The sequence below is a fragment of the Melanostigma gelatinosum genome (assembly GCF_949748355.1).
Source record: "Melanostigma gelatinosum genome assembly, chromosome: 20".
Lineage (NCBI taxonomy): Eukaryota > Metazoa > Chordata > Actinopteri > Perciformes > Zoarcidae > Melanostigma > Melanostigma gelatinosum.
In genome coordinates this window covers 9,035,226-9,099,374 of record NC_136653.1, presented here as the reverse complement: position 1 = coordinate 9,099,374, position 64,149 = coordinate 9,035,226, and the positions used below count along the sequence as shown (strand labels likewise).

Sequence of the window (64,149 nt, the reverse complement as noted above, 5' to 3'; positions counted from 1 at the left end):
AGTATGTACTCCAATGTTTAACTGTAATCGTACTTGCATCAGTGGAATTAAATTCCTTATAATTGTAAACCAGTTTTGGTAGCGTTATTATTACAGCGCGTCGACTGCACAAAGCAGCCGGACACACGTGCTCCAGCATTCTCTCTGTGGGGGTTGAGATTCAGCCTCGACATAGGCGATCGGTAATCAATGTTGTTCATGACTTCCGGCAATCGGTCACGTGATAGGTGTGTGACGAATCAGAGAAGGACACGTCATGACTGTTAAGAACCAATCAAGTAGCGAACGTGGGTATGGGTGTCATCGTTTCCAAACGTATCCGTTTCCGTCCGTCCAAATGAATAAGCAACCCCGGCGTTTTCGGTGCTTGAAAATGCCGGCGTAGTGTGGGCGCTCAGTGTAAACGTAGCAAAACATGTGTTTTCAAACGAAAACGGAGTAGTATGGACATGGCCGAATACAGAAGCTCTCCTATTCCCCCTATTACACTTTTAAAATACAATCAGTTTGAATATGTATTGATTCGACATTAAACTAAATGTTGCAATTCAAATACACATATTTCCCCTGATGAACAAAGTCTTTGGTTCCTGTTTTAGTTTCCACCATCACAGACCTACTGTGTGTTGTCATTGATTTGAATGTAATTAAGATATATATAATGTTTGGAAAACACTTCCCCTTTCTTCTCATTTACAAACAAAGACGAAAATATAAGACAATGAAAACTGCAGTGATTCCAGACAACACATTTATGTAATTCATCTTTCACAACAAAGTGAAAAGATACATTTTTATCCTGCGTGAATTCTTGTGTGTTTCTTCAGATGTCTCTGCTCTGTAAACCTTTTCCCACAAACATCACATCCAAATGGTTTCTCTCCTGTGTGAACTCTCATGTGTGTCTTCAGACTTCCCTGCTGTGTAAATCTTTTCCCACAAACATCACATCCAAATGGTTTCTCTCCTGTGTGAATTCTCATGTGTGTCTTCAGACTTCCCTGCCCTGTAAATCTATTCCCACAAACATCACATCCAAATGGTTTCTCTCCTGTGTGAACTCTCATGTGTGTCTTCAGATTTCCCTGCACTGTAAATGTTTTCCCACAAACATCACATCCAAATGGTTTGTCTCCTGTGTGAATTCTCATGTGTGTCTTCAGACTTCCCTGCCCTGTAAATCTATTCCCACAAACATCACATCCAAATGGTTTCTCTCCTGTGTGAACTCTCATGTGTCTCTTCCGATGTGCTTGCAGTGTAAATCTTTTCCCACAAACATCACATCCAAATGGTTTGTCTCCTGTGTGAATTCTCATGTGTGTCTTCAGACTTCCCTGCACTGTAAATCTTTTCCCACAAATATCACATCCAAATGGTTTCTCTCCTGTGTGACCTCTCATGTGCGTCTTCAGACTTCCCTGCTCTGTAAATCTTTTCCGACAAACATCACATCCAAATGGTTTCTCTCCTGTGTGAATGCTCGTGTGTCTCTTCAGACTTCCCTGCACTGTAAATCTTTTACCACAAACATCACATCCAAATGGTTTCCCTCCTGTGTGACCTCTCATGTGTGTCTTCAGACTTCCCTGTCCTGTAAATCTATTCCCACAAACATCACATCCAAATAGTTTCTCTCCTGTGTGAACTCTCATGTGTCTCTTCAGACTTCCCTGCACTGTAAATCTTTTCCCACAAATATCACATCCAAATGGGTTCTCTCCTGTGTGAACTCTCATGTGTGTCTTCAGACTTCCCTGCTCTGTAAATCTTTTCCCACAAACATCACATCCAAATGGTTTCTCTCCTGTGTGAACTCTCATGTGTGTCTTCAGACTTCCCTGCACTGTAAATCTTTTCCCACAAACATCACATCCAAATGGTTTCTCTCCTGTGTGAACTCTCATGTGTGTCTTCAGACTTCCCTGCACTGTAAATCTTTTCCCACAAACATCACATCCAAATAGTTTCTCTCTTATGTGAACTCTCATGTGTGTCTTCAGACTTCCCTGCACTGTAAATCTTTTCCCACAAACTTCACATCCAAATAGTTTCTCTCCTGTGTGAACTTTCATGTGTCTCTTCAGACTTCTCTGCTCTGTAAATCTTTTCCAACAAACTTCACATCTAAATCGTTTCCCTCCCGTTTGGACTCTTTTCTGTGAATGAAAGCCCTTGTAGAAAAATCTATTACTACACTTGAAGAAGCTGAAGGATTTCTTGCCGGTGTTACAGACTACATCCTTTACAATGGTTTCCTTAACTTTCAGAGCATGTGTAGCAGAATCTGGTGCCCTGGTCACCTTCCAATCACAGTCACTGTTCTCTGTTTTTGATCCAGAATCTAACAAAGGCTTTTGCCAATCATCAAAACTGACTTCCATCTCAGTGGAGTCAGAAACCATTTCATCATTAGCATTCGGTTGTGCAAGACTATCTGGATCAAGGTTCCCGGCTGGTCCTGATCCTCCACAGTCCTCTCCATCAGTAGATGAGCTGCTGGCTCGAGGCTCTGCCTCTCTGTTATCCTCCTTTTGACTGTGATGAAGCTGTGACGACTGAGGTATCTCATCATCATCTTCAATCTTCAAAAGCACAGTATTGAATAGGAACCTGGTGACATCTGCCTCCTCCAGCCCCTTGAGGTGCTCTGCCTCCAGACTGGTCCAGAGTTCCTCTGGTTCCTCTTTTATGCGGAGGGGCTCTTGGTCCTCCTGCTCCTCTTTTATGCGGAGGGGCTCTTGGTCCTCCTGCTCCTCTTTTATGCGGAGGGGCTCTTGGTCCTTCTGCTCCTCTTTTATGCGGAGGGGCTCTTGGTCCTCCTGTTCCTCCTTCATGCGGAGGGGCTCTTGGTCCTCCTGTTCCTCTTTTATGCGGAGGGGCTCTTGGTCCTCCTGCTCCTCTTTTATGCGGAGGGGCTCTTGGTCCTCCTGTTCCTCTTTTATGCGGAGGGGCTCTTGGTCCTCCTGTTCCTCCTTCATGCGGAGGGGCTCTTGGTCCTCCTGTTCCTCCTTCATGCGGAGGGGCTCTTGGTCCTCCTGGTCCTCTTTTATGCGGAGGGGCTCTTGGTCCACCTGGTCCTCTTTTATGCGGAGGGGCTCTTGGTCCTCCTGGTCCTCTTTCATGTGGAGGGGCTCTTGGTCCTCCTGCTCCTCTTTCATGTGGAGGGGCTCTTGGTCCTCCTGGTCCAGGCTGGGGCTCCACTCAGGGGGAATATCTTCCTTCATCATCAACAGCGGCTGAACATCTGCAGGGAGAACATTATAGACAACTGTGAGGTCACACTGATGTCTCTGGTATCATTACATTATGTTACTGAGATCTAGTGTCAAACATCATACCGATACTAAAGAAGTGTCGCAATACCCTGCCGTTAAAAAACGGTACAATACCCCATTTCATGTACGGTTACTTTAAGAATGGCAGTACTTTATTAAGAGCCGTATTTTGGAGTTGAGTCGATGTGCGACAGCAGATATCTGCTTCCACTCGCTACAGACGTAGTGGGAGTGTTTTTCTCCCATATGTAAATACAAGTGTCCTTATCTACTGTCCACGGCTCGTCTACAAATACGACAAACGGTGAAATAGGGCTCTAAAGTGCAGCAGGGTTTTAATTTGTGTCTATATTTATCAGAGAGGCTCCGTCGTCCTCAAGAACCAGAGAATCAGACAGCTTTACAAAATGTTAAACACATGGTGGACTAGTGACTACTGAATGTCTTGGGACACAGTCTACTGTACAGGCCTATTGTACTGATCATTAGACTCATTTACACAGTAACACAAGCTGTGTCTCAGTTCAGGGGCTGCATCCTTCGGAGGCGGCATTCGTAGACCGGTTACATCACAGCGACTAGGCTGTCCCATATTGCATGTTTTCGAAGACTCCTTCAAATGCAGCTGACGAATGCGGCCTTCAGCCCCCAGATTCGGAGGACACAACTGAAGTATCCTTCGCGGCCCACCATATCCCAAGATGCATTGCGTGCCGATGAAAATGTTATTTTATGAAACATGGCGGCGAGTGATGCGAGAGCCGGAGAAGCGGCAGGATTCACTTTTAAATGTAAGTATTGGGTTTCAACTCACTCGAATGTCACCGATACCAATGTTAAAGCACAATAAGAGATCTTATAACATCACATGTGTGCTAAAGTGATCCGTTAAATCATGCGGCGATGTCTCATTCGAATGTCTGTCCCAAACTTTCGATGGTACTTTCTGTGCCTACCATGGTGACCACGGGTAACGGGGAATCAGGGTTCGATTCCGGAGAGGGAGCCTGAGAAACGACTACCACATCAAGGAAGGCATTACAAGCTAACTAACGTTAGCCGCTGCGCTATTAACGCTCGGCTGCCTGCATCCGACCGTAGTTAAGCCTTAAAGTAACTTTTAATAACTTCACTGTCAAACCTCAGAAGTTGAATAATATCTTACAGAGTTTGTGATGATTTTACAGATGATTTCTACTTCATATCATGTACATAAACAGACCAATGTGAGCTCAGGTAGACAGGTTGTGAACCTGAAATATCACTTTAAGTCCGGTTAGGTTACAAATGTTGAGATTAACTTCACGAATACACTGAATTTTAGTATTTTGCTGATTCTGTTCTTGTTTTGTTACAGAGAGCCAATAGCTGAGGAGAGAACGATGGACAAACATTCAGCAACCGTAGCTTTGAATTAAGACATTAGTGCATTTGTAATATCTCCATTTGACCATCCTGTACTTAAGGTTAGTTACATGAGCTCTCATCCTGTACAAAGCCTTCACCAATAACACAACCAGTAGATCCTTCTGATGTGTTCATGTTGCCGTCAGAGAGATGACAGTTGTGATGTCATCTTTTTATTTAATTTATTTAAATTTAAATAAGACATCCATGTAAATGATTTCTGTGTGAATTTGTGTATATTCTGCTGTGTAAAAATTGTCAATCTCTGAGGTTTGGATACTTGTGTTAACATTATTGATAACTTTTTAACTTTTCATCATTTTGTCAATGTGATTCGGACAATTTGAGAAAATGTGCCTGCAGGAGGGGTGACCGATATAAAGTGTGTTACTGCAAGTTCATAAACACGTTTGATGACATTTGTTTTGCTGCTGTTGTTAATGTTAACTGTCTTGATTGATTTCCTCTGCATTAGGATTGCAATATATTTACATGGACACATATATGTCCATGTAAACATATATGTATCTGTGAATGAAATAAAATAAAGTTATTGATAAATACATTGTTTTAATTACTAGAACTAGAACTGATTGAAAATGAGTTATTTAACATTGTAACTGATTTAATAATTAATTTAGAAAAACAATATTATGAGAAAGAACTATGAACGGACGCGGCCGACGTAGAGCGCGAAGGCGGGTCCTCCGAAGGATGCAGCCCCTGAATTGAGACACAGCTACAGTCTCCCCCCTAAACTTTTATAGCTGTGGAAAACCAACTGACAAATCACGACATGGTCAAATGTGGATATGTGAAACACCAGGGAAGGAAGCCAACACCAAAGCGGATGATACACGGATTACATCCGTCTCACCTGACGCTGTTTGGAGAGCGCTGCCTTCTCGGAATGGAGGGGCTAGTGCAGCGGCCGATGGGCCATCGCTAGTTTTCCAGACAGGGTTTTACGGTTGCCTGCCGGGGACTACCGGCACTGGAGCCGAGCCTGGAAGCTAAACTGACGGCCGGGAGCACCGCGGGTTTGTCGGAGGCTTCGTGCGTTTCGACATCATCGAGAAATGAGGCGGACACTACACTGACTGAGCCACAGAGTGTTCCGACCACTAATGACATCTGTTCAGGCAATACTGCTAATTATTAGTTAGTTCATTTAAACTTTGCACGACTGTTTAGTTTGTGTATTTAATATTATTATATTTTATTGTATATATATTATGCATTTTTGATTGCTTACTTGTATCATAAATTCTGCTTTAGCGAACAAATTTCCCCTTTTGGGATCAATAAAGTATCTATCTGTGTTAATTCACCTTTCAGATGAAGTGTTCCCTTTGTTTCCGTTTCTTTTCAGACATCATTTACAGCCGCACCGCTCCACAACCCGGAACTACATCTTACCAGTGTACGTGGGACACGTTTAAAATATGTTTTACGAGGAGCAGCGACTCCTCGACGCTCGACATGTCTAAAGTGTAAATAAAATATATACATTCAATGTTAAACACAGCTTATACGCGGATATGCGAGCTCTAGTACACAAAGGTCAAATACTCTGGGCGGGGCACTCATAGCGCTCGCCTGAACCCAGTGGAAAAGTACTAGACTCCGAGAGATAGCTTTTGCTCCAGTTAACTGCCACATAGTCTTACAGAAAACTAGATTCAACTGCCTGCGCCGTCTCAGAGATAAAGAGAAGGCGCCCTAGCTTATCTAGCTGTTCGGACATAACAATATGCAGCTGCAACAACATGCACACACACTGATGATGCAGAGAAGGCGGTCCAGGACGTGAGCCAGTGTGGGCGGAGATGCCCAGTGCTCCAACCAGGCCGCTGATCAGCTAAACACAGCTCCGCCTGCAACTTTGCTTGGACCAATAGGCTTCCATAAGGAGAACCTATACAAATGCATGCGCACTCTGTCTAAGCGCCTTTTAGCTTTCAGTTGCTCCTACAGAGCAGATTTTCTTAGGTCCGTGAACGTTTAACTGCTGGACATAATACTTCTGTTACAAATAAACCTTATTGCTTGAATTGAGCTAAACGCCTAGAACTCAGTCTGTTCATCAGAGTATTCTCCTCAACAAAAGCCGAGATTCTTAGAGGAATAGTTACCGAGAAACTCACCACGTCCGCGCAGGAGATCTTGGCGGTGGTGGAGAGGACCGTGGCCGGCTACGAGGAGGAGGTGTCGGGCTTCAGGCGGGAGATCGACCGGCAGAAGAAGCAGCTGGAGGTCCTCCTGCAGCCTCATGTCTCTCTGGAGAGGAGAGGTCTGTGGCGGAACTCCGTTCATCATTTCACTTTGTTTGCTTCCTGACGAAGCTGCAGACTTCAGAGCACATCAAATAAAACGTTGTGATGATGTGGTTCACAACTCAGAACACATAAAGTTGAACAAAGTAAGCCCGTTTTCCACGAATCAATGTGCTAATACGGTGAAATACCTTCACGGGACCTTCGTGTGTGTCTCACTCTCTTTTACCTCCGGTTGGAAACATGAAGCTCTGGTTCCGGACGAGGAAGTTTCACGAGGTGGTTGTTCTGAGTGAGTGAGGAGGAGTCATGTGAGTTGCTTAATAAAAGTATTCGTGAAACTATGAAAATATAAATATATAATGTTCCTTCACCAGTGATGCAGGAAGTATTCAGGTCCTTTACTGCAGTAAATGTACAAATAACACACTATAAAGTAGAAGTACTAGTACCACACTATACAAATACTCTGTCACAGTAGAACTACTACCGGTAATACCACACATCTAAAGTACTCTGTTGCAATACAAGTTCAAAAACCACACTTTAAAAGTACTCTCTCACAGTAAAAGTACTTTGTCACAGTAAAAGTACTCTCTTATGGTGCTATGGGCACTCACTTGCCTTGCTAAATATTTATCCGAGTTTTGTCATATAACTGTCGTGGCCTGCGTGTGGGCCAGAGCGTTGGGGATAAAGCTCGCCGCATGGTTGTTGACAACCTTTTGGAGAATTGTGACAGACTGTTTACAAGAGACATTCTTACCGAAGAAAGACTTTGAAAAATTCAACTTTTTTAATGATGACTTTCATGGTGCTGGGGAGTCTACAACTGATTTTGGCATGGGAATAGTCAGAGGAAGGGGGTGTGGCTATTCTCTGGAATAAGAAGCTTGACTCATTGATAAATGTAGTCAGGCTTGGTGTTGACTGGTGTGTTGCAATACAGTTTACGCATAAGGAATTCAGTATCCAAAATGTCTATACACCCTATGAGTGCAATCACAATGAGGATGAATATCTGAATAGGCTTGCCTTCATCAATTCAAGACAATACTTCTTCTCGTATTTATGTCATTGGGGATATGAATGTGTGACAGAGTTAATGATTCCACTTGCCATCGGTTGCTAGTATTACTATATTATTTAAGTTATTGCTAATCCTTATCATATTATTTCCTTGTTTAAATATCATTCACAACTTGTTATCCACGGAGACCAGTGGATGTGTGTGTAACTTTAGTGGTGCAGCCGTTTTCCTGAACTAACGTTAGTCTGAAGCAAGCTGTCTCCCTGGTAGGTTGCTCTGTGACAAGCTCCGTGATGAAACAGATAGATTATTTTTTTGCTTTTGAGTGAGTGAGTTAGATAGATAGATAGATATATAGCGGAGGACTTTGCAAAGTTAGCGGAAAGATTAACATGAGACAACGTCCGGTTTTCTACAGACGAACATCCGGTTTTCAGACTAAGATACCAACAAAGTATACATATTGCATAATGAAATGACATTAAATTAATTATATTCACATTAAGTATAAAACATGCTACCTGCATCTCCTGAGATAAAGGGAAAATACACCTAAATTGTGTGTAAAGTGTCTTTATTCTTTGATTTGAGGGTTGCTGGAAGTTAATAATACCTGACTGACAGTCAATTAAGATATTTTATGAAGTAAAAACACTGAACTGAATTTGTATCTTCAAATGGCAAATGTTTAAGGTGCTATAAAAATGTTTTTCTCAATAATTCCACACAATGACTAATGCATATATGTTCAGGACAAAAATGGGTAATATCACAATATTGAAGGTGCTATAAAAACTATTTTCCCAATAAGTCCAGACAATGACTGATATGCATGTGTTGAGTATATCGTTGACTCCGCCCATACTGAAAATTTGACATTTTTACTGTCCTAATTAAGAGATATTTCAGAGTAAATGGCGTACATTTGAGTCGAGAAAATATCTAATAAATGGATATTTGAAGTGTAATAAAAAGTATTTTCTCAATAAGAGCAGACAATTACTGATATACATGTGTTGAGGACATCGTTGACTCCGCCCATACTGAAAATTAGACATTTTTACGGTACCAATTAAGAGATATTTCATAGTGAAAGTCATACATTTGAATCGAGAAAATACAACTTCAGTTGTTTGCCTTGGTTGTAAATCCCTGCAGTTTATATGGAGGACTGCTTGAATAGCAAGTGTCAAGTTATCCGGTTTTTAACTGTTGACTTATGTTGTTAACATCTGCATTTTCCCCACTTGGAAAGGATCGAGTCCACCTGAAGGGTCCCAACTGGATTCCACTCAGAAACCAAACAACTTCTTCTTTTTCCTCCTTTTATTTTTGGTAGGTTCAGTTCAGTTCAGCAAGCCACTTAGTTCAGCACTTCAAGCTTAGCACAGTTAGCACTGCTCATTCAGGTAAAACACCTTTAAATAGAAAAGCAACAGAACCCACATTAAATATACAAATTAATGTACACAGAAAGCCTCGTGATGGCTTGATTAAATAAAGCACCAGTGTCAAATCCTATAATCTAATATGCCCTGATATTATTAATGATAACAATAATAATAATAATAATAATAATAATAATAATAATGCATTTTATTTGGAACGCACTTTATTTAAAAAAAAATCTCAGAGTAATAAATACAGTTAATGCTATCATGTATATTTACAAGACCGATCAGTGAATAATTTGACCTCTTACTATTACAACTTCCCGCAACCAGATCAAACACATTTGTGGACAGTCAGTCATTAAACAACGGCATTACAAACAAAGGGTGATCTGTGTATGCAGCTGTGAAGAGCAGATTGCTACGTGCTAATGCTAATGCTAGCAAACTGGTGACGGTAGTTTGCTTCACATCACTTCAAAGTCTTAGTTGTTTACGGAGTGTCAGCTCCCTTACCGGCTGCCTCTCCAGACCTTTCCGACTCGTCAGTCATGCAGTGATATCCGCAGATCTCGACACGACACGATCTCGATGGTACTTGCTTGTCCAATTTTCGGACCGTATTTTCTGCGACACCGTGTGTGTTCCTGCGTCACTGGTTATATACCTCCAGGCACATTGGTTCCGCCCTGCTTTCCCTCCGAACACTCACAGTCTGTATCAATCCCTTTACTCACGGCTTTATTTATTATTTTATTGACCATTAGTTTCAATTCCTTTCAGTTATTTGTATCGTTTCTCTCTACATAAAAGAAAACCCCTGTTTGACTTGACAGCAAGTCTGTGCTGCAGCCACAGTTTGCACCGCTCTGCCGCCTGTACTGCGTTTCTTTAGAGCAGAAGCGCAAGGAACTTTTAGATATGGGGACATTCTCCTGAAAAAGAATCAACTCTCTGTCCTTTCAAAAAAATTGAAGGAATAACCTTTCTGATTGCTTTTTTATTTTTGTATCTTCCTCTTCATATGGCAACAAAAAAAAGAAGTTCTTTAGTCTTTCAGTCTTTTATCCAGTTGCACTGAAAATGAATCTGGAGGATTTAAGTAACGCAGTGCACATCACTGACATCTGCTGGTGAAATGAATGTAGTGCAACCAAATAAGGCAGAAGCTCATATTGTCAAGTGAGGGAATCTTGATATTTTACAACAAATCAGGCATAGCTGTGCTTGGGATAAATGTCATATATATATATATTTTACATATATGTGGGATATGTGATTGTCACTCACACACAATACTTTAGAAATAATTCGAATGAGATAAATATGACAAAAGCACGATCATTTGTTAGAAAAGACTGGAGAGCCTATAGGATCGTGTCTGACTTGACATATTCACTCAAAACTAAATCTACAGGTATCCTGTGATTTATTCTACAATAAAGTACATGTGCTATATACACAGTACATCCATAGTTCTGACTCTCTTACAACTAAAGACAATGGTTATAGGACATATGTATCAATGACAAATGAAAGAGTGATGAACATGAGTTTAATGATGTAAATTATGGCAGGTCATCATCAGCGTTAAACCAGCAGGAAAAAAGTGGTCACGGTTTTGAGAGTGATTATTATTCACCTGAATAACTGTTTTATTATTTTTTTATTCTGGTCAGTAGTTTGTAGAGCTGCAGTATATTCAATTCATCAAGCTAGCGTCAACGCTGACATGATTAATAATAGTACTTCTGGTGAATATTTTCAAAAGATAGTTGTCAAACTGAATGAATAAGAAACTAACTCACAAATTATGATAAAACGACAATGGTAATGCTTCTTGACAATGGTCACAATACAACTACACATTCTTCAGTGGAAATTATACAGATATTAATACCGGTTATGCTATCATTACTTATTTATATTCTTTAGAAGTAACCATTGGTGTTGATAGTGCAGATATTACCCATACATTTTACAAACACTGTGTATTAGATTTGCACTTATCAGACAAAATAAAGAAATATAATATTTAACATTAGTGCAATAAACAGCCCTGAAAGGATTGTCCCTGTCTTTTAGGGGTTACAGTACATGTAATACCACACTAATAAAATATGTAATAGAATAAAACTTTTGACAAACAACGCTGTAGTTGTACACTATGACCACTGGGGGGCAGTGTACACTAATGATATGTTAATGCTTTGTTTCTCAGCCATCAACAATGCATGGATATATGGTATCCGCAGACACAATATCGTGCTACGTTTTCCGGTGAATATTTCAAAGTAAAACTGTCGATGTGGTAGATAAATTGCTATAGTGAGACAATGGGGCTTTTTGTTCACCGCAGGAAAGATTGCGTTAATGTAGTAGTAGGTCGCAAATTGACAAACAATATTCGTGGAAAGACAAACAAAAAAGAATCATGAGTGTGTAACACAAGTTTGTAATTATCTCTACAGTTTATTTATTGACCATTTAACAGAATAACATGGTGCAAGTTGCAGATATTTTTGTCATCTTTATTAATGAAATGAAAACTTGGTGTTATGTGTACCAACGGGGGGGGGGGGGACACCTAAGGTAGTGAGATATTATTTTTCACAGAAGACACGTGATATGTCACAGGAGGAAAAAACATGTAATTTAATAATGGCTGCAGGAGAGGCTGCGTTAACGTTAGCTAAATTGACATCAATTCAAGCGATTTGCTCGAGCCACCGTACTTCCGCTTCTACAAAAAGAACAAACTACTTGTTCTGCAAACAGCTCCACCGGCATATTGGTACTGTGCATTAGCTCATCGCCATTAAGATGCACAGGTTCATTGTTGTTGAGCTAGCTAAGGATGCTAACGACTTAACGTTAACATTACCGTCTGGCTGTCAAACGGTCTCCTTGACAGTGTTGAGAATGTAACTCGAGTGAACAGACTGAGATCGAGGCGTTTAGCTCAATTCAAGCAATACGGTTTATTTGTAACAGAAGTATTATGTCCAGCAGTTAAACGTGCACGGACCCTAGGAAAGTGAAACCTTAAGGCGCTTAAGACAGAGTGCGCAAGCGTATCATAGGTTATTCTGATGGAAGCCTATTGGTTAAAGCAAAGTTGGAGGCGGATCTGTTTCTAGCTTTCAGACAGCCTGTTGGAGCTCTGGGCATCTCCGCCCACACTGGCTCACGTCCGGGACCGCCTTCTCTGCAACGTCAGTGTGTGTGATATGTTGTTAACACTTAAGGTGCCGAAAAGGGTGCAGTTCTAAGCTATTTCGAAGTCTCTGTGTGAATAGATAAAGAGAACTCTTCTCCTACTCTAAGATGGCAGTTTCCGCCCTAATCTGGTGGTTTAAGCAAGTGTTTCTTTCAGGGCCACTGTATCTGTTTCTATGGTGCGAACGGGCGACGGAATGCCCTGCTCGGAGTTTTTGACCTACTTACAGTGACCTCACAACTCCGCAATATAAGCTTACAAGTATAGCGCATATTATTTAACATTGAATGAATATATTTTATTTACAACAGCTCGGCGGTCCAGCTCTCTTGTCGTTTCGGGGCGAACTTAATAATTTTGCCCCGACACGTAACTACCGCGAGGTCTAGCGCCCAACGTTTGTGGCGCAAAAACAGCTGAGGTTTGACAGCAACACAGTGAGGTCTGATCTGTTGGCTAGCAGGGCCAGTGTGAAAAAAGTGTGAAAAAACCCTGCGCGTGCCCGTGCCACTGCCCCTTCCCCGTCACGTGATCAGCCGCGCTGTTTGACTGAAAACCAATGGCAGTTCAAAACATAGGAGTATATATATAGTTGTATATAGATATATAATATATTCAAACCAAAAAAGGATTTACGCAAAACAAATCATAAAGGCATACACAGAAAAGAAACAGGCAGAAACCAGTTAAACAGAGATAAGATAAAAATCTATCATACAGCTCTGACATATGATGTCAAACAAAATCCCCAGGCTTAAATATGCCTCACCCCATAGATTAATGCATTTCCTTACAAGTGAAAGTGACATTCAGTTTTTTTGCTAAGCCGAATTATCTGCCCTGATCTTTGCTTTGAAATGTTAAGAGATCATTGTGCTTGGTATTAATTTGCCATTAATTTGGTTTGCAAAATAAACCTGAAGGGGAAATAAGCCCAGGGCTCCTGAAAAACACATTTACTATGAAGATGTCACACCTAATAGGACATCATAATGCGTTGTTAAGGGTTGCACTTGGTGGTACAGTTGCTGTTTGAGGCATCTGTTCCCGGGCGTCCTTCATCACATAATCTAGCTATAGCTGGTGGATAGCTTTGACGCATATCTCAGCGATTTCAATTTTTATTTATTTTATTTACAATGCACACTAATCAACAGTTACACTGTAAGTGAGCCAGAGTTAGCCAGAGAGGCTAATTTCCATCTGCTGTCCCCGGCCAGATGTTTCAAGGCAGCCTAAAATAACAAAATCTCAAATTGAAACGGAGTTAAAATTCATAGAGAAACAGACAGCAACATATAGACAAAACCAAAACACAGCAAAAGAAAAGTGTACAATATTGTCAGCACAATAAAATACTAACATATCTATACAGGGGGAAACAGAGGTGCCCGTGTGTCTGTGGAGGGAGGTCGCCCTGACGGACTTCACCATTCGGACCCAAGTCCAGATGTCCCATCTGAGAGGGTCGGTTCCAATCAACAGCATTTTCAAAGATAGAAGTATGTATACTTGGCTTTTGCTGCTTTTTTCTTCCGTTGTTAACTTACCGTTAATGTTATCTATTTTCTTTTTTTTTCGTTTTTGGAAAGCAGTGAATGCGGATTTTAGAAGTGCTCTGTCAAAATATATAAACGATGAGGATGACGACAATTATGATAATTGATCAATTTAACAAGCAATACAAATAATTTACAAAGCAAGTGGCTGCACCACAGATTATATCGTGGGAAAATACGTATGCAGTTATATTGTATCCTTCTTTTGACAACATGCCTGTCCTTCGTCAGGTGCCAACCTCAACGCCCGTTCGGGTTGTCCGGGCCATGGGGGTCGTCGACGTGGAGGGATCTCCTGGAGATTTACAGCTGCTGCTGGACGATAACACTACACTAAAGATTCGGGAGGACAAGTGGGGGCAGACATGTAGTTTATTTAGTGTGTGTGTGTGTATAATCTGGGAGGTGGACATGTAATTTACAGTATTTATCAAACTGTTTTGATAGTTTTTTTTTATCTAAATTGGGAGTTTAGTACCATTACTTTCAGTTCTATTGGCCTTTTTTATTTTTACAGCAGACGTTTTGACTTGTCATTGCAGGAGAAGCACAGGTGTTGCTAATAACATTAACGATGGTTGTTTTAATGAAGTATCCTGGTAAGCCGTGACAGTGAGGCAGCATGCACAACATAGCAAGGGGCTACAAAAATACTTTTACTCCTCAGACTGCATTGGGATATAGTCAGTGGTGTATAAAGTACTCAAAAGCCATACTTGAGTAAAAGTAAAGATACCTTACTGGAAAACTACTCCAGTAAAAGTAAAAAGTCACCTATTAGAATACTACTTAAGTAAAAGTCTTAAAGTATCTGATATTTATTGTACTTAAGTACAAAAGTAATTTTCTGATATTAAATGTACATCATAACCTGAACATTAAATGAACATCATAACCTGTTCATTGAAGGTAAAAGTACAAGTAAATGCTGTTAATAAAAAAGCAAAGGGTCAGAATTTTGAGAATTATGAAGTTTATTCTTTTAAGTGCTGTGGCACCATGACCAAGGACATAGAGCTGTGTTGAAAATAATTGGGTTGGCTGTGATCCATTCAGGAGCAACAATGTTCAACATAATATATTGTACACAAGTATACTTTTGCATCTACTATGAACTTATCATCATAATTCTCCGAAAAGCAATATGACTTTAACTTGCTGCTAGGACCACTGATTCACCAAACCTGCTTGCTTGCAGTCTCTGTTCCACCACAGTCCCCGACATTGGTCTCATGATTCATTTTGTTTCTAAAGATAGATTTGATTTTGTAGCGAGTAACGAAGGTTTCAAATTGTATCGGGAAATGTATCGGAGTAAAAGTATCGGTTTTCTTTGCAAAATGTAGTGAAGTAAAAGTAAAAGTCAACAGAAATATAAGTAGTAAAGTAAAGTACAGATACCCAAAAAAACAACTTAAGTACAGTAACGAAGTATTTCTACTTCGTTACTATACGCCACTGGATATAGTCTATATAAAACTGGCTGCTGTGTGTGTGTGTGTTGTGTGTGTGTGTGTGTGTGTGTGCGCGTGTGTGTGTGTGACTGCGGGGCCCCTCCTTTCTTTTAGTGATCAATGGGGCCCTGGCAGCCAGTGGGATGAGATTACTGGTGCCCATCTTTAATGGCACCCTGAGACACATCGGAGGTCATGGTGAGGACGGAGACAAACTCACACAGTCAGACACACAAACGCACACACAAGAAAGCAAGCATGCAGAATTACACACTCTGCAACTTTCCACAATAGTTTTTCCCCCCCACAATGTGTGGTCTGGAGATGTTTAGTGAGCCGACTGCTCCCTCTAGTGGCCACTTGTTGTCATTGCATGTTGAAAGTGTTGTGGCAAAATGACGAGAAGAGACGGCGAACTGGAGTTTGCAACCAGCGGGTAGTGTTTTAATAAGATCAAGCCAACATCAACCAGTTCAGTATATTGAAACGACTCCCCTGTACTGCTTTTCACAGATCACTCTTATAGTCAAAATTCACGCCTCTTTCGCTGTGCTCACCTCTCAAGAATGTTGTTTGGTTGGTGCCCCCGTGTCTGCTCCTAATCTCTTCTTAAGAATGTTGTTTGGTACCAGAATATGTGTTACATATTAACTGTTTACTTGTGATATGAGGTTTTACGTCTCAAATGATTCTGGATATTTTGACATAAGAGGAACACTCGTGTTTACTGCAATCATGGAAGTTAAGATTGTAACAACAGTTGGATTCACAAGTTATATGATGGTTTTCTTCAACACATCCCCCCTTTGAGGGTTACATAACCCTCAACCTAACTTCATATAACTTTTGTCAATTGGTGAAACTGTAACCTAAAGTTTTGATCCCTAACTGCATTGCAACAACACAAGTGATCTATGTAAATTATATGTGCTTGATTATATACCAATACAGTAACAATACAATACAGAACATTTCAGTTCGTAAAATAATTGAAATAACATCACTCAGTGCTAAGATTCACTTTCATATAAGGGCGAAAAAACCCGCAGGTTGCATTACAGGAAAAACTCCCTTATGGTCCTTTCCCGCCAAGCGACCACCTTTTTGGCATGAAGTGAATCTGTTCTTGCTTGCAAACATGTATTAACATCACACATTCTGCAAACTATTGAACAATATATCAGTATTCATTAGATGGAATGTCTGTGATAAAGCCATACGCTATAATACTTGTGCACTGATTATATGGATCATGACTATGAATGTATGTGAATGTAGAAATATCTGATTATAATACATTCAATTGATAGTGAAACAGTTTGGACAGATGATAAAACATGTGACGTGGTGTGTTTTGGACGTGTGTACTTCCAACAAAGTTCAGGCTCTCGTTCTTATGCTGAGATGCCTCCTAGTCCTGTTTCCTCCATCTCATCTGAGTCCTCCAGATAATCCGGAATGGGAAACAGGTCCGGTCGTCCAACCACCATTTGAGTGAACTGGGCCTTTGTCCCTTGCTCAATCGTCATCATGTTCATCATCTGAGCCAGTTGGAGATTTGTCATGACACCCATCTGTTTGTCCATGCTCCTCTGGCACTGTCTCCTCAGGATGGGTACGATGCAACATGCCAATAGAAAAGCCACAATTAAAACTACCAATGCGCTAATGCCTGTTTTTACCAATACAGACCCCTATTTTCCCAAAATTTAGTCTACCCAATCCCATGACCACCCCCCCTTGCCAGCATTCTCCTCAAGCTCTTGCCTCAAACCCCGAATTCTTCTCCATTTCAACAATATATTCAGTAAAGCATTTTACAACACATTCCATACATGTCGGCTATGTCTGATGTTTGTTTGCTTAACAAATGAAGAGTGGGACTGGTCATAGTTGTGCCCTTGTGCCCTGACTCATATTCTTCCATATCAGTGAGCCCAGAGTTCCTAAAACATCGGTTCATTTCTCTTGTAAATTACACAGATCTCAATGAAATGTTCCAGCCAGTTGCGGCGTTGCGGGCCGTCTGAAAGGCGCGAGAATGACTTCATGCGTCTGGAAAGACAGGTTGACCTGAACACAGATTCGCGTAAGAACACACAGGTACATACACATGAGCGGCTGTGTTTTATGTGGAAACACTGGACCGCTTACGAGCAACACGTGGCAATAGTTCTGATCCTGACCCGTCAATAAAAAAAATCCTACCTGAGAGCAAGACGAGAGAGCAGACTATTCCCATTTCACTGTCAACCTCCAAAAGCATTTGCTCCCCTAATCTGTTTCCATATGCTTTTTTTTTTTTTAGGAGTTTTATGAATACACTACAGCTCATCCTTATTACCACTCCTCCTCCTCCTCCTCCTCCTCCAGTCATTCCAGAAGCGTCGGCTGTGCCAGGTACCGCTGAGCCTTAATTTAAGTGGCCCCAATCCCTCGTAAAGCTAACGGCTATTAACGAGAAGTCGCATGGCACGCGCCTGGAAAACGCAGGCCTGTCACGCGTCTCACGCTTAATAGGAATCGACGTGGTGACATCTTGGCAGTGCCGCGCCGAGCCAGGAGAAAGACATTATTCGACGATGTGTTTTTCCACAGAAGAAACAGAAAAAGCTGGCATCAGGAGGACTTTCTTATGTCTTTCAGTTTCAAAATGTCATGCGGATGAACATTCCTCTCCACCACCGTTTAATACACTGCAATTATGCACAGCCCATTGAAATGTAGTTCCACCGTGTGCCCGCGTGTAAATGAATGTTCGCCGCTACCACAGCAATTACACCCTTACGATTGTGTCATGTAGGGTTGTGTGCATGTGGCTGTAACTCTATCTACTTCTGTCTGTCTGACTTTGCACTTTGCGGTTCCTCAAAGCCAATATGATGTAGAGTAGCTGAGATACAAATTGATTTTACATCCAATCTGTCTTCACAGCTACCCCATACCAATACCCCAAGAGCTGAAGCTCCCCAACGGGGCCCGAAGTAGAAGAACAGAGTTTTCCCATCAAAGAAAACCACGCGGTAGCACACCTCTCTTCTTCTGTCTCGCTCACGTCGAGCTCTTTTCTAAACGGATATTTAGGAGCCTGTTTTCGTGTACTGGGAGATTGTGTGCTTTGTGCCGCCTCTGTTGACCTTTTGTGTGAGCACGCAAGAACATGCAAAAGGGAAGACAGTGTACCCATTTTGTATCTCGATAATGATATGCATCACCGTTTCTGGTAATTAGTCAGTATGAAACAGCCACGTGGTTTGGGATAGTCTTGTGTGAAATGAATACTTGACAGATGAATCGTATTTTCTCACTTAATTAAGAACAATAGTGGAAAATAATCAGATTTTCTGAAAAATTTGATTTAGAATGCGCGCGAATTTATCAATTTAGACGTCGCAAATGTGTTTCACAATCTCTCGATATATGATTTCATCCCAATATGATTCCAATTAAAGGAAATAAATAGTCATATTGAATTATTGCCCAGCCCTAGTCCATGGTTTATTCCATCAGTACCAAAATGAATGCAATACCTCATCAGTTTTGTAATTTTTCTTTGCTTATTCTTTGATCGGATAATCTCTCATTTATATCAAAATCTTGCTGTATTGTTTCGGCACAGTTCTAGTGTGGCTGCTTACTTTGGCTTCAATTGGCAAAAAAAAAGCCCCCAACAGAACTTGACTTCTGATTGGGGTTAGATGTTGGAGAGATTCATGAAAACTAAAAAGCAACAGCACATTGGACAATAACACCTGATCTCCTTCATTTTACAAAAGACTTAATATAAGTGGAGAACCAAAGCCTCACAATGTTGCAACACACGGTACAGAATTGGTAACCTGAGCAGGTGTCACGCCGACTGCCAAATGGATCATCTGTCGTCTCAGCAAGGACGGATAAACTCGGCGGATCGGAGCGGATCCCCAGACGTTGTAAAGCCGGTGGGTCGCTCTGGAGCGAACCGGCCCTTCGAGCCGTAACCAGAGCGGGTGTGACAGCAGTGCCGTTGGATCGGCGTCTGTCATGCGCTGAAGAGGATCGGTGTCGTTCACGGTGGCCCAGTAAAAAACCCGGGCCGGTAGCTGGCCTTCCTGTCACTTGATTGCGGGACAATCCAGGACAGAAAAACCCAACACCCCGAGTAGCACCCCGGGGAGCTTTCGGCGGCGCTGAATGGCAGAGTTGACCTCTTGCCACGTCCTGTTGTAACACTTCCTGCCCTCCCCTCGGGATCTTGTCGTCTTCTGGCAACGTGCTCTGAACGGTGATGCTTCTACGGTCCAGTCCGCCCTCGTGAGGAAGGGAAGAAGCAAAAGGCAGAACAGTGAAACTGATAGAAAGTTCTCTACTCAAAGCATATTTTCCTTTTGTTTAAAGGCCCTTCAGAAATGACAGGTATTTTGAATAGAGAGGAAGAATAACAGTCTTCCACACCTCCCTGTTTCCATCCTTCCACCCATCCATCTATCACCCCGGGCTATTTTCTCTGTAAACACTGATTTGACCTCTAGTTTCACACTCGGAACACGACTAAGCAGACACAGACGGCGTGTCCTGGCATCCATACATGCAGGTCTTTTGTTGGGGGGGAGTGGTGCTTCAGGTCCCGTCTCAGCTGGGTTTACTCCCTGCAGTGGTGTACTTTCCCACTAGATGGTGGCAGAACCATTTGAAGATGTCAGACTTCACAGCACAAGAGGCTGCAATTAAGCGAGCCCCAGCTCTCGTCCACATGGTACCCCTTTGCTCCCCCCGTGACCATCTGATATTGTGTGATCTGAACAGACACGGTTAGAGCATTCTGACAGCGGGGAATGTTTCTTATGATCCTTTTGGGCCCTCTTAAAAAGTCCAAGGTGTTCCCGGCTCTGGGACATGCTTCCTGGCCCTCTGAAAGCTCCCTCAAATGGAAAGATGGATCCCTTGTCAGATTGGGGAATATGTGGTCATTTCCCCCCCTCCTTTTTTTTGTGGATGGAACCAAAGACTGATGTTACAGCGCGGCATCCCTAAAGAGAATTCATGTCCCTTGTCTTTTCCTCAAGTCTGTCATTCCAATCACGAAGCCTTATGACAAAACCGTGCTCTGCGAAACACTGAACTGATTTAGCATGGGTCAGTTCTCTTGGCGCGAGCGCAGTGGCTGTTAGCTTCGGTTCCCCTGTTCAAACCGGCCTGCTGGAGAGATTTTGTGGTCACTGCTCGAGGCGCCGTTGCCCTTCTCTGCTGGTCGCCTTAACCTCTTTCACTGAAGTATACAAAGAACAGAACCGACCTCCGATTTCGCCAGCTTTGTGCTCATGCAAACGACTGACAAATCTGGCCTCCAAATTGACGCTGGCGTAACAGCGTAAGCGAGGGTTCTGAGTCCCAGATCTCCTCTCGGTGGAAAATCAATCCCCTCTTAAGTGCCGTTTGATGAATGCACCACATTTTGAACGTCTCAATCCAGACAAAAAAAATATCCTTTTATGATAGGCTCTTTTAATGGCTTGCTTACCTGCTCACTCAGGCATCTTCTGGACCGTATTGTCGAGATGCTTTTTCCACAAGGCTCCACCCGGGGGTCTGCCGGGCCCTGAGGTGAGTTCTCATCACATTATGTCAGCCAGGCGTGGTAGCGCTTCGCCACGTGGGCTGCGGCCTTGGCAGGTTTTTGAGCCTCGACCTGTGCGTGTGTTTGTACAAAAACGTCAGGAAGTAGTCAGTCCGGTGCAGCCGTCACTCCGGAGGCTAGACTGAGAGATTCTTGACAGAAAACGCATTTGTTTTGAATTTCCGCTTCCGCATTTCGGCCACGTCGAGTTTGATGTCAAGTCACATCATTTCAAACTTCCGTGTGTGTGTGTGTGTGTGTGTGTGTGCGTGTGTGGCCGACACCACCGAACCGTTGATGGGAGGGGTCCCAATGAGCCGGGAGGGCGCAGGTGTCTTGGCGGTCCCCGTCTGCAGCCAAGCGGTTCAGCCGTATAGCCCCACTGTGACTCGGTGTCTACCCAGAGCCGGTGTTCAACTCTTATCAACATGGTGGACGCAGGATGTGGCTTATCTCGCTGCTGTGTGTTTATTTTGAGCATTTTTCTTCCGGGGAAGTGAACAACTAACGGCACCCCGAGGCTGTACAGTCTGGGTAGACTGAGCTTGACTGGGCCACAGCACATGGGAGCTGACGTATAACGGACCATGAAGCCGCGTGTTGTAAAGAACCGAAAGGCGCAGACCTAATTGTTTTCCATGGTCTCCGTTTCAGATAAGACTTAGCTGGGCCCTGTTGAGGTTTCTAGGGGAAGAGGCTGTGATAAGCGTAGTGTACATCTGGGAGAAGGACTACTCTATTGCGGCAAAAGTCATAATCGAGATTGTTTTGGTCATGACTTTTGTTACTACTGTAGTTTCCCTTAGTAAAGAAAGCTACGAGACGTTATCTTACTTGTGGCCCTTTATTAGCGGAGAGTACACAGGCTACTGTGGGCCTGTGCCAAAACAACCTGTCAACACCATTAACGTTCTCTAACATTCTCAACAATCTGCTCCCGGTCATAGACTAGCTCTCCACAGGCTACAGCACAAACACAACATCCCACCTCACTCTCTCTGCCAATCTGGGTACGCTCGTGTGCAAAGCAGGATGTTCAGCAACTTAGGGAAAAAGTGTTGTGTTGTAAACACCCAGAGTCAACTGTGAATGTACTGTCAACACACACCGTTGAGTGAGTCATCTGCTGTCAATCGCTGGCTCGCCTGCACACAAATGCATATGTGTGCTAGTATGGCAGGTATTCCTATCCCACAACACAGAACACAGTTTCCGTCGGTGACTGACAAACACGTGCATGCGGCCGTCGGGCCCTCTCTAAAATGCTGTTCTCTCGCAGGGCTCCATGGCTTAAAGCCCGCGCTCACATTCAGCCGGTCCCTGGGGAGAGCTGCCCGAGGAGCCCACACCACCCTGACGCCCCGCTGCCACTTTCCACAGCCCGAGGGGAACCGGGAAGCAGCCGGCAGGAGCCATGCCTGCCCTGACCACCGGAGCCGGCCACGAGCCAGGTACTGTACAGAGACCCCATCGGGCCACGAACACAATCTCAAACGCAAGACTGTCTGCACAACGCACTGTTTTTATTAACATTTCTTATGTCCACCATCACAGAAAAAAAAGCACCAAGTGCGATTCCCAGTCTTACATTAAGTTAATACATTTATATTTAAGAGCCACTTAAATGTAACTTCAAATTAGAGATGATTTGCTCTGAACTTAAAAGCTGCTTTTTTTCCACCGGAGGGGCCGTTCTAAAAGTCCACTTGCACTTAATTTCGCTCCCCGCCTCACGCTTTAGGACGCTGTTCTCAGGATCTGATACACAAACGCACATCAGTTCACATTCTAATAAGGCGGCCAAGAAGAGACGGACAGTTAGCTTTTAATGGTGCGAGCACCTCACAGGGCTGATAATGGGCAGCCCGCTCCGAGGCCATAAGTCAAAGCTGTGCTCGGATTAACCTGAACACCCCCCCCCCCCCCCTCACCCCCACTACAAAAAAGCAATGCAGCTGCTCTCCAGGTCTCTCCTCCAGACAGCTGCTGTTTAGTCGTTTCTCCTCCTGTTCAGCCGTGATGGAGCTCTGTTGCGGGCTCAGTCGGGGACAGATAACTGTTACGCCTCCGCTCAGTTTGGCTCGGCTCATCTCGGTTTATTTCAGCTCCCACTCTTGGATCTTCAGACAGTCAAACCCAGCCCACTCCTCTGTCTGCTGCACACCATTTATCTCCCCACTGAGCTCCATTAGCAGCAAGGTTACGTTTCGAGATTTCTTTTTCTTTTTTACATTGTGTGGGTGTGTGTGTGTTTTGCTGCATTTATACCGAAACCTTCTACCTACCCAGGGCTCGACAGTGTGGATTGCCAGGTTGCTATTGTCTACTATTTTGAGAAATTGCCAATTTGTATCCTATCGGTGATTTAAAGCCGGAGAACTCAGAACGAACAGCTAGGTTTAAACGCAGTTTAAACAAATTCAAACTAGCATGTAATTCCTTTGAATTAGTGTATTTACCTTTTTAGTATATTCTATATATATTCCTGTGTGGCGTCATACAACCACTGTGTCTCGTGAGATTGTGGTACGGCTTGGAATTTGATGCTGGCTCCAGTACCGCCATTATCCTGAAAAGCTTCTCCCGAAACAATGCCAATGGGCCATATATCTTTGGAAATACATCCTGCTGTCTTAATCAGTGATGGCCTTTTTACGAGTTTCTGGCTTAGGTCCTGAGGATGAGACAGTCAGACAAGGTTGTCCTCATCAACAGTGTTTCTTTATGTCATGTGAAAGAAAAAAACTCAGATTTTCTTTTCTTTTTTAACTCTTAAATATCTTTATTAGTGCCAGCCTCAAAACTCCAGCATCAGTCGGGATAATGTGTAATTTGGAGTCATGACTTTTCTAAGAAAGCCTTCGTTCACCTTTCACGGCAGCTGGATTCTCAAAATGTCTCGAGATCACCCTAAAGTTGCGGGTCACGTATCAGACCGAATTCCATCTGGTCAGTCTTCAAGAAATGCGTGTGTGTCCGAACCACAGCGTCACGGACCAATTGGCGTCCCGTGAGGAGCAACTTGCAGCCACGCCGGTGTCTTCGGTGCGTGTCGGACGAGATGGAGAGGCGACCGTTCGTTCTAAACGAGAATGGCGGCCCCTGAAGAGGTTAGTTTAGATGCTGTATTAGCATCAGTTATGTCGGATCTGGAGAGCATTTCTTCACTGAAAGAAGAGCAAAGAACGACTGAAGGCTTCTCTCAATGGAAGAGATGTTTTCTCTCTTATCCCGACTGGCAAGAGTTTGATTGACACATGGTTCACGTTTTTTTTAAAAAGTGCCCTCCCTTTTCCAAAAAGTTTCAAATGACGGCTTCTTACACGGGTCAGGTTAACATACATTTTGATGAACTAAACTCTCAGGAACATACATGAAAATTATGTTATGAACTGAATCCGACACATAAAGCTGTGGCCAGCCCTGCTCGGTGAACGAGACACACATTGGTGGATTACTGATTTAGTCGTCGCCTAAAATCAGCTGGCTTTGACTGACTGGTCTGCCCAATAGTGCCGCTAACTCGACTGCCGGCTGACAAGAAATACAGGCAAAGGAAGCAGATGTAAAAGAAAGAAACCAAGTGAGTGCGACTGAGAGTGAGAAACGATGACTTTTATTTGTTTGAATACGAAGAATTCTTTCCGTTTTCATCGGGGCAGGATGACATCCTCCTTGGGAACAGGGAGGGAATATCCTCTTGATGCTCAACGATCTCCCCCGAAAAACCTCCCAAATGGAAAGCAGAGGGTTGAGAGTGGCACATGACACTCCATCCATCTGACTGCCCAGCAGCAGCACATGACATGACATGAGCCAAGCGGTCGGCGCTGCCAGAACACACTTGCTCTAACCCAGTCAGAGCGCCCCGCCAGTTCAGTCAGCCAGTCATTCGTCCAGCCAACGACGTCAACCGTTGTTTTCAATCCATCATTTTTCAGGCTACGAATTACTCCGGTTGCGTCTGTGGATCCTTTTTTATTTCTTCTTCTTTTTTCTTTTTCCTCCTCCATCCTTCCTCTCTTCCACTCTCGTCCTCTGATGAAAGACACTCTCGGAGAGGTAGCCAAGCCGCTCCAGTTTGTTTTGACGTTTCGATGGCTCTGCCGGGGCGAATGCGTTTGGAGTTTCCTCACATAAGTAGCGTTTTCAAAGGGTTTTTCGTGGTTGTGTTTTGATGAGTTTGAATCTGGAGGACGGAGGGGGGGGGGGGGGGGGGGCTTTTAATGGTGCATTTATAAAGGGGGTCTTTGATGCAAACAACCCAGCTTGACTGCACTCTGTATGGGTCTGACCCCTGGTTTAGTGGATCACAGCCACCCTGAAGACCAGAGCAGAGCAACAAACACATATCTGCTACTACTCTCCATCGGTTATGCTCCAGGACTCTGTTGTGTTTGGAAGGGACCCCGCTCACACGCTGGTTTTGCGCTTCACCTCCTCCCCTCGGCTTAATCTTGAAACCATCAGCTCCACAGTCTGGTTCTCTGTAAACTGAATTTGAAATAGTCATCTTTTCATTTTTTTACAAGCTTGGTTAGTACAACCTCAGCGGGCCTTGCAGATTTCTGCGTATGTCGTTCTGAAGCATCGCTCATGCTACGGCCGGGTTAAATGCAAACGTCCACCGTCCTTGTGAGCGTCATTTTGAGTGTGAAAAACGAAAGGATATTTCATCTTGAAATGTAAAAAAATACTGACATCAGCCACACAGAGTTCATCCTTACGACTTCTTCCAAAACGTCTGTTTAGCAAACCTACGTGCTCGTTACTCCAGAGACTGATTGTTTGCAGGCTTGAAGGATGCGTGGCTGGGAAGCCATGTGTGCCATCTGTTTATAGTTCAATAAAAGGAAGGCTGATATTGAACTTTTCAACTGATCAAAAAGTGGAATTTCTAGTGGGGTTTTTTTGGGGGGGGGGGGGGGTTGTTTCTGATTGGGGACAGGACTGCAGTGACGATCAAAAGTGGGATGGTAACAGACTTTTTTTGGTATTTTGTAGGTTGTAGCACTTTCAGGTGCATATTTTTTTTGTGTGTGTGTTGGACAGACAAAATAAAAAAGATCCATAGATGAAAATTACGTGTGTGAGCCTATAAAAGTACAGGCGTTCATTTGCATGTTTACAAATGCATACGTTGCCTTGACTATGTATTATATTATGTATATTATATATTCCTGCACACGTACAGCAGTTATGCTCTGCTGTGTATTATCAAACTACAGATGTATGCACATCTGTTTCTATGCATGTGTTGTTGTTTTTTGTGTGTGACTGTGAATGCATGCAGTAATTCCTCCCACTGCCATGCTGACTCTTGATGTTTCCCCATCCCCCCTCCTTCCACAGGTCTGTATGAGCTGCTGGCGGCTCTGCCCTCCCAGCTGCAGCCCCATGTCAGCCGCCCCGAGGACAATACCTTCCTCCAGGACATGTTTGGGGAGAGAAGCCTCCACTCGCTGGTCAAGGTAAAACAAGAACAGGACACCTCCTTTCTTTTAGAGTGGTGTGTTGTGATGTTCTTCAGATTTTGATACTTTACATTACCAGCACCGTAGAAAATCACGTTCTGGCAAATCCTTTAACCAGCATGCTTTTCTAAAATGTTGTGATATTAAGGTTACAGTGTAACAGTTTAATAGTCATGAATAATTACATTTAGCTTGCAATCTCACCACAGGATCTGATAACTTTGAAACAAAGGCTCCTGCATACGGCCAGAGATGACACTCCAACCGGGAGGCATAGAAAAGAAACATTTAGGTGGCTTCAGAAAAGTGGATGTCATTTGTCTCACTGTTTTAATAATAAGTTCTGTAATAAATATATATTAAAAAAAAGAAGAAATCTAAGAAGTTGCATGTCTCAGTTCAGACAGACAATATCTATTTCATCACTGGATGTGGAATCTCCATAAATCTGCGTCTCGGTCTACATTACCCACCGCTACGGGACAGAATCCAAACTCTGTCTCCCAAATACACCATTACATATTCCTTAATTATACTGAATTTACCCAGCACATGAAATACATAAAATTATATATACCTGAAACAGCCATCCCCCAAACACACGCTGTCCCCTCCGTAACTGATGCCTCTCAGACACTGCGCTACTGACGCAACGTATGTGGCCTCACGATACGTCTCCGCTTGTTGTGGGAGAGAAAGCAGGTGGACTCCACCCTGGGATTGTTATGGATGGCCAAAGAATACGGCCTCTTGAACATGGATAATGATAGGCATATCCTGGCTTGTTCACGGACCACAGCACAATGTCCAGGACCCGATGCCATCACGCCGGGTCCAAAGCCAGCACTTTGTAAACTGACCGACTGCAACAGAAGAAAAAGCCAACTTTTTCTTTTTCCGCTTCCTCGAGTAAACACAGTCATTTCACAGCTATTCTAGTTGCAACCCTGCACGTCTGTCTGTGATGCCCCCCCTTCCCGTCTCCCGAACTGGGTCTGGTCTACCAGGTAACGGTGCCTTGACAAGGTGTTCTGGATCAGACCGAGTGATCGGACCCTGGTGGATTAACGCAGGCCTGATACCGGATCCGCTCCGGTGGGTAGGTACAGAAACAGGAGCGGGAGAAAGATCGTCAACCCCAACCGGTCCGGGTCTGAAGTTTTTCCGGGCAGTGGACATTAACCAGAGGCCTCGAGCTCAGGACTCCGAAGCAGAAACACTATCCAGCCCTGTGATCTCCAGACCTCTCTTTCCCCCTCCATCAGCCCACCTCTCCATCTATCAAGCTTTCGCTCACTTGCACGCTCTCTCCCTCTTTCTGCGCCAGACATTGCTTGCTGTAGTGTGTCTGGATTAGCGTTCGCAAGGCTTTTTTTTTCCTCCATCATACCTCCACGTTGACATTGGAGGCTGGAGGCGGTCATTGTTCTTCTTAAAGCGTGCACTTTGATCACGAAGAGAACATCAATACAGTTAGTCTTACTGAATTGCAAAGGATTGTTGAGAGGTCTCCGAGGTGTCGTACTTTGAGCGACGCCCTCCTTAGCTGTAGCACACTGTCTCTCACTGTGTGTTTAAAATAGTTTAAGGCCAGGCCACTTCTCCCGTTTGCCAGGAGCACTGCTGCCTCACCAAAGGGGACAGAGAACGCGCTCTGCACAAAGCCTTACTAAGCCTTCGCTACTCTCGTGCAAGTTCCCGCGCCTCAGCGGGCCATTTACAGCGTGCTCTCTCCAAAGCCGTTTGTCTAACTTCACATCCCGTCTGGGGTCCTCAAGCCACAGCTCTACAGTCGAGCCGAGCGGCCATGCGTCTCCCTTTGGGCCTTCAGCAGATTACCTCCGCGACGTGCCGAATGCACCGTGTTTTATAGCCGAGTAATGTTCGGCTTTGCGCAGGGATTTGAACCTCTAAGCTGACCTTGAAACGTGGCCGCTCTGTTGGCCGAGACGCAGTCCTAACGGGTCGTGATTTATCTGTGTGGATAAGTCGAGCTGAGAAAGACTGCGCGGGTTTAAGGCCAACAGTTGGGCTGCAGTTCTGACGGGCAGAGGGGGGGCCGTGCTTATTCGAAGACATTTAACACGTAGTTATGTCACATTTTTCTCACCAGAAAGTCCTAAAAGTGCTGTTGGAACGCTGACATACGTGTTATGTTGTAGATGACATCATGGACTCTGGTGGATATCAAAGACAGATGACAGACAAAGATTCGAATTAACTTATCGACACACTTTTTGCGGATCAGAACTTAAAGCTACAACGGTTGATCAATTAATAGAATATTTATCAATAATTGAATTAATCGCAAAAAGTCAAAATTCGCTGATCATAGCTAATAAATGTAAATATTCTGTCAGGATCCCTGTCAGACCAGACACCTCCCATGGCCACACAGCTGCAGCTACTTCAGCTAATCACCTCCTGCAGCCTGACACACCAGACTCAGGTCCCACTTACGATTCCCCTGACACTATATAAACTCTGGTCCTGCAGTCTGGGGTTGTCAGGTCGTACCGTCTTTCACCCGCGTCAACCCCGTGGCATCTTCTGCCCTCCTTGTGTTAAACGGACTACACACCGCCGCTCTGCCCTCCTTGGTGGTTACGGACTACACACGCCGTCAAGCTACCAGCCCTCCGGTGTCGAGCCACGGGACTCACACGTCGATCTGCCTACTCTCTGGTATCGAGCTACGGGACGTGCGTATCAAATGCACGGTGGAGTGTTTGTACAGTGGCTGAGCGAGCGGCGATACTTAGAAGAACTCTGTTGAGCTCAGTCCTGTGGGAAACGATTTGGCTCTTCACACACCACGTTGGCCCGGGGGCTTCTCTGTCACTCTCTCCCCAGGCCGGAGGGCCTTCTGTTCCACCATCGTGCTGGAATGCTTTGTGGGACATCCAGCTGGAGGCTCCAGGGCCCAGCTATCAGTCAGACCCGTGGCCGAGCTCCCCTCCACCACACCAGGGCCGAGGAGAGACGAGTCGTCCCTGTCTGTCGTTCTCTGATGAGACCAGACAGCAGCCTGTAGGCTGTCAACACATTCCTACACGGCTGCTCTTAAAGCGCCAAAAAAACCCTGGATTGATTCCACCCTCTGCTCCACTTGTCAGTTTCTGGAGCGATGAAGTGTTTCTCTGCGTGTAAATGAGCAAACACGAGAGCTGGGCCTACTTTCCATTTTAGCCTGGTCTCCAGAGATGCAGTTTTGTCTCTCAACATTGTGCAGTCGCCACATTGAGGCTGATAAGGAAATGTTTAGCCAATTTAGCCGGGTTGTTGAAATGATTTGGAATCCCTACCAGGCCACTGGGGCGTATCAAATGCACAGTGGAAAACTGGAGTGTTTGTACAGTGGCTGAGCGAGCGGCGATACTTAGAAGAACTCTGTCGCGCTCAGTCCTGTGGGAAAGATCCGCTTTTGCCGCGATTCGCCCCCCGTTTTGATGTACTGCGAGAGTCCGACATGGTAGGGATGGAGGCTGTGCATGTTTTCCGTACATGTGTGCTTGTTGCGGTGCACATGGGGTTCTGTGTGCACACTTTGCTCACATGGTGTGTTTGCTCAGAGAGGCCTCGCCGTGGCCTCTGCAGCCAGACATTGACCTCCTTCCTCTCTCTCTCTTACTGATGAACACAATCTGTCCTTTCAGATCCATGAACAGCTGCAGCTCTACGAAGAGAGCAAACCAGTCCCCATCCTGGAGAACGCTGCAGGTCTGGCCCATGAAGTAAGTTTTTGTTTTTGGTTTTTTTGAAGGAAGGCTTCCATTTATTTGGTTGCACATACTGATGGGTGACAAATAAAAGGGGGGAAAACCAACACAAAGTCTTGGTCTCTGGGACTCTACTGGAGGGATGAACATCATTCTAGAAGAAAAAACATCTTTAGGTGTTGAATTCGGTTGAAATTTCAGGGTGCCCAAATACCGGGTTTTAAAATCATATTTTGGACTGCGTGCAAGTCAAATGTATCTTTTTAAAGAAGTTTATACACAGACTTTTGTATAAATGATCCAGTAAGTGTATTATTATTAATATAATTATACATACATATCATTTTGACAACCTCAGATGAGACAAACTCTGTTCTTTGGTCCCCATTGGGGGGGGCCCGGACCACAGGTTGGGAACTACTGGTAATAGTAGTTTCCATTATAATTATCTCTGCTGGTCATCACTTTTTGAACACAAGATAATGGGATTATTTAGCTTCCCATCAGCGTGTTTAATTGCCTTCCCTGATATATCATATTGTACATGTTGTGTCTTTTCCCCTGTAGCTGTCCGAGGAGCTGGAGGGGAAATCCGCCAACGGGGAAATCAAAGAGCTTCTCAAACTACTGGCCTCCCCCCACGTGAAGGTGAGTTTGGCTCCCGGTCAGTTCATTACAGCCTTTATTCATTTCAGCATTCAGCGAATGTTAAGAAAGCACAAGCCCTCTTTTGTGGAGGAGCACAGTATTGTCTAAAAACTACACAATCTTTGGCTCGTATTCTCACCGATGTCGTCACACAAACGGCGCGTGTCACTCGTTTGTGCACTCAAAATAGTTTAGCGCTTCGATCCGGCCCTTGTCTCGTCTTCACGGCTGCCGGGCCCCGCCGGTCTCTTTATCCAGTCACAGACTGCTGCAAAAACGGATTTACACATTCTTATTTTTAAATGCGTGACTTTGGCCGTCCGTCGGGCTCCCGCAGGTGTCTGAGCCAGACGGCGGGGATGGAGGGAGAGCTGGACGGGACTCCTTTCTTTAATGCACTGTCGTCATGCTTATTTGGGCTCTGCCAGAAACAACAGCTCAGTATGAAGTCCTCTCCCAACACACACACACACACACTTACAGTACATTCACATATTCAATACCTCTCAGTGTCAAGGGTTGTGAAAAGACGAGAGGGTTCCCAAAAGGATCAGTCTCACATGTGGGTTTTTGAACGTCTGCGCTAGTGATGTCATGATTAATCTCTCAAAATGAAAACAATACAGTTATACGCATATAGAGAGACTGACCGGCAAGGCATGACAACGAGTTCATGACCACTTCACCAGCAATGCACGCACACCATCCCACGTAGACACACCATGGTGGACACACGCACTCCAAACACACGCTCACGCAGCAACTGTCCCGAAGACAAACGTCCCAATCCATCACAGCCGGCTCTCCTACTTTGCTACGTTAGGGACGTCGGGGTCTCTTTCGTCTCTGTCAACCCCCGAGGTGAAATGCGGCGGCAAATGAGCGCCACGCAAGCGTGGCTCTGTGAGAGATCTGTGCGGTTTTTTTATTATTCCGATTGCGCTTACAGCGGAGGTATTTGGAGTGGCCGGGGTCAATCCATCAAAGCGAAGAAGTCATCGATCTTAAACGCTCTGCAACTTCATCCGCCGAGGTGAAGGCAGCAGACGGGACTTTGGGCCAAGCTACACATCGGCCAATATCATGATGGTTTAAATCGTTAAAAATACATTTATTTTCCTCTGAGAGAGAGAAGTGTGCATCTACTTAAAACTTGTGTTTATAGTTTTTAGCTGACCGGCACTGCTAGCTCACCTAGCGCCACTGAGCTCGCTAACGTCACAGTTGGCGTAGTTCAGCAGAAAGAAAATAGTTCCTGCATGAATCTGCGGAAAGCGTGTCTGTGGATTATCTTGAATAACTGGGTCAGGATTTCTGGAAAGAGACATTGCTTTTGAGTTTGTCAAATGTATTTTTTGCCAACTAGTCCCATTATATTGGAGAGAAGACAGACGTCTCTACGGACAATAGCTTTAAAAGTAGGAAACTCACGGCAAACCGATCTAGATTGATAGATAAAGGTAAGAGGAGAAATATGGGTTTTTGATTTTGGGGTGACCTGTCCCTTTAAGAATGGTTCGTTAGTGTCCCATCTCCTCTAAATGTGATGGATTCTGATGTTTTCAGATCTGTTGACTAATTCTAATAAGAACTTAAGTATCGCTTTGTTTCAAGCATCACATTGCTGTGAGATTATTGAAAACCGGACGTGAACAGAATGATAATCTGTCCGTCAAAACACCAACGAAAGCTGGAGCCACAATCCACGGATCCCCAAGCTTCAGTGTGTCCGGTTTAGATCGACAGCGCCCATACCCATCAAGTTGAGCGATTGACATCTGTATGCGTTCCCAAACAGTCTCTCTACCGCTCAACTTTTCCGGGCCTCAAACGCTGCTCGCTGGAACGCTCGGTCAACAATAGATCAGTTTCAGCACCTCTGTTCGGAGGGTTAGGGCTTCGACTGCAACATGCTGACGTGTCGGAGGCTTCTTGGCAGTTTGTCTGACATTGCGTCTCAAACTCTTATAGGCTGCATGTGTGCTTCGGGAATAAAGTATTGAAAGATCTCGTTCTGTCTCCATCTGCCCTCCAGGGCACTTGATACCGTACCAGCCAGCCCCGGTGTAAATCACAGGGCCGTGGGTGTAAAACGCAAGCAGATGGCCGCTGCCTCTGAATGGCGTCTCTGTGCGATAGTAACTGTATCACTCTTAATTATGGCTGAAATGATCCATTCCTAGGGCGGGGATATAAATCAGGCTCTTTAAAAACTCTCCCCTCTCTCTTTCTCCTCCACGCTCTTCCTCGCCCCCCCCCCCCCCCCAACACACACACCCCTTCACTCGCGTTCCCTGGTTGCCTTTAATCAGAGAGACGTATGGAGGGAGAGTGTGGGCCTAATGACCATTAACGCATGTAGCTACAACCTCTGGCTCTGAACGCGTTCGAATCCATCACCCAGCGCTTGAGGGAGACACCCCGATCCATAACCGTCCTCCCTGCGTGTTCTCTGTCCTGCTCAAAGAAAGAAACCATCGATTGAACCCTTAATAGCGTGTATTGCTACACTTTATTTGGCTAATTAGACCGAGATAAAGCCAAGGCCTTTTTTCGTCTTGACTGATGACCCTTGCCTCTTGATTTTTCCCGCCCATCCACCCCTCTATCCCTCTCCTTCCTCCAGAGCCTCCTGTCGGTCCACGACACTATCGCCCAGAAGAGTTACGACCCCGAACTACCTCCGCTGCCTGATGACATCGACGACGACGAGGATTCCGTGAAGATCATAAGACTGGTGAAAAACAAGGAACCTCTCGTGAGTAGCGTTGGCAGTGGTCTTGAGAAATGATGTGGTTGGAATCGTACATGGCGGTTTCCAGCAGCTCCCACAGCTTTGAAAGATGGTTTTGGGAAGCTAACGGGTCGTAGAAAATGGTGCGCCCCCAGTGTCCTGGGTGTCAAGGCCCCGACCGTGGGCCGCGACATTCCAGAGACGTTTTGGTTGCGTCGTGTTCCCCCGATGAATGTCTCCAGCATAACTGCATCATCAGGTTCTTTGCTATTTGTGTTCAACATCTTAATGCTGGGAAAATCCTGCGATCTATGCTTTGTTTACTAATCCCCGACTTTCTGAACACCCAAAGCAGCAATCGCACCACAAGTCAAGCCAGTACCGTAGATGGTTTTTTTCCGAGACACTTGTCTGTGGGAATCTAACCCACAACCTTGAAGTTGTTAGCGCACCAAAACCGACCACAATTGCCCAGCTCCTGGCCGCGGGTATTTTCAGCCCGTCTAGGCTTGGTGTCTGCGAACGGCTTCCTTTTTTTCTATCCTGGTCTCTCATTGTAACACGCATCTCACGTCCAGGCTCTTCAGATGGCGTCCCGGACGTCAACAACCACCCGTCTGTCTCGGGGGGCCTCTTCTACGGTGGCGGCATCTTGGCCCGCATTCTCGCTCTCACTCCGCCCTTTGACCTGTGTGTGTGTGTCGTGCGACGGCTGCCAGTTCTTTTTTCTTTTTCTCCCTCTTCGCAACAATAATATAGATTTTCTTCTGCTAATTCTTTACAGCGTCGTATTAATCTTTATATGTGACCGTGAGGCTCAAAGGATTTTCTCACCGTGACCGACTGCGCCAATATCGCATGATTTAACTCTTTCTGAGCAGCGCTGTGGCGTTTGAGGAAGTATGTAAGAACTCGTAAAAGATGCTGGCCAGATGAAGAGGGAGGCTCCCCCTCCCTTCATAACTCCTTCGCTGCTGACTTGGCCTGCCCGTGAATTCCCATCACGTTGAAGGGTAGTGGGTCAGATGAGAATCGCATCGAAAACAACGTCTGCTCCAAATAGCTCCTTGCGGAGAATCAGTGAGGTGTGAAAGGAAAATGAGAATGGGCAAATTTGTCCACTGACGCCCAAAGTTAGTTTAGTTTCTGCTGTGAAAACACATACAACGTGATGGTTTCAATGGGGACGAAATGGTCTCCTTGCTTTCCCCAAGAGATCTGGGTTCGCGACCCCATCCGTTCATGTTTGCGCGCCAAATGTGCTGCTCTATAATCACCACTGCCACTAGCAGTAAAAGTCTTAAAAGTGGTGTTTCTAAATGGCATCGGGGTTTCAGCGTGTGATTCAAGCCATATGTGTCAAAACACGACTTACATCTACCCACCATGTGTGAGCAGATTCCATAGATAGGCAGAGTTTATGCAGACAGCCTGTTGTCCTGACACACTCTGAGTCCAAGGTTCTCTCGCTCGCTCGCACGCGCGCGCTGTGTAGTTAGCCTTTAGACTGCCACCAGGGACCCCAGGGGACACAATAAAAACATCCATCACACCACTGGCCATCGGCCAGCTCCAAAGAAGGAGAGTCAGAAAGCAAAAGCGGAGAGAGAAAGTTAATGACCACATGTCTGAATACTCCTGCGAGAGTTCCTGCAGACTCCCCATCTCACCCTTTCCGTCTCTTTCCCTGCAGCGCTCTATTCTTTCAGCCACACACCAAAGGCCTCTGTCTGTCTGGGGGTCATTGCATCACATACAGCTGCTTTAAGTCACACTGAGAGGTTGTATGTGACCCTGACCCCGGGGTCTGACAGTGCCTTCCCCTCGCACTGACCCGCTCCACCGATTTCTCTCCGACTGCAACCTCTCGGGTTTCTTTAATTAGCCCCATTATTCTATTAGGTCCGCAGCTCCCCGCTGTCTTATCCCGGTGTCCTTCCCAATCTCCACACCCGAAGAAGTCCTTTAGGAAACCATTATCTAGAAGGAAAACCATTAGGTGTGAACAGGTCGTGAAAACAACCAAGATGATGTGCTAATGGCATCGAGCGAAGTGGCACAAACCAGAAGCTCCTTTGGTCTTAGATCCACATTATTTTTAATCAATTGGGAAGTGTGTCAACTGAAGAAACTGCTTTCACCTACACAAACACACCTGGAAAGAGTGCATCCCTGTAAATAAGACACCATAGATTGGTCACTTAAAAGAGGAAATCCATTTTTTTCTCTCTAGAAAAGTAAGCATAAATCAGCCATTTTGGTAACAATGAGCATCTTGTATGTACTTGACATCCTTGAATTTCAGCCAGATACCTCATTTTGGGCTCTGATCATGTGACATTTGAACAATGCAGCTCTCAGCAGAGTGGAAAACCGATGCAGTTCATCCAAGTTTCATGTTATTCTCTGTGATGGCTTTGCAGGGAGCGACGATCAGGCGTGACGATCACACGGGGGCCATCGTCGTGGCCCGCATCATGAGAGGAGGAGCAGCCGACAGAAGCGGTCAGTTCTATGCATTTTTGTCTCAACATTTGTACGTGGATCTGCATATTTACATCACAAACGGGATTACACCCAGCGTGTAACAAAGCAGGCACGTGATCGGGAGTTATCCTCACGCCAGCTCCGTCCCGCAACTTGTCCTTTTCCTCTTTGTAAATATGCCCGTTAATGACGAGAACACTGCGGCGCTCTGCTTGCTGTCCACATGTTTTCTGTTTCGTTTTCTGTTCATTGTGTCCAGTCTGTTATTCCGCTCTGCCACAGCGACGCCAAAGGCAAAATTCCACATGTGCGGACAATAAAGCTTTGATTCTTTCCCAATCTCAAATGCCACCGCGAAGATAAACAGTAATCTGGTGTACTGTACACATCCCCCGGGCTCTTTGTGAGCGCCGGACTTCTACACAGTAGCTCACTTATATTAGGACATTAGAATAAATGATTGTGGATGCTTGTGTGTGACAGGGCTGATTCACGTCGGGGATGTGCTGAAGGAGGTCAATGGAATCCCTGTGGACGACAAGAAACCAGAGGAGATCATTCGTATTCTGGTAAGCAATCCTACGTTTGTGTGTGTGTGACTGCATTCGGCCCCGTGTGTGTGTGTGCTGTCCAAGAGTTTCTCCATGTTTTTCAGCTCCAGTCCCTTGGCGAAAATAACATTCCTTGTTTGTGATGGCAAACATACCTCCTTCTAACTCACCCAGGACCACATGCCTCCCGTCGTAGCGCTGAAAAACCAAAGCCTTTCTCTACAAGCCTTTAGACCACATGCATCGAGCCACACGGTTCCCTCTGGATGAGATTGATGCTTGGTAGTTTCCTCCGAGCGGGCTCCGCCGCAGGCCTCGAATACGCTCCGCCGTGGGCCTCAACCACGGCAGGGGAGGGGGGGAGGGCAACTGGAGAGGAAAGAGAGTCTCTTAAACTCTGGAGGCGTTCGCAGACACAAAGGCCTCCGGAGCTGATGAAAGCTTTCAACACTTCCCCCCCCCCCCCCCCCCCACACACACACATTCACACACTCACTATATTCCGGCCAAGCAGTCATCCAATCCTAATAACTCTTCCATTGTTGAAAAATATAAACAGTGCTTTGACATATCTGACTTTCATTGGATTAGGTGCTGGACAGATGACTGGTGTTTCCACCCCCCCCCCCCCCCCCCCCCACCATTTATACCTAAGCCGGTGTATCTATCTTGTCTCTCCCAATTACTCAGGCCCAGTCGCAAGGAGCCATTACCTTCAAAGTGATCCCCGGCGTCAAGGAGGAGGAGCCGACCAAGGAGCCAAAGGTAGGTCTCCTCCTGGCGCAATCATTATGTTGATTGGGTTACACTTGTCTACTTTAAAGAACAGGGAGAGCTTCTCTGCTCCATCATGATGCTTTATTTTCGGTGGATGCAGAACATTGTGTTGGAGATTTTTCCACCGTAGTGTCCAACCTCCTTTGTGTTGATGAGTTGTGTCCACCCCCGCTGCCACAGCAAATGAGACCAACTCCCTTAAAGAAAGAAAACAACTTATTTTCCCCCTGTTCCCTTAATGTGGAAAGAGTACTGATATTAGATTGTGTCAGCGGGTGGAACAAAGCCATTCAAACTGGAGCCTCTGACTCAGGAGAGGTTGAGTCTCGCCACACTTGGAAGATGGTGACGAGTCTTAGTCCGGCCTGCGTGTTGACGGAACCACACAGAGGGACCAACTTGGCCCGAGGTTGCAGGTTTCAACTTCTGATTGCAATGACCTTTCTGGAATAATCGCCCCGAGCGCTGGTGAAGCACCTTCAGTGTTTGCCGCGGTGGCTTCCCCCCTTAGCGCTCACCCTCCACGCAGTGGAAGGGAAAAGGTCGTTTACAGTGAAGCCTTGCTTTTTCCTGTTGTGCCCTCAATCCAGCTCTTTGTTTCCTGCTCTATGTCCAGGTGTTCATGAAGGCGCTCTTTGACTACGACCCTAAAGAGGACAAAGCCATCCCATGCAAGGAGGCCGGACTGGCCTTCAAGAGGGGCTCCGTCATTCAGATCATGAGCCAGGACGATGCGACCTGGTGGCAGGCCAAACACGAGGGGGAGGCCAATCCCCGCGCCGGCCTAATCCCATCCAAGCAGTTCCAGGAGAGGTAAGAGACGACCCCAGCTACCGTTGCCTCTTCTTTGCTTTGCTGTCACAACTTTCACCCTCTTTTCTCTTTCTCTCGCTCCACGCTGCCAAAGAAACGGTCTGGATTTCCGCACAATGCCTGGCCCCCGAAATGAGTAATGACAGCGAATGATAGCGCTGGTACGGATCCACATTAGATGGCAAGCGGATGGGAAAAATGGCACATCAGTGGGCGAGCTCGGACGGCCGCACTTGATGTGCGACGCACTAGCTCGGGAGGCCTGGGCCAATTTTCTGGCAACGTCGGCGAGCATCAGAGGAAAGTAGGGGGGGGTGAAAAAGAACGAGAGAGAGAGAGGAGAGCAAAATAAGAGAGAGAACATACGCAAACATTTCACCCCACAGTTTTGTCAACAGTGCGTTTATCCTGCCTCTCTTCAATCCTTCTTTCCTTTCACCAGCTGACCGCGTGAAGCTGGTGGATATCGAAGCGCAGCAGGAAGTGTTTATTGTCCCCCAGGCGGTCATGAAAACTGGTTTTATTTTTTTTTCTCTTTCTTCACCATCCTCTCTCTCTTTTCTTTCAGGAGATTTGCACTGCGGCGACCTGTTGCGACCCTCCCGCTGCAGAGGACCTCTAGCCTTCGATCATGTAAGCATGCACTCTCCGTGATAGGCCCAGCACAGGACAACAGGCTGCGACAGGTGGGCGGGTTTAGGAGGGTTAGATGCACAAACAAGCGGTGGAAGCTAGGGGTGTCACTCAGGACTCATCCCCCCCATTCCGAGGCCGCCGCCAAAGCCGGCCTGCGCCGTTGCGCTGCTTCACGCCTGTCATCAGAGGAAGTGTTGTGTCTGGATTTGCCTTCCTGTCTGCTCCATGGTTCACTCTCCCACCAGACTCTCTCTCTCCGCTCTGTCCACCTTCTTGCCTGATCTCCACGTGTTGACGCGGTCAGCTTTTTAATGCGAAGAAGAAAAAAAGGGGGAGGAGGTTCACCCTCTGGAAAACCTCTCGGAGCCTTTACACCTTCCAGCCAAAACACGGGCTCACAAGCTCGCACCTAATGACGGATTGATGATCGGACGCGAGACCCACAAACATTGAAGGACACCGCGGAGACCCCGCTGTTACCGAGCGCAGGACGGAGGTGGTGATTGAGTAGGGGGGTCCCAGCGAGCGGCTGCGGCGAGCGTTGCTGAACCGTGTCCATTTACGCCGAGGTATAAATAATCCCTCTCCCCTCGCCGTTGCGCTCGTCGCTTTACCTCGCATACCTCGGTTATGAAACTGATGTTTAAAGTGCCATCAGTTTATATCAATTATTAACTCGGTACAGGGGTTAGATCAACTATTTTACATCTCTAGTTGTCAAACCTGCCTCCTCCCTTCTTTTTTTGTTTTACCCCCCCGGCTCCCTTCCATCGATGCCTGGCCGTCCTCCAGCCTCCTCATCTGTTCTCTCTGAACATACGGACGTCTCTCTGGGCTTTCTTACAGCATGTCTGCTCCTCCGTCTCCGACATGCAAACCCCTTCCTTAAGTGTTTGGTTCGGGTCGCAGTCTGCCAAACACGTGGACGCACTTATCGCTCACCTTGGGGGTTCTTTTCCACGTCTCACTCCATACATTACAGCGCCGTCCCTCTCACTCTCGCTCTGAGACGTTTTCGAAATGCCGCCAGAGGTCGGTCTTAAGTGGCCCCGAACCTGGCCTCCGTGTTCAGTCTATCCGTCCATTTCATTTGTCAGCTCACTCTTCGCAGACGCGGGAGCCTGTTTAGAAGCGCAAAAGGTGCAGCAGAAAAGTTCCGTTTTATTCACAAAGGTTAGAGGCAGATTACCTCACGTACACCACCCCTAAAGTGTTGTAGATTAATTTGTTATTGAATAACGCGCGACAAAGCTCTCACAAAATTCCGCTTATCACAAAAAGAGACATAAAGCGAGAGAGTGACAACGTCCAGTTCGTTCAAGGAGAAGGCCATGTGTGCGCTGGCTGCCTGGCTGCGAGGGTGACATCGGCTCCATAACTCGGGGCCATTTACAGGGTGCCGACTCGGGGTCACTCCTTTGTCTCCTCGTGCCTCGCCAAGGAGATAGCTGAAGGATTGACACGATGCACACTGCTCCACAAAGTACGATCCCTGACAGTATAGCTACCTACAATTTCACATTTCTCCAACGGGCAGTATGACTCGGACGATTGTTTTTTTACTCTTGTGGTGATGATGACGAGGACAATAACGAGGATTGGTTTGATGATGACCTACTATTTAGTCCAGCCCCCAACTTGATTGTCGGACCGTTCGTGTTTCTTACCGCGTGCATTCATAACCAAAAAAACACGACAGCCAAAAGTACTTCAAATGTTACCCACGGTTTGATAAAGTGGATATATCTACAAACAAATGTTACATCTACCCACACTTCCTGTTTTTGTCCGTCATACCAGCTCTACCCTCATCTCACCCCTTCTGCCATGCTTTGTGGTGAATCCTTGGCATGTGATACATCCCTAAATGGGGGGGTGGGGGCGGTCATGATGCACCCAGTAAGACCGGGTAGCAGCTGACTGGTATGCTGGTTGACCGCTCAGTAAATGATGGAGCTCAGATCAGGACCTGAGCTCCATCCCGCTGCTGTGTCACGTTTCTTTAGGCTGGCGGGGGGGGGGGGGGGCTCTCTGAGAGAAGACCATTTAAGCTTTCTCAGATAGGCCGTGCCCTGCCGACTCACATCCTGCAGCGTAATCGCACGGTGTTTCATTAGACCTGGAATGCTGCTGTACAAGGCCATTAGGCAAAATGCAAACCATTCCTGTGGCAGATAGGCACCAGATGAAAAGCCTCCCCGAGTTCAGTCAGGGCAGCACGTTGACGTTTTTTTTTCCCGATACCTTTATCATTCTCATATTGTCCTTGTTGTTTCCCCTCTTTCAAGTCTCCCTCTACAATTACCTCTCATCCTACTCGAAGTGGGCTTCGGCCACTGGTTCGACTTAAACTGTCACATTACGGCGGGGAGGAGGGCAACATCAGTGGGGAACATTACCGTGAACACTAACATGTGAAACAAGATGTCAGATAAAGGCGAGACACATTTGGCTCCGCACTTCAGAAACAATCACGGCTCCCGGGGGCCCCCGACGTCCTCTAGCGCGGAGCGACCTTCGCGGTGATCGCTCCTGACTGCTGTTTTGGCTGCTCGTTAGCTCCGTGCGGTGACGTAGCAGCTCCCTGAGCGTAAGGCGAGCCCCCATGCTGTGGTCGCTGGTGTTATGTATGTTTTGATTTAACCTTGTTTGGCCAAAAATGGGAACACGGGAAGGGGAGGAAGCATTTATAAGTGCCTCCAAATGTTCACGGCATCCTAAACCAAACACACACACACACACACACACTGGTCCTGCGTCGGCTACCATTAAAGCCATTTTATAACTGTTTTGGATGGCACTCTTAAACAGCTGGAGTGATTTCAAATGCTACCTTAAACCCTTTTGAATGTAAATATGTTTCTTTCTGTGTAGTCACAGTGGCTGCACCGCAGACGTATCCCACAGACTGTGTCTCACTAGGTAACAATGGATGTCAATGCCTTGTAGCTAAATAGTAACGAGAAATGTTGTTTGGTAGAAGGTACAAGTCCAGTCTAAAAGCCTTTACACGCCGTAAATTGGAATGTTGCACTTGTCGAAAATTCACATCGCTGCCAGTATGGATAGTTTTAATGTGGAATATTTCGCATTTTCGTGTTGTTTATAGTATACGTCACACCCCCAATGTGTAAAGGCCTTTATAGTTTGATATTCGAGTTCGCTCAAAAACATCTGAACATAAGGTCCAGTTACTAGCTTTTTTTTATTTAGCTTTCAGCTGCATCTCTTGGTCTTCATCAGTGGATGGAGTACACTCGGTTGTTATCACGTAACCTGGATAAAACTTTGGGGATCCGGAGTTTACACACTTTGTCCGTGTCATGACAGCTGAGCATACTTGACCCACTGATGAAGACCATGAGTTGCAGTTTGAAATCAGTTGAAAGCTAGTAAGTGCACCGTGAGCTGGTATTTTCTGGTTAAATTAATGTAGCAACATTACACAATGAAATATAATTCGGAGCTATTTCAATACGAATTTGTCACAGTGTTGCGTACTAGTTTAGTTTATAACAGCGAGACAAACTAGCTTACTGTCACTGTGGCTCAAATTCCAGTATTTGACACTAGACATTAGGATGTTGACTCTTCTCTTTGTCGTTTGTTTGTCTTTTGTTTTGCTTTTCTAAGACGATGTGGCTGTAGAGGTTGGTAGGTGTCCTCTTCTTCTTTATTCTCTCATCCCCGTTCCCTCAACTTATTCTGTGTAATCCAGCAATTGCTCTAACCGTGACTCACTTCCATTCCTTGCTTCCATTGCTCTCACAGTCGAGGAGATCGAAGGTACTACCTGTCTCCCATTCAATAGGACGTTGCTGACTAATAGCGTTGCGAAACGCAAACAGTAAAACCATTTGTGTGATTGGTTCACCTTCATAATGTCTGTGCGTAACCAGAGGTCCACCTCTCACCTCTGCTCTCCATCCTTGTTTTCATTTGGCCCGTCTCCTCATGTCAAAGCTAATCGCTCTTAAAGGGGCGCATCAGACGGTCAACTTCTTCCCTCAAACACAGCGGAGAGTTCACACTTTATTGGCTCTTGCCTTGTACAAAGACTCATCTTTCACCAGCTAACTTGTCATTTTCATTAGAGCGGACAGGAGAGAATCGTTCCTTCACACGGACACCTCCAGTCACCTTGCGCCTGCGGAACGCACTAATAATACAAAATGATTCATAAACGTCAAAAAAGAAAACATCCAAAGCAATAGCCAGCGGATTAGTGGATTGTAAACCTTAAATCCAGTTTAGGCTCATTATTATTTTCATTAATAGGGTTTATCCACAAGTTTAGTTTGGGTAAATTCATTGTATTATCTTTATGTTTATGAGGAAGAATAAAGAAAAACTTCTTTTTTTTTAATGTTTTTTTTTGTTTTTGCGGTAGACCTGAGAAGTGGAGTGACAAAAAAACGTTTGATTTAGACTGTTTTACATTTCGTGTTTGGTTTAAGAACGGGTCAAGAAAAGTTTTGCCAGGATTTCTGTGAAAACCGGTGGGAGAAAAAGTTTCATTATTTATCCGAATTATACTTTAAATCAATGAATCTGAACCTCCTTTGACAGACCTCTGGACCCCACTTTGAGAATCACTAGTTTAGAATGTAGTCAACCTCTCTTCTTATTCAACACTACATCACTGGCTATCACTCTGCACAAAGAGGACTTAATTAACTGACGCTCCTCCATAAATAACAGCAAACATCTCGTCAGATGTCTGTCTCGTTGACTGTACCTGTGTGTATGTGTTCTCTTGTGTGTGTCTTCGTGGTTCAAGGGGTAGGTGCCTGTTGCTCTCATGTCTGACTATTCTCTTTAACATGATGTTGTGCCTCTCTTCTGGCTTCTCCTTTCTTTCCCTTCTCATCACCAGAGGACGCTGACTATAGTAGCGGATTCCAGCTAGGTGAGAGACGTTGCCTCCTTTCTCTTCCTTCTGCCCTCCGCTCCCTCCTGATGCAGCTGTCCCTTCGATGAATGAGCAGTTTGGACAGTGGGCCAGGATTGTGTTAGATTTACATTAATCGCCTTAGCCCCTCCTTCATAGTCCAGCCTTCATAGCGTGCGCCGCATTACGAAGACATTATCAACCCTGACAAATAGTTATCTGCTTTTCATAATGTACTTGACGTGTTCCCTCTAACTCATTCAACTTGGACTCGCATGTGAAAAACACGAGGAGTAGTCCTGTAGCGGTGCAGAAGCCTACGGTGTGCTATTTTTGCACTCTTGCTGACAGCGTGAGTCCAATGGCAGATCTCGTCGAGGGTTTGCAGAATATAGTAGTTACCCTGTTCTGCCTCCGCTGTGGGCTTGCAGACGTCTTCGAGAACAGCTCTGGATGGGTTTGGTTTTGTTTTTTGCACGCTTTGTCCTGGAGGTCCGGCTCCGGCGCCGGCATCGTTGATGTGGTCCCGGTCAGAGTTAATGACAATTACCGTGGGCCGCTTTGGTTCTGCAGCCCTTTCCAGAGAGCTGCTTCCAATTCTGCGTCTTGTACAGAAAATGCTCCCCATCATGATTTTATTACCTCTGTCGTTTTTCCCGACAAATCACAAGGTATCGTCCCGCTGGAGGACCACAGGCCGTACCGGCTGGCTCGTACACAAATCCTCTGTCTGCCCGTCTGCCGTTTTTTCTTTCGTTTCTGTCTCTTTACATCTCCCTCTGTCTCTCTCCGTCTCCCTCTCTGCGTCCCATTCGGTCTGTATTCAGAGGTTGAGGTCGAGAGGTGAACTCTCCTTTGCACACTACAACGTTCAGACTCCAGATTTCGCAGGATATCCAGTGCACACGCGAGTTTATAAATACATAGTTTGAGCCATGTCTGCCGAGCTCAATCAGGGTCACTTCCCAAGGCCGAACCATGCCAAACACCAGTCCGTTTTTTCCACTCCTCTCTGTCCCCTTCAGGCTTGCCCTTACTGTCACCCTGCCTCCTCCGTGAGGTCAATGACCTCAGCCTCTCCTCTTCCTCCTCGGTACCCAAACAACATCCAGCGCTCTAGCGGGTTAGCAGCATTTCTTGACTCCAGCAGCCCAGAACGAGGTTTAGCTGAAATCAGAGAACCTCAGGAGGAAGAGAAGAGAGAGAGAAATAAGCAGAACAGATCCCTGTGCTCAGATGTTGATAGCTTTTAGAGCCAGCAGACTGGAGAATCAGACCTAGGAGGAAGAAAACTGCATCCCATGATGCCTTCTTATCGGGTCTTTCTAGGAAGCAGTGCTTTGAGACTTTTAACTCTGTACGGAGAATTAAAGAGCAGTTTTTGACACCCAGGGCACTTTTATTTAGTGTAGAAGACACTAACTGTGACATGGGCGCATATGCACGGTGACACATCATTAACATAATCTCAATAGTCACACACTGAATATCCAAAGAGAAAGGTAGGTGGATGGATGGAAGGCAAGCAAGTAGCTCCAAATCAGTGAAAGCTGAACGATCCGGGGCTGGAATATCCATCAGCCCCTCTCATTCCAATTATGTCCAAGTAATGGAAATAAAATGGTTAAAGTGTTATTTCACTGAAACAAAAAATGCTCTATTTCCAAAATGACAGGAGACCATCAGGCTGCCGGTTCAAGGTTAGGTTTGTTAGTCAGTTTTTCCCCCCGTCTGTGTCCAAACATCTGTAGATTGAAACGATACACATTTTTATGGAGGGGTGCTTTAATCAGTATTAGCAACTCGAGTTGTTCCGATACGGAAATGCCTCCAGTACAGCCTGAAATGCTGGATCAGGTACCTGCGAGCATGCGAGTCTACTCACCGACCCAATACCTCAATATCATATTATCTATTGGCTCAATTACTCTACACAGGAACAGGAACAACAGCAACACGTTACACTCGCTACCAAAGTCCTTACACTGATCAGTACCGCACACGTGAATGAAGCTCCGAGACGGAAGCGAGCCGGCTCACTCATCCAGGAAAAAAAAAAAACAATCGTCTGCATCGGTGCGAAAGAGCCATCTCGCTTCTTTCTCATCTTTCGTAAGAGTCGCACATGCGCAATAGGGAGAGCATAATGTTAGCCAGAGCTGGCAAAATGTCAGCAATTTGGCAATATTTTACGCTGGAAAATCTGTCAAACTAGATAATAAGAGGTTCTATGACATTCATTCTCTGTACGCATTTCTTCATGTTTTACAAAGGGTTTAAGTCAAGTGAGGCCATGCAGCAATGATAGCAATCATACATCAATACAGGGTACATAGTTATTGTTTTACACAGTGGTATCGATTCAGTACTCTGTTTTGGCTGTACGCATGTTCGGGTATGGGACTCATGACGGAATAAAATGGCATCAGAACATCTCTATTGGCACCAAACATTGTAGTTGTTTATAGAGTCTAAAAAGAGACGTGTAAGTTCCTTGAATGCGATTTTGTCGTAGAGCCTCTTCCCCATCTGAGCATCAGACTGATGAGACAAGCAGGTATTACAGTACTTTTGGCCCTCAGAGGGCCCCTTTGGCATGTTGATAGTGGCTTCAAGGACTCCAGTAAAAGCAGAAGTACTTGTGTGTGTGCGTACGTGGTTTTTTTTGTTGTTTTTTGTCAACACATGAGGCATCAGGCATCGTTTTGAGACGAGACATTCCTCAGCCCAAAGAGCTGTGGGATAAGATGGAGGGGAAAAGCAAATAGCGTTTGACACAAATGGACCTCTCGCAGCCAAAGGTCTAGAGCGCTGTTCCACCGTATAAGCCCGTAACACTTGGGTCGGGTACCACTTTCCAAATGCTTAGCGCGGGGGCCGTGGAAACTACTCCCAGAATGTGTTCTCCCCAGATAACACTCTAATGGGTTCACCACCGTGGACTGCCACACGTACATTTCAAATGGAAGACCTATACGAACTTTGCCTTTCGGCTACATTGAACTCTTGACTGAAGCTTCCCTGAAGTCCGGGTGTTGGGTCATGCACTTTGTGTTTACACTGTCGTGACCTCTTCCAGAAACGGTTAGACGTTTGATACGATCAAATATTCTGAGATCAGCCATGGAGCCCACTTTTACCACAGTACCGAAATCATTTTCACAGATGTCTGTTAACAGTTGTGCGGAGGGATCATTTGAAGGACACACGCCTGTCTGTCGTGGTATGTCCCCTTCCTTCTTTTCACTTGCTAGCCTTTCAGAATTCTCCTCTTGTCTCGTGGTCCCTCTTCTCTCCCCTATTGGTTCCTCTCCTTTCCCCTCCCAATTCCTCTCCTGATTCCTTTCCTCTTCTGATTCTTCGATTGATTCCTCTCCTCTCCTGATTCTTCTTGGCGTTTTACAGTACATTATGTTGGCCCTCAAAGACATAGCTCAACTTCTGTCTCCATAAAATGTGGGCACATTTTCCCTCAACAGTCTAGCATGTTTCATTGTATTATGTGAGCAATAAGCAGGCAGAGCAGTCCCACTCTCTACCCCGGGCTTCTGCATTTTTGTCATTATGAGCAACAACACTCCCTCGTCCTTTTACTCTGTGTTGGGGTAATAACGGCTGACGGTGTGGAAAGCATCCTACGCCTCCCCAGCTGCCCGCCATGAGCCTTCCTCATCCCCCCCACCAACCGAGCCAGGCAGTGGGCACGCATAGTGGGGCCGAGAGAGCCGGTAATGCTTCCCACATTTGGTGCCCAGGAGCGTTACAGCGTCAAACCGCAGCGTGCGGCGTCGAGCCACGGGCGTAATGCTCACTTAATCCCCAGCTGCCATGCGCGCTTCATTCCATAGATGTCGTCTCCATTAGTCCAGAGGAGAGAGAGGGCCCCCGCCGGGAGAGCCAGGATGGCACAGGAGCTGTCAGCGTGGTGTTCTGCAGTTAGGCCACGGGCCTCAGACGGCGGCCCTCACGGCACCAGGGCCTCGCAACAGGTGGTTTCACTATGAGCCTGGTCCTCTTAGCTACACCGCACGTTTTCTGTCTCCCTCTCTGCACTAAATGAAGTTTGATTGGAGGGGAAAATGTCTTTTTTTTTTTTTTTTTTTTTCTTATTCTCCGTCTTGACATCTCACTGATCGCCTGTACGTGTGATGTCTGGAAGATGCCGGTATTGTTCTCAGGCTTCTCCTCTATGAGACGTCCGTAGGCAAATGCACGACAAATGCACGACTCTTCTTCGAGTCATCTGTTATTTTTTTACGAGCATTTGTCTTGCTGCACTGTACTTCTTTTTCTTTACAGTGGTAGCCATTTCCTTTTGGTTTTTTTTTGCAGGTGCGGGTTCGTAACAACGCACGGGATTATCGTGTCCGAGTGGGCAGTTTTCATTCGCCGTTAGGGTCGCAGAGGCCTCAGAGGCGCTTTCGTCACGCACATACTGAAAATTTCCGACGTGGCTGTAAGATATTATCACTCTGGAAAATGGGCTTGAAGGACTGCTGGCGACTTCCAAACAGTGTGTGAGTGTGTGTGTGTGTGTGTGTGTGTGTGTGTGTGTGTGTGTGTGTGTGTGTGTGTGTATGTGCTTAGTCACAGCTTGTGTTTACACTACGTTAAATCTGCTCATCTTCTTTCCCCCCACTTTTTTTTTTACATGTTTCTGTTTTGCTGAAAGGACTTTGAATCAAAGTGTGTGTGAGAGAGAGTGAGAGATGGTGTGTGTTGCAGTTTTGGCAATTGCCCAGTCACAGCCTGGTGCACACCATTAGGAGGTACGTGCGTGCATGCGCGCGTGAAGGAAACTTTAACTCCATGCCCCTGAAGACTGAACACTTTTGCAGAAAAGCACACACCATTTCGGAGGGAATTCAAAACTGATCTATTGTCGACAAATTTGATGTGACCTGTCAAACCATTGAATGAGGTACTGGATCTCGGTGCCACACATATCACGCATTCCTTTCCTACGAGTAAGCCTTATGCTTAGATCATCCTGTGACAAACGTGCCGGTGTTCCAACACAGCCGAGGCTTTCCATGACATGTCTGCATTTGAACGGGACTCGTTCCTTAATTCTGGATCAAATTAACTCCCATCCCCTCTGTCTCATGCAGTCGCCGTCAGTGCTGAAGATGAGTGTTGTCGGGTGAGGAGGGGGGGGGACGAGGGTGCTGAATGAGTAGAACTGCAGGAGGAATGGCACAGACGAAATAAGCCACAACTTGCCCACAGTGGAACAAAGTCTACCCCCGAATGTTCAGTGTAACACGATATTCGGTACTCGGACGCACATGTACAATCCTACGTATATACGAGCCCACGCGAAAAAACACGATTAGTCTGCTCCAATGACTTACGGCGTGTTTCATTTGTAACTCAGCATAGGTCCGTAACGCCATCCGTTATTGAGGGACTGTTTTGAAAAGAACAAGCCGAGAAGAATGCAGACTCTCTCTCTCTCTCTCTCTCTCTCGCTCTGCACAGCCTCCCAGTGGTTTGAAGATATTGTGGAAAGTATTAAGGGCAGCGTGTATCAGGAGCAGTTTCAAGTCCCAATTCTGCTCCCAGTCCATCATTTTCATGTCACCTTTATCTTGCATTGTATTTTTCAAGCTTAATAATTACTGATTTAAAAACTGGAATAATGAAAGAGAAGGCTGCAAACAGCCCGTGGAAGTAAGCAGAAATAGGTTATTAGAAGTCCTGCGTTCCGGCGATTTACAAATTTCTTTTTAAGGTTCTGCCAACATCTGCCATGAATATGAAACCAAAGTTCTCAAATTGGGGGGGGGGGGGGGGGTAAATGTCTCCCTTTGATCCGGTCGTTGATTATAAGATCAAGGCATGCCCTTGGATTGATATGAGAAGCCTTCGTGACGGCGCACACCATAAAGCAATCAGAGATGACGGCTGACGGTGGGGTAACCTTTCCTGAGCCAAACAACACTAAAGGACACACACGTACATAGACACACTACAGCCGTTCACCAACTATACATTCACATACCAGTCAATTACATGACAAGAACATCTTTCGTTTCTTCCATATCACACGATTAACTCTCAGTAGAAATGTGGTTTGAGAGACCACAGGATTCAAGATGTGTGGATAAAAAAAGGATGAGTCATCACTACCTTGATTAAAAAGGTAATATAATCATTTTATATATGTCTTTAAACATCACCACAGTCTCCACGAGAAATATGGATGCAGAAAAAGAAGGAAATTCAAATCCTCTGCATGTCACCAGAGGAGAATGTGAATAAGGGGTTTCGAGTGTGATATCCAGGGAAACTGTTTTGGCAGAGTTCTTCTTTCAAATACAGCAAAGATAGCTGTCTGAAAAACCGAGCTGCACAATACAGTGTGAGGTATTGGACGCCGAGCTGTGGAGGCGTTTGTCAAGATGCTGAAACGACCATGAATCACACAAACGTTTTGGGTTTGTTTTTTTTTTTGGTATATTTTAGATTAACGCGTCTCTTTCTGTCTCCTCTCCCCTCCTCTCTCTTTTTCATCCTCACCTCCAGCTGGGTTCAGGAGGAGCTTCCGTCTGAGCAGAAGGGACAAGAAGACCAACAAGTCCATGTACGAGTGCAAGAAGAGCGATATGTACGACATGGCTGACGTGCCCACGTACGAGGAGGTCACCCCGCACCGCAGGCCAAGCGGAGACGAGCACAGGCTGGTGGTCCTAGTGGGTGAGTAGAGGACTGGGACTCCGAAAAATAAAAAAGCTATGATGTCACTGCTTACCTCACTGCGTTTGGGGTGGGGGCGGGTGGGGGGAGGGCTGTTAAACTTGGCACCGTAGATTTTAATAAAGCTCCTCACCTCCCAGCATGCAGATCACACTAACGACTGTGGCTCAGTGTTTCACAGCCCCAGGTGGCCTGGCCTCGCCCTCCAGACAGAGCAAGGGCCTCGCCGGGCCTCGGCCTCTCCGCGCACACTGCATGCGATGTGCTCCGCGCTTGGCCTGGAAGTTATCATGCTCGCGATATTAAAAGCAACTTCTCTAATGAGCACGGTAATGAAATCTGACACTTTTACCAGCACGGCAACGTGCAAGGCCAGGAGTACCGCAAGAGGGCCAGCGAGAGAGACAAACAAGGAGGGAAACACAAACACAACAAGAATACGGCAGCTTCGCCCAGAAAATTTGTTATTTTTTCAGATTTATAATGTTGCTGTTGTGTTGGGGCATTGTAAAAGACAAACAATGCACAAAGAGGTGGCGTGTTTAAGGTCAGATGGTGGAACGGGACCACAGGGCACAGCTTCTGCTCGAAACAGCCCCCGTTGGCTCCTCTCTCCGCGTTCGGATTCAAGCAAACAAGCCTGTGTGGAGGCTTGAGGCCCGGCGGGACGGGTGGGACGGGCCGTCTGCACCGCTGCGATAGGGCCCATAAAAGAGCCTCTTTTTGCCGCGCTCTGCCACCTTCAGCTCCTACAACAACATCGGGCCCGCAGCCTCGTTCAAACAGCACCCGCCGCATTCCTCCCGCGCTGCCGAAACAAATACAAAATGAACTCCATTTCCTCATCTTAATAAATCACCCGAGCTCTCAGCCCCCAGGTACTCTGTTGGTGGATTTTTATATTTTTTTCCCTCACTGAAAAACTCCTCCCCAGCTAAGATTGATTGCTGTCTTCGCTTGGCCATGTGTTTGTTTATGAGCGACGGTAACCGCAGAATACTTCGCGGCGTCGCTCCAAAAAGGGCCTCGGTATTTTTCTCTCTCTCTTTTTGAATTCACAGTGCGAGCGCGTCGAGGAAACAGCTTTTATCGCTTACAGCAGTCGCACAATGGGACCCATACCATGTGTTGTCGGGTGCAAGAGGTAAAGCGAAAAGCGCGCGGTGTGAATTTGTCCGCGTGTGAAGGCTGCCAGGGTTTCGGAGATTACCCTTAAAAGAGCCTCGTTGTCCACACCTATTTATCAGGTTGTGGATCACTCCTGCAGGCTTTCCTCGCTGAGTGAACTCATTGTCTGTTTCTTTTAGAGGAGCGGCCTGCTAAACACATTTGCCCGGAGAAACGAATTTCCAACGGGGTTTTGACGCGATTGTAGTGCCTGCCCAGAACGTCAGGCATGCGAGGAATCCCGAGCCCGAATCGAGCACCGTCTCTCTCAACTGTCCACACACTGCGGAGCTGTGGTGGAACACCGAGAAACGCCAAGCCCACGCCACGTGTTGCTCCAAAACTGATATTCTTGTCCAGTCCGCTGAAGACATCGATGCCAGTCGGTTTGAATTAGAGTGATGTAGCACCAGTGTAACACCCACCGAAACACCCGAGAATCTGTCTTTCACAGAGGAGGGTAGAGACGGAGGGAGAATTAAAATAGAAGAGAGAACATGTGGATATTGATTCACGAGTGTGAGGTTTGCCATCTTTTTTTTTGTGTTCCTTAATATCAAAGTTCCACAGATGAATCAATCGTCAATACTCCAATAACCTCTCCCGCCTTCCCTCTTTCTCAGTCATTGCCTCAGTTTCCCCACTGGGGATGTGATGGAAAGTCTTGCAACAATACTGGAAAAATCTTTTCTTCCTCTCCTGTGTACCTATGATGGTGTAGTGTAGAGACAACCTTATTAAAAATGAACCTGTAACTGTAGTAACTTGCTTTTTCACATCAAATCAATTATCTTTGCTCCAAAGGCTTTTACTGGGCTGATTGTGTTTTAATAGAATATGGAGTTCAATTTACTCTGTGGTAAATTGATTTAATAACACAAAACCTAAAAGAATACTTTCTTAGAAAAAAATAAAAGGGACTCTGGTCTAAAAGGTAGAGTCAGCATAATCTGTTTATTAATCCCAGAGTGAAAATACACATCGCAGCAGCACAGGTAGGAAAACAGATAAGAGAACTATTTGAATAAATGATTTAAAGAAAATTAGGACATTATCTTAAAAAGAAAGTTGTAAAAAAATAAGAACAATACACATAGTATATAGAAGTATAATAAGTAAATATAGTGCAATATGAAATAACATCGTGCCAGATATGTAACTACAGCTCTCATAGTAATAATTATACGAGTAATATATCGTGGTGGAGCAGGTGTACTGTTGTAATGTGTTTACTTTTATTTAAAGGGACACCCCACCGATTGAAAATGTCCAACTGATGTCATCGGGGTAACCGTATAGACTGGGGCTTGAGACTACATAGTGCTAAAAGAAAGCCCGGGGTCTTACAGTTTAAAAGATGTGGTTGTGTGCGAGGCAGCGATGGTCTTGATACGCAGATGGGAGAGTTGCATTATGGGAAATGTAGGATCCAGTGTTTGTAGAGATTGACCCATAAACGAGGGACTAAGAGCGAGGATATATTGGCCTCTGCTGCCCCAATTTCAACCATTCTTTTTATGTTTTAGTGTCCTTTTTGTCTCTTTTGAGTCCTACACCTTTATGGAGGTGCAATGCTTAATTGATGGAGAGCACCTTTAATATGTTGCTGTTCATTTTGATGCTACGTGATGAATCTGTTGGTATATTTATGTGATCATAGCTACATAAAAACATCCCTTGTAGAGCCTGTATTGGTGGCATTTATTGCACCACGTTCTCTGTGAGAGAAGGTAGTGATGGATTGTGAGACATCCGTCACATTACCGATGTGTCTGTTTGTGCAGGACCCGCAGGCGTCGGCCTGAATGAGCTCAAGAGGAAACTGTTGATCTCAGACCCCGAGCACTTCAGTGTGACCATCCCACGTAAGTTCTCTCCACTCAGGTTGGATCAAGCCCTGTTTGTGCATGTGTGTCACTGGTCAAATCCAGCATTATCTCCCAACCGTTCCTCTGTGTGTGTGTCTGTGTGTGAGTGTTTTATACATTGTATCCATAAAGCTTAAGCCTTTTACCGGAGCATGGTTGTAGATCATAGGAGGTAATCTCTCTCGCTCTCTCTCGCTCTCTCCCTCAGACACCAGTCGGCCCAAGAAGAACCAGGAGAGTGATGGCGTTGAGTACCACTTCATCTCCAAACATCTCTTTGAGACGGATATCCACAATAACAAGTAAGCACGACTGTGCCCGGTATAAGTAAAGGAGAAAACTAAAGGCTGAGCCAACAAACTGGTCAACCTTTGGATAGATTCTAACTTCATACAGTAGACATGGACTACATACAGTATGGGAATATCTACCAATTTGAAAACATAAAACCTCCCCGACAACAAAAAGAAAGCAAGACTTTTTTGCGGTAAAAACATTTTCAGTTACAGCGCCTTTATCGTGGTGGGCCATGAAGTTGTTTCCAGTGTCTTCAAATACTCATAAATAATATGACTCCATCTATTTCAGACAATGGATTATTATTACATGGCATCAGTCACTCTGCCCGGCGCTCGTCATGAGCAGACTGCATGCATGCCACACCATTAGCTTCAAATTCTTTCCACCTTGTTACTCACCTCGCTGCCCGTTTTCCCTCCTTGTTTTCTGCAAAAAGAAATAGACCAGTTTTTGTCCTCGCGACAGCTGATTGGTGTCAAAAGGGGGAAGATTATCTGGTGGAGACGTGTTTTGCTTGGCGGGGTTAAAATCCTGGTGGATTAAAAGGGGGGAAGGTTTTGCCGTTTATGATCTGTTTTTAAGTTCTGCTGGAGGATGCTATCTTCAGATCTGTCAGCGGTCGAGAGGGTAATCCTTCTGTCTCTGTGGATTTTTATACATCAAATATTTCAGGAGTTTTGCTGACACAGTCGACCAGATTGGGAAAAGATTGTAATGTCACTCTCTGAAGGGACTTTAGTGTTTCATTAGATCAGGGATTCCCAAAGTGTGGTGCACCCCCAGGGGTGCGCGAGCTGCCTCTAGGGCAGGGGTGTCAAACTCATTTCCACTCTGGGCCACATCAGCATCACGGTTGCCCTCAAAGGGCCGGTTGTAACTGTAAGACTGTATAACTAACTTCTCCTAACATATTGTTAAATAACTCTCTCTGCATTTGATTGTTTGTTCAAGTGTAAAAATATTGTACATGCAGTTATATAAATGAAAAATGATATTTAAACACATTTGTTATCATAACATAAATCATTTTAATTTAGGGTTAAGAAACCCACATTACTCGATCAAACTATTAAAGAAAATAACAAAGACAAATATCAAACACAAGGTATTACATTAACTTTGTTCAAAGCTGTTTGTGTCACCTCTCTGCATCACTAATGTTCCTCCCTGTCATCGTCCTGTGCATGGCAGCTACATCCAAGAGCTCCTCACTGAGAGTCAGGTCTGATAAACATGATAGATGATGTATCCGTGTTGTCTGTGCTTTCATCAACAGTGAATTAAAAATACAAGTACCTGCTCGTCTCTTAGCTAGCTGTGTTGTTAGATTGCTGCTAGTTCATGAACTCGGTCTGCGATGGTGTTTCTTCACAAACTGACATTTGTAAAAGTCTGTATCTGGTCGGAGCACTGCTCACATACCTTCAGCATGCACTGGGCTGTAGCTGTGTAAATATATTCTGCTGTGATTGCAGTCTGCCTTTTAATTCTTGGACAATTTGATGTTTTTCTTGGAGGCTAAATTTAGCTCCATGTTTGGTGTCAAAATGCCGACGTGAATTGTATCCTTCATCACCGACATGCCTCATAACACAGAAGACAGACCCGTTTTTCTCCTAGAAGCACAAACATGTATTCACTTTCCCATCTTTCATAACATTTTCTTCCCTCTTCATCAATTTTTCTCTTCGTGGACATTTTGGGATTATTTGTCGATCTTTTTCAATTGTTGGAAAACTGCTTTACGGGCTGTTGCCTCTCCTGTCCACCTGTTGTGATAGTTTTAATGTCTGTACACAGACAACATGCTATCTCATAATTTCAACTTTCTATCTCATCGACCATGGGGATACTTTTATTTTCAAGTCTAACTTTTAATTATTTTTCCAAAAAAAAAAGAATATATATATATATATATATATTTTTGCTGGCGGATTCGCGGGCCACATAAAATGATGTGGCGGGCCGGATTCGACCCGCGGGCCTAGAGTTTGACACCTGTGCTCTAGGGGGTGCGCGAGAGGGAAAATGTAATGGTGGTCTAATGGTGTAATAATTAATATTAAATATAATTTTCACAAAGTAAAAACATGAATGGAACAGACTGTCTCATGTTTGTCGTTCTGGTGTTGACGATGATATGTCCCTTTTTTACGTACACTAGATAGCCTAGCTTGTGCAGCTAACCTCAGCTAACAGCTAACTTCATTCATTCAGAAACATTCATGCAAATATGCTAAACTGGCTGAAAATCTGGGAAACTGTCAGGTGGGACATCTGAAGCTATCAGTCATAAAAGAGGAGAGAGACAGAGAGAGAGAGAGGAATCTGGGGCGAGAGGAACGGAGAGGTGCGTTGGGGAGAGACCGGGAGAAGAAATCGAACGGGAGTCAGAGGAAGATGAGACGGAGGAAGGAGGAAGGGATTGCACAGACAAATCGGGAGCACATAGGCCCATCGCGGAGTCAAGGTAAAAGAGGAAACGAGAGAGCATCAGACTGGGAAAAAAGAGGAAATATGATGAAAATGATCTGTGTCAGTGAGTAACTGTGTGCAGTGAGGTTCTGGCTAACAGCTGTCTGAAGCCTTCTTATTTACGTCGCCACCTGAACACCAAGCATGCCAGTGCAAATCAAAAGACCCTTACATTTTTTTTATATCGCAATTGGAGGAGTTACAAAACAGCCCAAAACAACTGCAGTCTCATTCTATGTATGGTTAATTGTAAATTAAATGTGATGCAATCTGCCTCTGAGCCTGTGCGTGTGTGCTCGCCATCCTGATTGCTCTTTAAAAGTGACGCCTTGTGTAACTGAAAGTTATTGAAACTTTGTTGCAGTGTTTCAGTTCGTTTGCTTTGTTCTGATTCAGGGATTAATATGATACAATGTTGCAGTCGCCCCTTTGTTCAGTTTGTGTTCACACTGCAACATTTAACAGCGGACTAAATATTGTAAACAAACGCCACGCGCGAGCAAACTGTTCTCTCATTGGTCCGATTTCTATGAGGCTATAAATAGACTCGGTTGCTTCTTTTTTTAAGGTGTGGGGGATTGGGGGTGCGTGAACCCGGTCGGGATGTAGAAGGGGGTGCGCGGCCTAAAAAGTTTGGGAACCGCTGCATTAGATAACTAAGCCCTGCTAAAAAACAATGGTGTTTTCTGACTTAACAATCCTCTCACCTCTTCTCTCTTTCCATCTCTTCTCTCAGGTTCATCGAGTACGGCGAGTACAAAGGGAACTACTACGGCACGAGTCTAGACTCCGTACGCTCCGTCCTCTCCAAGAACAAAGTGTGCCTGTTGGATGTCCAGCCTCCTGTGAGTGAGGCCTTGGCTGCTTACTGGGTTACCAAAGTGTTTTATTTCGGGTTTTTGTACCCGGAGCGATTCCCTCTAATTTCCTCAATTTGAAGATTTCCTCTTTGGCTTATGTCTCTTGGGTGTAGTGGCGATCAAACCCCATGAAAAAAACGACACTGGCTGTGTCGGAGCATGTTATTGCTCCCGTGCTGACTCAGCTGGAGGTGAACGCCTCCCAGTGGTTCCTCTCCTGCCCCTCCTTTGGCTTTTTATCCGTCCTGCTATCAGTGGCGGGTTTCAGACCCATCGCCCGTGAGCACGGCGGGACGCCCAGATTGCCAGGGAAGAGCCCGAAGCTCGCCTGACGCCACCGCTAACCAGCTCTGACCTCTCTCCCACCTCTTGAGAAGCAGATGGGCGGTGCCGTGTCGTGCAATTGTCACCAGAAATAAGTGGCAAGAAGGCAGATGTGGGCAGAAATGTGTCCTCTAGTATCTTCCAAAAGAACCACATGTACTACACAAGTCCATGTGGCAGAGGCCTGCCCTTAGTTTCACAAACCATTCAACCACTGGTTGGCTTTTAAGGAGACACACCTCGGGCACAAACGTTGTTTTTCAAGCACTGGTCAACTTTGAGTTTTTGATTTTTTTTCTCCCGTGAGATGTCTTCTTTCAGACTAGTGCAGGGGTCGGCAACCTTTTCTATCCAAAGAGCCATTTTGACCTATTTTAGAGGCTCGCGAGCCGCATGCGGTTGCCGACCCCTGGACTAGTGGAATGAAAAACACACATGTAGGGGCTTATTTTACAGCTTTTGTCTATTTGCGTTAGCGTTGCCTCATTTGCATATTTAAACATCATTTCAGAAAACTTGTGATGCAAAATTGTTATTGTCAGTCATCAACTTGGGGAAGTTGTATGGTTATTTATATTGGTTAATAGTTAAATTCCTCTATTCACCTGTAAAAAGGGGGGGGGGGGTTCTGACTCTGATCCAGAAATCCACTTACATCCACCAAACATCCCAGTTTCATTCCTCTCTATGTTCTGAAGGTTTTTACGGAGGGCTTTGTTCATATATCATTCACAGCCTGATTTATACAACATTCTGTTCCTAAAAACATGGTGACATGGCTGTTGACAGTATTTTCTGATTTACGGAGTGATACAAAGAGATATCCAACATTCCCTCAGTAAAAACCAAAAAAGACTTAATGTCAACAAAATGAAACCTGGCTTGTTCAGATTTCTGTTCTGTCTGATGAGATGATGCCGAAACAGTATATTTAAACATACATTTTCAAAAATATTAAAGTAAAGTATTTATCATCTTAATGTAGCCCGAGTAATCTATATATATTTGTTATACATTGTTGACCCTATTCACCTGTAGTGTCTCCTCTTCACCCTTCCACACACAGCAACCCGATGTCATAATTCATATTTATTTCCAGACCCTAAAGCTCCTGCGGACGGCGGAGTTTAAGCCCTTTGTCGTGCTGGTGAAGCCTCCAGCGCTCGAGAGACTGAGGGAGACCAGACAGAACGCCAAAATCATATCGGGCAAGGACGACAAGGGATCCGCCAGGGCTTTCACGGTAAGAGGACGCGAGGGGAACGCTTATCTCTCACACTGAGTCCGACATCGATCAGCATGACATGTTGTCTCAGATGACATTAAGTTAGATGAAAGTTGAATGACCCCTGTGAGGAAAGCTACAACAGAAAATAACAGGAAACAGATAATAGGATATACAGTAGGTTAGAATAAGGAGGGATTTTAAACAAGCGGCCGGGGAGATACAAATGGTGTTCAACCACAATGCAACCATCAATTATAGTTATTTATGAAGCTCTACACAATGATGTCATCGTGTAATACTGAAGAAACACACAGCAGATTAGCAGCAAGAAGAAATATCAGCAACACTATCTGGACCCTGTGTGTACGTTATGTGTGTGCGTGAGTGATGAGGTCATCCCTCACACACCTCCATCCCGGCCCCCGACGCAGATGAAACCAATTAGCCTATTTAAACCTCAGTGCAGCAGCATGCAGGGATTTCATGCAGCTCTCTCGTGTTGTGCTGACGAGGCACCTTTTTAAATGGATGTGTGCTTAACCAAGCGAACCCTAGCCCGCAATATGTCGTGAACTAGCTCATTCATTCACCCACTGAATTAGTAAACCATTACTTAATTTAAAGTGGCAATCTCAAAGATTTTCATTTATATAAAAGTCTGTTAAGTCAAGGTAACACAATGAGCCACTGACTAAAGCGTCGCAATATTTTTATAATTGCAGTATTATGAACTGGACGTGACATTCCCCCAAAACATACTGTACTAGTTTTCCTCCATTAAATGCACACAAAAAATGTAACTTTGCACACAATTCTGAAAACTGGCATTTTAGTATTGAATGCTCATTAGAATAAGAACTACCTTTGCAAAAGGCGCGTCATATTTCTCTCGCAAGCCAATCAGAGCCGAACGGGCTTTTTTCAGAACGTGGTCTTAAAGAGACAGGCGCCAAAACGGAGCGTTTCAGACAGTACGGACTGTGTGAGAAAAATGAGTTGTTTTTAACACCGAAGCGTGTAAACATGTCCCAGTAAAAAAAAAACTGAGAACAATTACGAACCAGAAAATAAGCATAGACATCCCCTTTTAAATCATCAAGTCTATATTACAACGCCCCGCCTAATATAAGTGAATTCAAGACTTAAAGTCGATATGAAAGTTGAGTAAGTTTGTGTGTAATGCAAAGTGTCAGTGGAGTCCTACACTGGATGGAGTCCCAAGATGTGTATTCACTTGTATTTCTTAGTTCAGAACATCTAAACACGAGCTGATGAGGTGTGCCTTTGTACGTGATGCTTGCAAGTTGTAAACGCTGAACTTTCAAACAAAGTCATGAGTTGAATCGCGTTTTGATTCTATTAAATGGAGTCTAGAGTCATCTTCTGTACACACAGGAATCTTTTGGAAGATCGACCACGATCGGATCTGTGAACATGTGTTCAAATGTTGTGATATTATGAAAGAAAACTGAGCACAAATCATTTATCCTCACATTTTTGAATCTTATTTTTCCTTTGTAGATCACATATACATATTCGTGCCCATTTTGAGATCTATTTCGCACACACACTTCTGACCTTCGAGAAATGTTCGGCCGGGTTCAGGCGGTCCGATCCCTCCCAGTCCTGACGGTGGATTTCCCCAACCCGCATATAAAATCCAGATCGGCTATAGTGTATGTTTTACATGTCTGTCTTTTGGAAATGCCGGTTATGTTTTTGTCCCCTGCTTATTTTGAGAACTTTCTTTTTTTTTTTTGTATTTTCTTTGTGAATTGGACTACCGTGTGAGGAAATGATAAACATTCCTTGAGGTCGGGTTGCTGCACGGGGAGCTTTTAGTGCGTGGTCGGGTTCATGTGTAGGTACCGTGTCTCCGGGAGGTTATAAAGGGCTTCACACGGGCCACTTTGTGTTTATTTGCGTGTTCAAGGCCATCTATTTTGTGTTCACAGTATGTGAATTTATCTCCCCTCCTGTTTACCGAGGCAACCCTCGGTTCCCCCCCCCCATTCGGTTTTGCCGCCATCTCGTGCATTTTGTGTCTCTCGTCTTCTGTCTCTCTGTTCTCACGCACGCTGCAGGAGGAGGACTTCCAGGAGATGGTGACCGCCGCCCAGACGCTGGAGGCCCAACACGGCCACCTGTTCGAGAAGGTCATAGTGAACGATGACCTCTCGGCGGCCTTCGGCGAGCTCCGGTTGGCGCTGAAGAAAGTGGAGACGGAGACCCACTGGGTTCCGGTCAGCTGGACTCACTCCTGAGATCCACACAGACTTTACGAGGAGAAAAGGGAAGGGCTTTGGCCAAAATATGCAGGTTTTTAAAAAAAATAATCTTTCGATGTCTGCTTGGGGGGGGGGAAACGGGAATAAAACTGCTGCGTCGCCATACCTGAGCTGCACGGAGCAAAAAAAAAGGAAGAAGCTTTTGCGTGAGATCGGGCTGGATTTAGACCTCTGTCCTAGTCTGGATGCGGACCTCCAAGTCCGAGCAGATCCGACAGGGTCGAGGCTGAGGGGCGTCCGTCCAGAACGCGGCCCTTGGACATCAATCCGGGTCTCAGTCTGGGCTGCACAGCCATGGCAACGGGGTCTGAGCTCCTCGGTCCAAAACCAGAACGTGGAACGAGCCTGGACCATTGCCTCACCAGCGAGCCAGCACATCAGCAACCGCGCCAACCAGGACTCCGTCTTTAGTGTGTTTATAACATTAGGCCATTAGAAACCAAAGGGATTGACATATTTCTTTCTTGTTGGACAACGTACATGCATATGTCTATAAAAGAACACTTAAGGGGGGGAGAGGAAAACATATTTGCCTTCTGTCTTACTCTATTTCTGTGCTTCAATAATACTTCCATGACTGTTACTCCAAACAAAGCACCGTGCGGTACAGTCCCGAGAAAGGGCAGTAAGTGTAATTTTATTTAAGAGAAATTAATATATTTTCCAATATCCGCCTTTTATACACGTATCCTGACTCCTGATCTCAACTGTAGCCACCGATCTGACAGCTCCTCGCACCCGAGGCGTCTCATCTTTCAGTCAAGACTAGTTTTCTCCCTACAAAGCACACAGAGAGCCATTTTTATTTAGGTGTTATATCTTCAATTTAGGAGCATTATGAAAAAAGCCCTTCAAACGAAGGTGCCCAACATAACAGCTTTGCCATTTAATGTCTCAGATCTGGACACTTTTTGGCTGTCTGCTTGAAGAAAATGTTCACAATTGTGTTTTATTAGGGTGGAGTCTTTATTTTTATTCACATGGCTGCAGTGAGGCTGCTAATAGAAGGTCTGCAGCACACGTCCAGGGTTCTAACTCAGAGAAATGCTAAGTAGCTGCCCTGGACTTTATGAGCATTAGAAGTTTATTGCTAATTTGAGTCCTATTCCCGGTCTGACTTACTTCTTTTTTTTGACTTCTAACTGATTTTCACAGCAGCCAGTTATTAATCCTGGCTGTATTATTATTATTATTATTATTATTATTATGACTGTCACTAACAATGGTACAGCCCTGGTAGCTTCTCCTTTCTTTGCTGATGAATGATGAAGAGCAATATTTGACACTTTAAAGGAATAGTTTGCCGCCTTACTTATAGTGAGACGAGAAGGTGACCATAGTGACCACTTTCATGCATATATATTATTGATGAACCTTGAGCCAAGAGGCGATTAGCTTAGCCTAGTTTAGCTTAGCATAAAGACTGGAAACAGGGGTCAACTGCTAGCCTGGCTCCGTCCAAAGATTGGAAATATGCAGCAGCTCTAAAGTCGTGGTTTTATGAACTTGTGTTTTCACTCCGTGAACAATTTATTTATTCATTTGTAGGCTTTAAAGGAGCTGCTCCACATATATTTTTTAAACTGTGGCGAGAGCCAGAGTGGTTGTCTCCCCATGCATTTTGTTTATGCTAAGCTAAGCTAATTATTTTCTGCCTCTAGCTCCATGCATAGAGTACAGCCATGAGTGGTATCGATTACTAACACTTGGCAAAAAACAACAATAAGCATATTTTCACAAGTCAAACTGTTCCCCAAACGATGTATTTTGACCATTTGGTTTTTATACTGTATGAATGAATTCCCTCTCATACACTAGCTTTATGTCCAGCTCAGGTTAACCTGCCCAAATTTCTTTGTTTGTTTATTCTACCTTTTCCACCCACTGTAATATTTATATATTTGATTTATGTCCATTTAAAAAAAAGGGTAATATGTGTGTTCAGTAATGACACATTTTAAAGAGACTTTAACGCCCCGAGTCTTTTATTCATTTTAGTGTCTCATTAAATCCCCTCTTTATATATTATTTCACTTGTTCATATTTCACCCGTCATCTACTTTATCGATCAGAATCAGATTTGTACAGTCTCCAGAAAATATTTAGAATTTCCTGCTGTAAATGAAATGCTGTTGTATGAATTGACATTATTCTTGATAACTGCTACATTTTATATTAAAGAAAATCCAACTAAACTCGTACGTGCAAAGATTGAGAGCAGAGATACGTGTCCCAGTGTTTCTGGGATTTCTGTCCTTCAGTGCCTTTTTTCGTTTTAGAAGAAGAAGAATATTGCAGCCACGTCTTTCGGCTGCTGCCACAGAAGTTCGCTCCGGAGTGCACAGTTGTGTAAACAGAGCTGACACCTTTCAGCTCGTCGGTGAGTAAATTTGGCCGTTACAGCTGAAGTTTCTGAGTTTCTGAATATTGCAGTACGTTTCCTCACACTGCAATCACCTTTAATGCATTTTAAATAGTGATTTGGCTTCCTGGTGGCTCAGCTGGCTGGTGTCTTTATAGTCTGACCTGTCTTATAAAGACAAAAAAAATAACCTTAAAATTCTTGAAAAAATAACTGTTCATCTGCCATTGCAGATTTTCATCCAGCTCGTACATTCCTGTAAATGTATTCAGAAACTTTTTGTCATCACAAGTGCACATGTCTTGCCAGGTTTCCATTCAACGTCACATTTAACACTCATTTTCAAACAAATGTTCTTAAAATCAGCAAAAGAAACTGCACATTTCCATCCACCACTGTCATATGAATGTTAGTGTTAGTTCTCCAGTCGGATGCTATTACATCAGCGATGACGTCAATAAAATTCACGAGTCATAGCTCAAAGGAATGAAAAGGATGCGGACAACGTGATGGTAATATGACGTTTGTTTGTTTCATGTATTATTCATTGAGGAAAATGGAGCAGAAACTTCATCAACATCATGGTTGTTTTATTGCACTGCATCGTTGCTTTTATGGATGCACCAACGTTTCACCT

General features: G+C 45.0%; 1 protein-coding gene across 1 annotated transcript; it reads left to right on the top strand.

Annotated features, from left to right (window-relative positions):
• Nucleotides 1–22,575: 22,575 nt before the first annotated feature.
• On the top strand, nucleotides 22,576–61,126 carry LOC306794298 (MAGUK p55 subfamily member 7-like; the record flags this gene model as incomplete). The annotated part of the gene is made up of 17 exons (XM_079292335.1): nucleotides 22,576–22,662; nucleotides 26,564–26,682; nucleotides 29,539–29,715; nucleotides 30,342–30,419; nucleotides 30,972–31,052; nucleotides 33,679–33,810; nucleotides 36,210–36,291; nucleotides 36,757–36,842; nucleotides 37,515–37,589; nucleotides 38,218–38,414; nucleotides 38,983–39,047; nucleotides 50,470–50,640; nucleotides 53,592–53,672; nucleotides 53,884–53,977; nucleotides 57,187–57,295; nucleotides 58,734–58,877; nucleotides 60,947–61,126. Exons 1-17 carry the CDS (start codon nucleotides 22,626–22,628, stop codon nucleotides 61,124–61,126), a joined length of 1,908 nt encoding a protein of 635 aa, XP_079148461.1. The 5' UTR covers nucleotides 22,576–22,625.
• Nucleotides 61,127–64,149: the final 3,023 nt, after the last annotated feature.